Source organism: Triturus cristatus, chromosome 9 (genome assembly GCF_964204655.1).
Source record: "Triturus cristatus chromosome 9, aTriCri1.1, whole genome shotgun sequence".
NCBI lineage: Eukaryota > Metazoa > Chordata > Amphibia > Caudata > Salamandridae > Triturus > Triturus cristatus.
In genome coordinates this window covers 1,265,792,756-1,265,864,844 of record NC_140592.1, presented here as the reverse complement: position 1 = coordinate 1,265,864,844, position 72,089 = coordinate 1,265,792,756, and positions in this window count along the sequence as shown.

Sequence of the window (72,089 nt, the reverse complement as noted above, 5' to 3'; positions counted from 1 at the left end):
GGTACCGGATCTTGGCGTTGAACCTCCCTGATAGGTGGTCTATGTGGGGCGGAATTTGCATACTCGGGAGCTGCGTCATCTAAATATGAGGAAAGAAAAACATCTTCTGCGGTTCTAGGATGTCCCTTAGGATGTACCTTTATTGGGAATAATGGGGGTGGCAAGTCTTTCGGTATTTCTGGAGTAGCCTTAGGTAATCCTTCGGCCAGAAGGGGATACATACCATTCATAAGGGCATTCCTTTGTCTATCTACTTGTTCTGATTTCACTCGGATACCTTCCTCAATTAATAGATTTTCTCGGACTTTATTAGAATTCTCTTTACTCTTCTCTTCCTGTCTACGTGCTTTTTCTGTTCGTCTATGTGATTCTTTACGCCACAATTCAATGGCATCTTTCTGTGACTGTCTGACTTTCTTTTTCCATAACTCTTCTTCTACTTTCATGATGCACTCTGCATCCCAGGTTCCCGCTGTGGGCCACCTCTGACTTTCTGGTAATTCCTTGGTGTAGTCTACCCATAAATCAAGAAATAATATAGCATCTAAGCCATGTTTATGATACATGAAGTACCCTGGAGTGTCCCTAGGAGGAATAGGGACGGCTTCTTCGAGTACACCTTTTCTTGTAGTGATCTGTCTTAGTTTCGAAAAGAGTGGCATATTGAGAACTGACCTTATACTTGATTTTGACCAACTGACCTGATACTTGATTTTGAACAGACTTAATACAATAACCACGATAATGAACAGTCATTCATACCACAATATACAGAACGTACTTAAAACATTTAACATTTAACATTAAACCTTTAACTGAAACAACAATGATGATCGTCTGCATAACTAATCACCAAGCATAATTCTTGACAATAACTAGATACTTCGGAATACTTGATATACCGCTAAACAGTACATATACACTGCTAAAACAGTGCAGACCGGATTTGTGTACCCAAACCCGTCTTGACCGGCACAACCTATGTGCACGTCAGAAATGCCTCCCCAGCAATGGTACTCACCGGGTAGCTTCGGAAACGGAAGGCCTCGGAAACTGGACTTGGACCGGACTGGACTCGACTCGACTCGTCGGAAACTGGACTCGACTTGGGACTTCGGAAACTGGTGGGCCTCTGTATACCTCGGATCTTGCTCTCTCAGCTAGGCTCTGGTCGGGATACTTCGCACTTCTCACCGCCTCGTCTGGGTGTTGATCGCAGCCTCAGTCGCCCCCGCTTGACCGGAGGGAGATACAGGAAATCCTGCTGGTACGCGTTATTGTCCGTCCAGCTGTGGCAGGAGACCGGGCCTGCAACTCACCGCCGGCGCGTGAGATGAGAAAGTGTCCCTGTTCGGGCGCCATTCATGTGGTAAATAATTTTCCTTTACCGGGACTTAATTTGATACGGAAACATAATAAAACAGCTCAGTAAAATGAGAGGCAGAATCCGTGGTATTTAGAGGTTCGGAATGGGCTTTATTCCAATGAACGATTATAATCGGTTGCTCCAAGTTCCGTCACCACGAAGGTTCAGGAAGTGAAGTACATACATTATTGACATGAAATGACTTTTATAGTACATACATTACAATGAAGCGAATACAGTAGGCGTAACAATTGATAAGGAAAATGACGATTTATCTGCGTAACCAAAAAATGGGTGTAATAAGGAGTAAAAAGGAACATAATTGGTTAGGATGTCATATATAGGTGGATCTATAAGATAATACTTGGCATAGATGCGCGCGCAGCAGTATGACGTGTGATTGACGTGCAACTAGGGGGTGAAGGGGACTTGACGTTTAGCTCTACAGGTGGAGACAAGAAGTCTGGGGGGTCAAGTCAACCTAATCCCAAATCATATCTAACATCCTATGTTTAAAGAACTATGTTATCCACAAAAGAAGGACTCTCGGACAGAATCTATTCTATACTGACTGTGCGTGCGTGTACAAGCGTCTAAGTGTCTACACTAAATGCGAGGGGGTAGGAATATTCCATGGTAACAAGGCTATGAATTACTTGTATAAAGACAGAGAAGCCGGGCCTTTTGCTCGGTAGCTGGAAGAATGTTTACTTAAACTACTAGACAGGAATGCATCGGCTGAGGGGGAAGCAGATAATTCGAAGGTGAAATACAGTTCTTGGCAGAGAATAGGCTGATGTCAGGCTTCGTGAGCCGCGCAGAGAATGAGACAAAGTTCATGGTCACAGATGCAGGCTCAGACTGGAGGTTTCAGAGGCAGAAGGCAAGAAAAGCTTGATGACAGAATCAGGGCCTACTTGCCTGGACTGTAAAATGGCATAAGTGAACCATATAAAGGCGGTGGCCTTTCGTACTTAGGAATGGAATATCCGGCCTATTCATGGCGGATCTGACAGAGGACATGTTAACGGTGGACGCACATGTATTTGCGTCTTCATAACTGGAACTGGAGGAAACATACATGTACTTGTGACATGCACATAGAACCGTTGGGGTCCAAGATAGGGGACATAACTGACCAGAAAAATCCATATTTCCATGGAACTGCTAATTTAAATAGACTGACGTCTTATAATGTGTTTAAAATGAGATATTTGATTAGAGAAGCAGCGAGGTGTGTGAATGGTGCACATGATAAACTTGAAGAATTAGCTGAAGAAAATGAGCAGGATATAAGGAGAAGGAGGACTGTAGAGAGAAATTATAAAAATGGATTTGACTAAAGAGGAAATAAAAGAATTGGGTCTGGTGACTTTGGGCCATATGTAGGAAGCCAAATACCGGTCGGTAACGGCAGATTTTCGGTAAATATCCCGTTACCGACCAGTATTTAGGCATTTGCTATGTAGGGGGCATATTTCAGGATTCGGTAATTTACCGAATCGGTAAAATTACCGACTCGGTAATTTTACCGATTCGGTAAATACCGAATCCTGAAATGATATGTAGGTAACACTCAAATGAGTGATGTCTAGGAAAAAGAATTCCACCTAAAGAGAGGGAGTTTAATATTGGACTTTTAAAAATTGCATTTGCAGACATTTTACATGGAACTGCTAATTTAAATAGACTGACGTCTTATAATGTGTTTAAAATGAGATATTTGATTAGAGAAGCAGCGAGGTGTGTGAATGGTGCACATGATAAACTTGAAGAATTAGCTGAAGAAAATGAGCAGGATATAAGGAGAAGGAGGACTGTAGAGAGAAATTATAAAAATGGATTTGACTAAAGAGGAAATAAAAGAATTGGGTCTGGTGACTTTGGGCCATATGTAGGAAGCCAAATACCGGTCGGTAACGGCAGATTTTCGGTAAATATCCCGTTACCGACCAGTATTTAGGCATTTGCTATGTAGGGGGCATATTTCAGGATTCGGTAATTTACCGAATCGGTAAAATTACCGACTCGGTAATTTTACCGATTCGGTAAATACCGAATCCTGAAATGATATGTAGGTAACACTCAAATGAGTGATGTCTAGGAAAAAGAATTCGGTATTTACCACCAAATATAGGTTGGTGATAAATACCGAATACCTAGCAAAACGTTATATTTTGCTGATGTCAATGTGCCATGTGGCAGACATACATGCCCTTAGGGCATGTATGTGCGCCACATGTGCACACATGGACGAATCAGGGGTGCAACAGGGTGTCAATGTGACACCCTGCCACCCATGATACTGCCTCCCCATTACCGATTCGGTATTTACCGATTCGGTAATGGTAACTGGCTTCCCATTGATTCCTATGGGCCTCCTGGCCCATAGGAATCAATGGGAAGTTATGCATCATTACCGAATCAGTAAATACCGATTCTAAATTACCGACCCTTTCCGAATCGGTAAATATTACCGATTGATTACCTACATCACATTTACCAATTCATAAATACCGAATCGGTAAAATTCGGTATTTATGAGTCGGTAAATGTGACCCTACCTACATATGGCCCTTTATGAGCTCACATTAAAGATCTAGTTGAGAAGACTAAAGACTGGAGAGATTTGAAGAGGTGCAGAGATAAGTGGAAGAAGAAAGGTAATATTACAAATAAAGATACAAGTGATGTCATCAGGTGAATTTGGCAACAGCTCCATCAAAGAAAACTCAGTGTCTTCCATCGCAACTCGGTGGCTGAATTCTGGTGAAGAAACATACCCACACAAGCTGCCGTGATGAACATTGGAAGGGTCTGTACCAGGTTTCGCTTGCGTCTAATCGACTGTGACGTGTGCCGGAGTCCATCAGTGGATCAGATGAGGAGAGTGAAGGTTGTAGATTCACAGAGTAAAGCTCAAGTTCACAGCATGGATCCAAAGGGGGTGTAGAGCTAGAGGCACTCCCATGTATTGAGACCACGTGATGACCTTTGACTACCATTATATCAATTGACTTTTGGTATTTTACTTTGTTCTAGCTTGAATGTGTGACATCATTTGTCCTGCATGTGCATGTTTCCTTGAAGATTTATTTCATGTAACCTTGTAGTTTTAGAGTGGGGGAGCTTTCACAGAGTACTACTTGCCAGGAACAGAATGTGTGGGATGTGCATTTGAAAGCATGAGAGAGAGAGGTGTGTGGAACGTACTTCTTGGTCTCGGAGTGCAGTGTTATATGCAGTGGTGCACAAATGTGCATTGTGTTGCACATGGGAAGTATTATGAAGTTCTTACTATTGGCTTTGACATGCCCTCATGCCATCTTGAATTCTGACTCTGTCTAGCGTGAGCTTTTGCACACACAGACAGGCTCCCAGATTACTCAAGTTGTTTAGGCTATTCACGTTCAAGATTGTTTTGTTTTTAGAGATTGTTTTCTGTACTTTTGGAGACGTTAGTAAGCTTCGTTAAGATAAGGGCTGAAACACGTGAGAGCGAAGAAGGAACGTGAGAACTCTTTTGCCTTTGGAATGCTTGCATGGAGAGTGACCAACTCCAGTAGGTTTCCTTGGCGCAGAGGAGGGCCTGTCAGAAACTTCTAGTATGCTTTGAGATTATAAAACTGGGGTTTATTGACTTAGAAACTGGGATTTTGTCCTGAATGACGGATGTGTCTACTTCAGTGTTGCAGAACCCGGTTTGCTGAGGCTATTAACCCTGGCTGTGAATCCCCCAGTCTGGAGTGGGCTAAGATGCAGTGTTTGCAGCTGGTGAGGTGTTTTATTTTTTATTATTAACATTGTGATGTGTGAGTGTGTCTGGGTGCATATTCAAGTCTCCAGTGGCTATAATCATCATTGTGATGTGTAAGTGTGTCTGGGTGCACATTCAAGTCTCCTGTGGTTATAATCATCAATGTGATGTGTGAGTGTGTCTGTGTGCACATTCAAGTCTCCAGTGGCTATAATCATCATTGTGATGTGTGAGTGTGTCTGTGCGCACATTCAAGTCTCCAGTGGCTATAATCATCATTGTGATGTGTGAGTGTGTCTGTGCGCACATTCAAGTCTCCAGTGGTTATAATCATCTGAGGTGTTTTCATTGTGATGTGTGAGTGTGTCTGTGTGCGCACTCAAGTCTTCAGTGGTTGTAATCATCTGATTTATTTAGTGTATATATTGTTCTGATTTCTTGCAGTGGACGTCCATCATATTATCTGCTTGTAATTCATTTAATGTATTTTATTCCATGCATTAAACAGTTCGATTTTCCTACTTATAAGTGTGTTATTATTGTTTGCACACACACACACATATATATATAGCTCCACATGACAATCATGAATGAGGATACAATTCAAATTGGCAAAAGAAATGAAAGGTAAACAAATTCCTTTACGCAAATGCAGTATAGGGCACTCGCCCAAAACTTTGTACTTTAGAAATTGATGGGACACTCAAAGGATGGAGGGACATAACTGATGCGTTACCATGAACTGTAATTATTTGAAAAATGCAACGGGCACTGCCCAATTAATACGATGGGAGGATACATCAGTCATAAGGTTGCACATTAGGATGGGGAAAAAGATGTTATTAAATATATTGCACTTTAAGCGTTAACAATAAGCTCAATGAATGCCTCTGCATCTGACAACAAAATAGGTGTAACTAATCTATAACATGTTTTTGACATGAGGTGATGTCGGTAACCAATGAATATTGTATTTAATTATGTTATGATTCACATTGCAAAAATTATGAACTTACTTTAGAATTTCGTCTTTTTAGGAGAGCTGTCAAGAGTCTTTCTTTGATGGTAGTTGGACTCCGGTGGGTAAAGGGCAGTCCTTAATTTGAAAATGTAACATGTGATCAAACGCGTCTTGCTGGTTGATGAAGGAATAAAACAACAAAACCACAAAAAAGAAAAAATTGCTGGTTGACGAAGGAATAAAACAACAAAACCACAAAAAAGAAAAACCAATAAAAAAATTGCTGGTTGACGAAGGAATAAAACAACAAAACCACAAAAAAGAAAAAACAATAAAAAACATTGCTGGTGGACGAAGGAATTAAACAACAAAACCACAAAAAAGAAAAAAAGAAAAACCAATAAAAAAATTGCTGGTTGATGAAGGAATAAAACAACAAAACCACAAAAAAGAAAAACCAATAAGAAAATTGCTGGTTGACGAAGGAATAAAACAACAAAACCGCAATTGAGTCAGCTCCGTTCTTGTCAAAAACAATTTGGATATATATATATATATTTGTGTGTGAATGTTGTTCATTTGACATCTGGGAAAGCCTTTCTCTTACAAAACTCCAAGCCTTATTCTGAGAACAGTCTTTTGATGTGTTTCATTTTAGGAGAGTGAAATCTCTTTCCTGGTGGTGTTTTTATTGCTTCGCCATGATTGTGCCTCTGTGTGGGAGGGCGGTATTTTCTATTATTTGGGAGGGCGAAGCAATACAAGGGGGTGAAGAAAATGTAGAAAATGTTGAAACTGGTCAAGTTTCTGATAAAATTGAAGGTGAAGGTCCTGGTGCAGGTACCAGTGGGCAGTTTCAAATCAAGGATCAGAGTAAAGAATAATAGCCTCTGATCCGTCTAGTGAAAGGCTCCGGTTGAAACTTCGAATCTCAAGAAACTCCAAAGGAAGACAGCGATACACAGTGAGCCGAGTTGCTGATGTTGATTCAAGCACAAGTTCATCAGTAAGTGTAGAAGACTTGCCAGTAGTAACACATGAAAATGTAAGTGTTTTAGCACCCGATGCCGTGTAATGAACTTGCAAAAGAAAGCATCGGCAGAATGAAAGGTTAGAATCAATCAAAGAGGAACCGGAAGGAGTTTAAATCGTTTCAGAGAACAGTGTGAACGATTCGCCTGCTGCTAAAAGATCAGCGAGAAAAGGAATTACAAACAGAAAGTACGCTTCACCTGAATGAGCATATCTTGCGTCTGTGACTGAAGAAGAAGGAGAAAAGTAGTTAGATGAAGAGATCTAAAGTCCAATCAACTATTGCCAATTCATTTTGGAAATGAGTTGGAAGAAGAGTCACCTTGAACTTCTAGGAATCAGGGAGGGGTGAAATAGGTTTTGAACTTTGCAAAGAAACCAGATAAAGATATAACACTTGAAATTGAGATTATTATCTGAGGAAAAAAAATATGACTTTGAAGTTGGATTTTAATTTTTGATTAATATTTCGAAAAAAGAATAAGATCTATTATTGTCGTGAAATTAAAAAAAAAAGTTTCTGAGAAATCTGGTTTCTAGAATTCAAAGTTTCCTGTTTTTCATCTCAGTAGATTGCATTCAGCAGATGCTGTAAAATTGTTAGCTTGATGTCATTGATAATGATACAAAGAGTCTCGGTGGGTCTACTGGTGTCCCTCACTTCTCAGATCGGATACATCTCCCCAGAGGTTGAACTAACTACAGCACATAACAAAGTTGAATCTAATACACTGATACATAGGGAGAATTTAGTTAGTGGATTTAATGATAACACTTACATACAAATCTTGGGTGAATATGAGCTCTTCATGGGGATTCAGAACTGCATGGTGTGTACTTTTTCTCCCCTTTTGTCGTTACTACAGCTGCCATTCTTGTATGGATTGTCTTGCAATGTGTTTTTTAGTATATTTAATTGTTTCTATTGCTGTACCTGTCAGATTTCAACTTTTCACTGGAGAATCTTCCTGTCTTTGAAGAAGATGCTGAGAATAAGGAAACTTATGGCAAATATTTGAAAACAGTTGCAAAACTAAACACAATCTTAAACAGACAAATGGGAATTAAATGCATAGTTTGAGTAATGAAGAGCGTACATTTGTTAAGGAATATAATGGGAGAAAGTGAGTTTTCAGTGATTGGAAAGACAATAAGAAAATAAGAGAGCAGATTATGGCTGAGGAAGAATTTAGGTTTTCAAATTTGCATCCAAGATTGAGAATTGAGCATGAGAGAAAGGGCGAATTGTATATGGTGCGTCTTGAACCTACTGGAGTTGGGTCAAAAGAATGTGTGGGTGAGAGTGAGTGTGAAAAGGTTAGGTGGTTAGTGGTGACTTTCTGGTTGGTGAAGAGCCAATGCTGAGAGGATTTTATGATGTGTAGGGTAAGACTGCTTAGTTGAACTTGCCTCGTCCTTGGGTGGGTTCTTGCTATTTGGCCTTAGTGTTTCCCAGAGTCCGTCATGTGGGAGGAATGATGCTGTTGGTTTGAAGAGAGTGAAGCGTGGCTTGGGGCAGTTAGTATTAGATGTATTAGGAGCTATGATTCCATCTATAGGTGTAACCGACTATGAGTTATGTGAAAATTACAAGAGTATCTATGCTTGTTGATAAGCTTTCTTCTAATACGGCCGGCCCTCTGAACTAGATTCATTCTGAGCTAATTGTTATGTGCAAAATGCTAAAATGAAAAAGTGCTTGGCCCTGGATATCTGTCTTGCGAAGGAAGGCTGAGTTTGCAGGGTTTTGAAGGTGAAAGAGGGCCCTACCTTCATTCGAAACAACAGTAGGGTTAATGCCCATGTCAGTAATACCACTAATATTTCTCATTAAATCAAAACTTTAGAAGAGCATGGCTTGCGGGACGCAATAGGGTACGGGGATCGTGAGATAGGAAAGGGTTTTAGGAAGGGTGGTGAATGGACAGATAGTTAGGGAGGCGGTATGTCTAGAACTCTATTAACCCCTGTAATTATTGTGATGATTTGTGTCATTGTCCTGTTCCTCTTGTTCAAATTCTTTGAACTAATGTTTCTTAATTTTGGGTGTAAAAAGAATCTTCAAAGAAGAAACGAGATAAAACTGAAATAGAAGGTGCAAGAGTCGGAGGGTATAATCAACTGAAGCTGTTGGAGGAATCGAATCCAAAGAAGCAAAAAGCAATACAGACCATCTCGTAATTGTTAGATTAACTGTGAGTTTTTAACGATTATAGAGGAATCAGAGGAGAGAGCAGGTTTTTGTGCATTTTATATTTTTGTGCATTATTAGCAACATGAAGAACTTGAATTTACTCTCAAATTTACATGTGCACACTGACATGGTGCAATTGCATTTGAAACAAATTTACTATAGAAGTGTGTTTTTACCAGGCCTCAGTTCAGCCCCTGTCGCCACCTTGCTCAAAACAGGTGTTTCCACCTGCATGCTACTGTTCATTATTTCTGGAGCACGCAGTCAAGCAGAGTCATGTTTGCTTATTTCCTTGGATGTTGTCCTTGCTGTTCCCGAAGAAAACTTTTCAACACAGACACAGTAATGTTACAGTTTCGGTCTCCGTCCATCATCTTGTTGTGTTTGCTATGCTCGCCCTAAGTGGCCATGGGTATGCCCGGACGTGTGGCCCGTGCTCTCCATGCAACTGGATTCAGGCTATCCTGGCTGATGAGGGGTGAAACCCCGAAACCGGTCCCAGGATGCTTGTTTCTGGTCCTGGGAGGACCTGGCTTGCCAGTTCAGGCTGGACTGTTCCCATGAGGCACAGGGTCAAGACTAATATGCATATGGATGGGTCCAAACTGGGGTGGCATGGTGAGCAAAAAACGATGGATTTAGGCTCAGATCTCTGTACTGGGGTGAATGTATGACATTGTTCTGCATTCTGTCCATCAACTGTTGTTTTTGCATTTGTCACCCTGAGTGGGACGGGTATGCCCTGACGTGAGTCCCGTGCTCTCCATGCCACTGGAATCAAGCCATCCTGGCTGAAGAGGGGTGAAACCCCGAAACTGGTCCTAGGATGCTTGTTTCCAGTCCAGGGAGGACCTGGCCTGGCAGTTCGGGCTGGACTGTTCCCATTGGGCACAAGGTCAGACTGATTTGCATATGGCTGGGTCCAAACTGGGGTGGCATAGTGAGCAAAAGAACAATGGATTAAATACCAGATCTCTTGACTGGAGGCGAGTGGTTGAAAAGTTTCAGCGCTCCGTCCATCATCTTGTTGTGTTTGCACCGTTTCTTAAGGCCGTTCCCCTGGCTCACTGTACTGCATTCATCCACAATAGTTTGCAGTTGTTCTTGTAACTAGTTTGTTCTGCCAACTCCGAATGACAGCATCGAGTGGACAGAATCAGTATTCATGTAGTGGGATAGTGGTTAGATGCTAAGACAATATGTTGTTTAATGAAACTGTGCTCTGATTTGCTGAGAGTAAAATTATTTTGTTCACTCCACGATGGTTTTGCAAAGTTGATGATTTTCTAAGCAAGAAAACTACATAAAAACCCCAGATTTTGGGGCTTAGCCAGAAACCTTTCTGATGCTATAAGAGATGCTGTCACTTGTTATTGAATTTGCTGCTCTCTTGGGACTTAGAATTGTTCTGATGTTTCACTTTGTTCTGTCTGTCTTGCCTTCATGGCAATGAATCTATGCATTTGCTTCTATTTACATTTATTTACTGTGAGAATTGTTATAAATAAATCATTTATGTTTGTATTCCTGCCATAGAGATCAGTTCCTGAGTCTGTTCTTACTGGAGTGCCTGTATTTGGGGTGTATAATTTCAGGGGTTCTCCACCCCCTATTCCCTGATTCTATAGCGTGGTTGGCATCCCACTGTAATACACATTTTCCAGGCAGGGGACGTTGATCCACTCTCTCAGGTTTCAGAATCAGTTTGAGTCGTCTCTCTTTCAAACGCCATCTTCAGGTTGCTCCTGAGACACAGCCTTTGTACAGTGTGATGGCTCTCACAGCAGGTCGGAATGATGTTGGCTCTAAGCAGAAGTGTGAAATCTCTGCCCCTATCTGTAACCAGCCTTTCTGAAATAGCACACAAAGACAAACAAGAGAGGTAGGGGCTTCCTAGACACCTCCTCCCAGTGAACAAGAGAGAGTTCAATACCAGCCTTCATCCCGACCAGACAGCAGTGCTGAGGTAGAACTAATCCGAAGCCCTTTGTTCACAGGGTCCTGATTGCATGCCTAATGTCCACCTTTCTCCTCCTTCCTCCCTCCAGCATCTGACCCTCCACCCTTCGGTCACAGGAACACAGGAGGGGCTCTTCCACTGTCATCCACCAGGAGGTGCGTGCCAAACCAGGGGCATCCAGACTAGCTCCCACTGGTCCTGGTATCCAGACTCATACCACACACAGAGTGCTAGTGCCATACATGTGGTGCACACGCACTGCACATACATGCACTCGACATGCACACAAAATGTCAGTGCAAGTTTTGAGTTCACATAACAGCAGGACTTCAAACGAGATGTGTCAGTAGGCTCCCCTCTCTCTGATGCAGCCTCACCAGTGATGAACAAAGATCCAGTGTCCATGCACCACCGAGTATGAAATGAGATGTGTCAGTAGGGTCCCCTCTCTCTGGTGCAGCCTCACCAGTGATGAACAAAGATCCAGTGTCCATGCACCACCGAGTATGAAATGAGATGTGTCAGTAGGCTCCCCTCTCTCTGGTGCAGCCTCACCAGTGATGAACAAAGATCCAGTGTCCATGCACCACCGAGTATGAAATGAGATGTGTCAGTAGGCTCCCCTCTCTCTGGTGCAGCCTCACCAGTGATGAACAAAGATCCAGTGTCCATGCACCACCGAGTATGAAATGAGATGTGTCAGTAGGCTCCCCTCTCTCTGGTGCAGCCTCACCAGTGATGAACAAAGATCCAGTGTCCATGCACCACCGAGTATGAAATGAGATGTGTCAGTAGGGTCCCCTCTCTCTGGTGCAGCCTCACCAGTGATGAACAAAGATCCAGTGTCCATGCACCACCGAGTATGAAATGAGATGTGTCAGTAGGCTCCCCTCTCTCTGGTGCAGCCTCACCAGTGATGAACAAAGATCCAGTGTCCATGCACCACTGAGTATGAAATGAGATGTGTCAGTAGGCTCCCCTCTCTCTGGTGCAGCCTCACCAGTGATGAACAAAGATCCAGTGTCCATGCACCACCGAGTATGAAACGAGATGTGTCAGTAGGGTCCCCTCTCTCTGATGCAGCCTCACCAGTGATGAACAAAGATCCAGTGTCCATGCACCACCGAGTATGAAATGAGATGTGTCAGTAGGGTCCCCTCTCTCTGATGCAGCCTCACCAGTGATGAACAAAGATCCAGTGTCCATGCACCACCGAGTATGAAATGAGATGTGTCAGTAGGCTCCCCTCTCTCTGGTGCAGCCTCACCAGTGATGAACAAAGATCCAGTGTCCATGCACCACCGAGTATGAAATGAGATGTGTCAGTAGGGTCCCCTCTCTCTGATGCAGCCTCACCAGTGATGAACAAAGATCCAGTGTCCATGCACCACCGAGTATGAAATGAGATGTGTCAGTAGGGTCCCCTCTCTCTGGTGCAGCCTCACCAGTGATGAACAAAGATCCAGTGTCCATGCACCACCGAGTATGAAATGAGATGTGTCAGTAGGCTCCCCTCTCTCTGGTGCAGCCTCACCAGTGATGAACAAAGATCCAGTGTCCATGCACCACCGAGTATGAAATGAGATGTGTCAGTAGGGTCCCCTCTCTCTGATGCAGCCTCACCAGTGATGAACAAAGATCCAGTGTCCATGCACCACTGAGTATGAAATGAGATGTGTCAGTAGGGTCCCCTCTCTCTGGTGCAGCCTCACCAGTGATGAACAAAGATCCAGTGTCCATGCACCACCGAGTATGAAATGAGATGTGTCAGTAGGCTCCCCTCTCTCTGGTGCAGCCTCACCAGTGATGAACAAAGATCCAGTGTCCATGCACCACCGAGTATGAAATGAGATGTGTCAGTAGGGTCCCCTCTCTCTGATGCAGCCTCACCAGTGATGAACAAAGATCCAGTGTCCATGCACCACCGAGTATGAAATGAGATGTGTCAGTAGGCTCCCCTCTCTCTGGTGCAGCCTCACCAGTGATGAACAAAGATCCAGTGTCCATGCACCACTGAGTATGAAATGAGATGTGTCAGTAGGCTCCCCTCTCTCTGGTGCAGCCTCACCAGTGATGAACAAAGATCCAGTGTCCATGCACCACCGAGTATGAAATGAGATGTGTCAGTAGGGTCCCCTCTCTCTGATGCAGCCTCACCAGTGATGAACAAAGATCCAGTGTCCATGCACCACGGAGTATGAAATGAGATGTGTCAGTAGGGTCCCCTCTCTCTGATGCAGCCTCACCAGTGATGAACAAAGATCTAGTGTCCATGCACCACCGAGTATGAAACGAGATGTGTCAGTAGGGTCCCCTCTCTCTGATGCAGCCTCACCAGTGATGAACAAAGATCCAGTGTCCATGCACCACCGAGTATGAAATGAGATGTGTCAGTAGGGTCCCCTCTCTCTGGTGCAGCCTCACCAGTGATGAACAAAGATCCAGTGTCCATGCACCACCGAGTATGAAATGAGATGTGTCAGTAGGCTCCCCTCTCTCTGGTGCAGCCTCACCAGTGATGAACAAAGATCCAGTGTCCATGCACCACCGAGTATGAAATGAGATGTGTCAGTAGGGTCCCCTCTCTCTGGTGCAGCCTCACCAGTGATGAACAAAGATCCAGTGTCCATGCACCACCGAGTATGAAATGAGATGTGTCAGTAGGCTCCCCTCTCTCTGGTGCAGCCTCACCAGTGATGAACAAAGATCCAGTGTCCATGCACCACCGAGTATGAAATGAGATGTGTCAGTAGGGTCCCCTCTCTCTGGTGCAGCCTCACCAGTGATGAACAAAGATCCAGTGTCCATGCACCACCGAGTATGAAATGAGATGTGTCAGTAGGCTCCCCTCTCTCTGGTGCAGCCTCACCAGTGATGAACAAAGATCCAGTGTCCATGCACCACTGAGTATGAAATGAGATGTGTCAGTAGGCTCCCCTCTCTCTGGTGCAGCCTCACCAGTGATGAACAAAGATCCAGTGTCCATGCACCACCGAGTATGAAACGAGATGTGTCAGTAGGGTCCCCTCTCTCTGATGCAGCCTCACCAGTGATGAACAAAGATCCAGTGTCCATGCACCACCGAGTATGAAATGAGATGTGTCAGTAGGCTCCCCTCTCTCTGGTGCAGCCTCACCAGTGATGAACAAAGATCCAGTGTCCATGCACCACCGAGTATGAAATGAGATGTGTCAGTAGGGTCCCCTCTCTCTGATGCAGCCTCACCAGTGATGAACAAAGATCCAGTGTCCATGCACCACCGAGTATGAAATGAGATGTGTCAGTAGGGTCCCCTCTCTCTGGTGCAGCCTCACCAGTGATGAACAAAGATCCAGTGTCCATGCACCACCGAGTATGAAATGAGATGTGTCAGTAGGGTCCCCTCTCTCTGGTGCAGCCTCACCAGTGATGAACAAAGATCCAGTGTCCATGCACCACCGAGTATGAAATGAGATGTGTCAGTAGGGTCCCCTCTCTCTGATGCAGCCTCACCAGTGATGAACAAAGATCCAGTGTCCATGCACCACTGAGTATGAAATGAGATGTGTCAGTAGGGTCCCCTCTCTCTGGTGCAGCCTCACCAGTGATGAACAAAGATCCAGTGTCCATGCACCACCGAGTATGAAATGAGATGTGTCAGTAGGCTCCCCTCTCTCTGGTGCAGCCTCACCAGTGATGAACAAAGATCCAGTGTCCATGCACCACCGAGTATGAAATGAGATGTGTCAGTAGGCTCCCCTCTCTCTGATGCAGCCTCACCAGTGATGAACAAAGATCCAGTGTCCATGCACCACCGAGTATGAAATGAGATGTGTCAGTAGGGTCCCCTCTCTCTGATGCAGCCTCACCAGTGATGAACAAAGATCCAGTGTCCATGCACCACCGAGTATGAAATGAGATGTGTCAGTAGGCTCCCCTCTCTCTGGTGCAGCCTCACCAGTGATGAACAAAGATCCAGTGTCCATGCACCACCGAGTATGAAATGAGATGTGTCAGTAGGGTCCCCTCTCTCTGATGCAGCCTCACCAGTGATGAACAAAGATCCAGTGTCCATGCACCACGGAGTATGAAATGAGATGTGTCAGTAGGGTCCCCTCTCTCTGATGCAGCCTCACCAGTGATGAACAAAGATCTAGTGTCCATGCACCACCGAGTATGAAACGAGATGTGTCAGTAGGGTCCCCTCTCTCTGATGCAGCCTCACCAGTGATGAACAAAGATCCAGTGTCCATGCACCACCGAGTATGAAATGAGATGTGTCAGTAGGGTCCCCTCTCTCTGGTGCAGCCTCACCAGTGATGAACAAAGATCCAGTGTCCATGCACCACCGAGTATGAAATGAGATGTGTCAGTAGGCTCCCCTCTCTCTGGTGCAGCCTCACCAGTGATGAACAAAGATCCAGTGTCCATGCACCACCGAGTATGAAATGAGATGTGTCAGTAGGGTCCCCTCTCTCTGGTGCAGCCTCACCAGTGATGAACAAAGATCCAGTGTCCATGCACCACCGAGTATGAAATGAGATGTGTCAGTAGGCTCCCCTCTCTCTGGTGCAGCCTCACCAGTGATGAACAAAGATCCAGTGTCCATGCACCACCGAGTATGAAATGAGATGTGTCAGTAGGGTCCCCTCTCTCTGATGCAGCCTCACCAGTGATGAACAAAGATCCAGTGTCCATGCACCACTGAGTATGAAATGAGATGTGTCAGTAGGCTCCCCTCTCTCTGGTGCAGCCTCACCAGTGATGAACGAAGATCCAGTGTCCATGCACCACCGAGTATGAAATGAGATGTGTCAGTAGGGTCCCCTCTCTCTGATGCAGCCTCACCAGTGATGAACAAAGATCCAGTGTCCATGCACCACCGAGTATGAAATGAGATGTGTCAGTAGGCTCCCCTCTCTCTGGTGCAGCCTCACCAGTGATGAACAAAGATCCAGTGTCCATGCACCACCGAGTATGAAATGAGATGTGTCAGTAGGCTCCCCTCTCTCTGATGCAGCCTCACCAGTGATGATCAAAGATCCAGTGTCCATGCACCACCGAGTATGAAATGAGATGTGTCAGTAGGCTCCCCTCTCTCTGATGCAGCCTCACCAGTGATGATCAAAGATCCAGTGTCCATGCACCACCGAGTATGAAATGAGATGTGTCAGTAGGCTCCCCTCTCTCTGGTGCAGCCTCACCAGTGATGAACAAAGATCCAGTGTCCATGCACCACCGAGTATGAAATGAGATGTGTCAGTAGGGTCCCCTCTCTCTGATGCAGCCTCACCAGTGATGAACAAAGATCCAGTGTCCATGCACCACTGAGTATGAAATGAGATGTGTCAGTAGGCTCCCCTCTCTCTGGTGCAGCCTCACCAGTGATGAACAAAGATCCAGTGTCCATGCACCACCGAGTATGAAATGAGATGTGTCAGTAGGGTCCCCTCTCTCTGATGCAGCCTCACCAGTGATGAACGAAGATCCAGTGTCCATGCACCACCGAGTATGAAATGAGATGTGTCAGTAGGGTCCCCTCTCTCTGATGCAGCCTCACCAGTGATGAACAAAGATCCAGTGTCCATGCACCACTGAGTATGAAATGAGATGTGTCAGTAGGCTCCCCTCTCTCTGGTGCAGCCTCACCAGTGATGAACAAAGATCCAGTGTCCATCCACCACTGAGTATGACATGAGCTGTGTCAGTAGGGTCCCCTCTCTCTGATGCAGCCTCACCAGTGATGAACAAAGATCCAGTGTCCATGCACCACCGAGTATGAAATGAGATGTGTCAGTAGGGTCCCCTCTCTCTGATGCAGCCTCACCAGTGATGAACAAAGATCCAGTGTCCATGCACCACTGAGTATGAAATGAGATGTGTCAGTAGGCTCCCCTCTCTCTGGTGCAGCCTCACCAGTGATGAACAAAGATCCAGTGTCCATGCACCACCGAGTATGAAATGAGATGTGTCAGTAGGCTCCCCTCTCTCTGATGCAGCCTCACCAGTGATGATCAAAGATCCAGTGTCCATGCACCACCGAGTATGAAATGAGATGTGTCAGTAGGCTCCCCTCTCTCTGGTGCAGCCTCACCAGTGATGAACAAAGATCCAGTGTCCATGCACCACCGAGTATGAAATGAGATGTGTCAGTAGGGTCCCCTCTCTCTGATGCAGCCTCACCAGTGATGAACAAAGATCCAGTGTCCATGCACCACGGAGTATGAAATGAGATGTGTCAGTAGGGTCCCCTCTCTCTGATGCAGCCTCACCAGTGATGAACAAAGATCTAGTGTCCATGCACCACCGAGTATGAAACGAGATGTGTCAGTAGGGTCCCCTCTCTCTGATGCAGCCTCACCAGTGATGAACAAAGATCCAGTGTCCATGCACGACCGAGTATGAAATGAGATGTGTCAGTAGGGTCCCCTCTCTCTGGTGCAGCCTCACCAGTGATGAACAAAGATCCAGTGTCCATGCACCACCGAGTATGAAATGAGATGTGTCAGTAGGCTCCCCTCTCTCTGGTGCAGCCTCACCAGTGATGAACAAAGATCCAGTGTCCATGCACCACCGAGTATGAAATGAGATGTGTCAGTAGGGTCCCCTCTCTCTGGTGCAGCCTCACCAGTGATGAACAAAGATCCAGTGTCCATGCACCACCGAGTATGAAATGAGATGTGTCAGTAGGCTCCCCTCTCTCTGGTGCAGCCTCACCAGTGATGAACAAAGATCCAGTGTCCATGCACCACCGAGTATGAAATGAGATGTGTCAGTAGGGTCCCCTCTCTCTGATGCAGCCTCACCAGTGATGAACAAAGATCCAGTGTCCATGCACCACTGAGTATGAAATGAGATGTGTCAGTAGGCTCCCCTCTCTCTGGTGCAGCCTCACCAGTGATGAACGAAGATCCAGTGTCCATGCACCACCGAGTATGAAATGAGATGTGTCAGTAGGGTCCCCTCTCTCTGATGCAGCCTCACCAGTGATGAACGAAGATCCAGTGTCCATGCACCACCGAGTATGAAATGAGATGTGTCAGTAGGGTCCCCTCTCTCTGATGCAGCCTCACCAGTGATGAACAAAGATCCAGTGTCCATGCACCACTGAGTATGAAATGAGATGTGTCAGTAGGCTCCCCTCTCTCTGGTGCAGCCTCACCAGTGATGAACAAAGATCCAGTGTCCATGCACCACCGAGTATGAAATGAGATGTGTCAGTAGGCTCCCCTCTCTCTGGTGCAGCCTCACCAGTGATGATCAAAGATCCAGTGTCCATGCACCACCGAGTATGAAATGAGATGTGTCAGTAGGCTCCCCTCTCTCTGGTGCAGCCTCACCAGTGATGAACAAAGATCCAGTGTCCATGCACCACCGAGTATGAAATGAGATGTGTCAGTAGGGTCCCCTCTCTCTGATGCAGCCTCACCAGTGATGAACAAAGATCTAGTGTCCATGCACCACCGAGTATGAAACGAGATGTGTCAGTAGGGTCCCCTCTCTCTGATGCAGCCTCACCAGTGATGAACAAAGATCCAGTGTCCATGCACCACCGAGTATGAAATGAGATGTGTCAGTAGGGTCCCCTCTCTCTGGTGCAGCCTCACCAGTGATGAACAAAGATCCAGTGTCCATGCACCACCGAGTATGAAATGAGATGTGTCAGTAGGCTCCCCTCTCTCTGGTGCAGCCTCACCAGTGATGAACAAAGATCCAGTGTCCATGCACCACCGAGTATGAAATGAGATGTGTCAGTAGGGTCCCCTCTCTCTGGTGCAGCCTCACCAGTGATGAACAAAGATCCAGTGTCCATGCACCACCGAGTATGAAACGAGATGTGTCAGTAGGGTCCCCTCTCTCTGATGCAGCCTCACCAGTGATGAACAAAGATCCAGTGTCCATGCACCACCGAGTATGAAATGAGATGTGTCAGTAGGGTCCCCTCTCTCTGATGCAGCCTCACCAGTGATGAACAAAGATCCAGTGTCCATGCACCACCGAGTATGAAATGAGATGTGTCAGTAGGCTCCCCTCTCTCTGGTGCAGCCTCACCAGTGATGAACAAAGATCCAGTGTCCATGCACCACCGAGTATGAAATGAGATGTGTCAGTAGGGTCCCCTCTCTCTGATGCAGCCTCACCAGTGATGAACAAAGATCCAGTGTCCATGCACCACCGAGTATGAAATGAGATGTGTCAGTAGGGTCCCCTCTCTCTGGTGCAGCCTCACCAGTGATGAACAAAGATCCAGTGTCCATGCACCACCGAGTATGAAATGAGATGTGTCAGTAGGCTCCCCTCTCTCTGGTGCAGCCTCACCAGTGATGAACAAAGATCCAGTGCCCATGCACCACCGAGTATGAAATGAGATGTGTCAGTAGGGTCCCCTCTCTCTGATGCAGCCTCACCAGTGATGAACAAAGATCCAGTGTCCATGCACCACTGAGTATGAAATGAGATGTGTCAGTAGGGTCCCCTCTCTCTGGTGCAGCCTCACCAGTGATGAACAAAGATCCAGTGTCCATGCACCACCGAGTATGAAATGAGATGTGTCAGTAGGCTCCCCTCTCTCTGGTGCAGCCTCACCAGTGATGAACAAAGATCCAGTGTCCATGCACCACCGAGTATGAAATGAGATGTGTCAGTAGGGTCCCCTCTCTCTGATGCAGCCTCACCAGTGATGAACAAAGATCCAGTGTCCATGCACCACCGAGTATGAAATGAGATGTGTCAGTAGGCTCCCCTCTCTCTGGTGCAGCCTCACCAGTGATGAACAAAGATCCAGTGTCCATGCACCACTGAGTATGAAATGAGATGTGTCAGTAGGCTCCCCTCTCTCTGGTGCAGCCTCACCAGTGATGAACAAAGATCCAGTGTCCATGCACCACCGAGTATGAAATGAGATGTGTCAGTAGGGTCCCCTCTCTCTGATGCAGCCTCACCAGTGATGAACAAAGATCCAGTGTCCATGCACCACGGAGTATGAAATGAGATGTGTCAGTAGGGTCCCCTCTCTCTGATGCAGCCTCACCAGTGATGAACAAAGATCTAGTGTCCATGCACCACCGAGTATGAAACGAGATGTGTCAGTAGGGTCCCCTCTCTCTGATGCAGCCTCACCAGTGATGAACAAAGATCCAGTGTCCATGCACCACCGAGTATGAAATGAGATGTGTCAGTAGGGTCCCCTCTCTCTGGTGCAGCCTCACCAGTGATGAACAAAGATCCAGTGTCCATGCACCACCGAGTATGAAATGAGATGTGTCAGTAGGGTCCCCTCTCTCTGGTGCAGCCTCACCAGTGATGAACAAAGATCCAGTGTCCATGCACCACCGAGTATGAAATGAGATGTGTCAGTAGGCTCCCCTCTCTCTGGTGCAGCCTCACCAGTGATGAACAAAGATCCAGTGTCCATGCACCACCGAGTATGAAATGAGATGTGTCAGTAGGGTCCCCTCTCTCTGATGCAGCCTCACCAGTGATGAACAAAGATCCAGTGTCCATGCACCACCGAGTATGAAATGAGATGTGTCAGTAGGCTCCCCTCTCTCTGGTGCAGCCTCACCAGTGATGAACGAAGATCCAGTGTCCATGCACCACCGAGTATGAAATGAGATGTGTCAGTAGGGTCCCCTCTCTCTGATGCAGCCTCACCAGTGATGAACGAAGATCCAGTGTCCATGCACCACCGAGTATGAAATGAGATGTGTCAGTAGGGTCCCCTCTCTCTGATGCAGCCTCACCAGTGATGAACAAAGATCCAGTGTCCATGCACCACCGAGTATGAAATGAGATGTGTCAGTAGGCTCCCCTCTCTCTGGTGCAGCCTCACCAGTGATGAACAAAGATCCAGTGTCCATGCACCACCGAGTATGAAATGAGATGTGTCAGTAGGCTCCCCTCTCTCTGATGCAGCCTCACCAGTGATGATCAAAGATCCAGTGTCCATGCACCACCGAGTATGAAATGAGATGTGTCAGTAGGCTCCCCTCTCTCTGGTGCAGCCTCACCAGTGATGAACAAAGATCCAGTGTCCATGCACCACCGAGTATGAAATGAGATGTGTCAGTAGGGTCCCCTCTCTCTGATGCAGCCTCACCAGTGATGAACAAAGATCTAGTGTCCATGCACCACCGAGTATGAAACGAGATGTGTCAGTAGGGTCCCCTCTCTCTGATGCAGCCTCACCAGTGATGAACAAAGATCCAGTGTCCATGCACCACCGAGTATGAAACGAGATGTGTCAGTAGGGTCCCCTCTCTCTGGTGCAGCCTCACCAGTGATGAACAAAGATCCAGTGTCCATGCACCACCGAGTATGAAATGAGATGTGTCAGTAGGCTCCCCTCTCTCTGGTGCAGCCTCACCAGTGATGAACAAAGATCCAGTGTCCATGCACCACCGAGTATGAAATGAGATGTGTCAGTAGGGTCCCCTCTCTCTGGTGCAGCCTCACCAGTGATGAACAAAGATCCAGTGTCCATGCACCACCGAGTATGAAATGAGATGTGTCAGTAGGCTCCCCTCTCTCTGGTGCAGCCTCACCAGTGATGAACAAAGATCCAGTGTCCATGCACCACCGAGTATGAAATGAGATGTGTCAGTAGGGTCCCCTCTCTCTGATGCAGCCTCACCAGTGATGAACAAAGATCCAGTGTCCATGCACCACTGAGTATGAAATGAGATGTGTCAGTAGGCTCCCCTCTCTCTGGTGCAGCCTCACCAGTGATGAACGAAGATCCAGTGTCCATGCACCACCGAGTATGAAATGAGATGTGTCAGTAGGGTCCCCTCTCTCTGATGCAGCCTCACCAGTGATGAACGAAGATCCAGTGTCCATGCACCACCGAGTATGAAATGAGATGTGTCAGTAGGGTCCCCTCTCTCTGATGCAGCCTCACCAGTGATGAACAAAGATCCAGTGTCCATGCACCACTGAGTATGAAATGAGATGTGTCAGTAGGCTCCCCTCTCTCTGGTGCAGCCTCACCAGTGATGAACAAAGATCCAGTGTCCATGCACCACTGAGTATGAAATGAGATGTGTCAGTAGGCTCCCCTCTCTCTGGTGCAGCCTCACCAGTGATGAACAAAGATCCAGTGTCCATGCACCACCGAGTATGAAATGAGATGTGTCAGTAGGCTCCCCTCTCTCTGGTGCAGCCTCACCAGTGATGATCAAAGATCCAGTGTCCATGCACCACCGAGTATGAAATGAGATGTGTCAGTAGGCTCCCCTCTCTCTGGTGCAGCCTCACCAGTGATGAACAAAGATCCAGTGTCCATGCACCACCGAGTATGAAATGAGATGTGTCAGTAGGGTCCCCTCTCTCTGATGCAGCCTCACCAGTGATGAACAAAGATCCAGTGTCCATGCACCACTGAGTATGAAATGAGATGTGTCAGTAGGCTCCCCTCTCTCTGGTGCAGCCTCACCAGTGATGAACGAAGATCCAGTGTCCATGCACCACCGAGTATGAAATGAGATGTGTCAGTAGGGTCCCCTCTCTCTGATGCAGCCTCACCAGTGATGAACGAAGATCCAGTGTCCATGCACCACCGAGTATGAAATGAGATGTGTCAGTAGGGTCCCCTCTCTCTGATGCAGCCTCACCAGTGATGAACAAAGATCCAGTGTCCATGCACCACTGAGTATGAAATGAGATGTGTCAGTAGGCTCCCCTCTCTCTGGTGCAGCCTCACCAGTGATGAACAAAGATCCAGTGTCCATCCACCACTGAGTATGAAATGAGATGTGTCAGTAGGGTCCCCTCTCTCTGATGCAGCCTCACCAGTGATGAACAAAGATCCAGTGTCCATGCACCACTGAGTATGAAATGAGATGTGTCAGTAGGCTCCCCTCTCTCTGGTGCAGCCTCACCAGTGATGAACAAAGATCCAGTGTCCATGCACCACTGAGTATGAAATGAGATGTGTCAGTAGGCTCCCCTCTCTCTGGTGCAGCCTCACCAGTGATGAACAAAGATCCAGTGTCCATGCACCACCGAGTATGAAATGAGATGTGTCAGTAGGCTCCCCTCTCTCTGATGCAGCCTCACCAGTGATGATCAAAGATCCAGTGTCCATGCACCACCGAGTATGAAATGAGATGTGTCAGTAGGCTCCCCTCTCTCTGGTGCAGCCTCACCAGTGATGAACAAAGATCCAGTGTCCATGCACCACCGAGTATGAAATGAGATGTGTCAGTAGGGTCCCCTCTCTCTGATGCAGCCTCACCAGTGATGAACAAAGATCCAGTGTCCATGCACCACGGAGTATGAAATGAGATGTGTCAGTAGGGTCCCCTCTCTCTGATGCAGCCTCACCAGTGATGAACAAAGATCTAGTGTCCATGCACCACCGAGTATGAAACGAGATGTGTCAGTAGGGTCCCCTCTCTCTGATGCAGCCTCACCAGTGATGAACAAAGATCCAGTGTCCATGCACCACCGAGTATGAAATGAGATGTGTCAGTAGGGTCCCCTCTCTCTGGTGCAGCCTCACCAGTGATGAACAAAGATCCAGTGTCCATGCACCACCGAGTATGAAATGAGATGTGTCAGTAGGCTCCCCTCTCTCTGGTGCAGCCTCACCAGTGATGAACAAAGATCCAGTGTCCATGCACCACCGAGTATGAAATGAGATGTGTCAGTAGGGTCCCCTCTCTCTGGTGCAGCCTCACCAGTGATGAACAAAGATCCAGTGTCCATGCACCACCGAGTATGAAATGAGATGTGTCAGTAGGCTCCCCTCTCTCTGGTGCAGCCTCACCAGTGATGAACAAAGATCCAGTGTCCATGCACCACCGAGTATGAAATGAGATGTGTCAGTAGGGTCCCCTCTCTCTGATGCAGCCTCACCAGTGATGAACAAAGATCCAGTGTCCATGCACCACTGAGTATGAAATGAGATGTGTCAGTAGGCTCCCCTCTCTCTGGTGCAGCCTCACCAGTGATGAACGAAGATCCAGTGTCCATGCACCACCGAGTATGAAATGAGATGTGTCAGTAGGGTCCCCTCTCTCTGATGCAGCCTCACCAGTGATGAACGAAGATCCAGTGTCCATGCACCACCGAGTATGAAATGAGATGTGTCAGTAGGGTCCCCTCTCTCTGATGCAGCCTCACCAGTGATGAACAAAGATCCAGTGTCCATGCACCACTGAGTATGAAATGAGATGTGTCAGTAGGCTCCCCTCTCTCTGGTGCAGCCTCACCAGTGATGAACAAAGATCCAGTGTCCATGCACCACCGAGTATGAAATGAGATGTGTCAGTAGGCTCCCCTCTCTCTGATGCAGCCTCACCAGTGATGATCAAAGATCCAGTGTCCATGCACCACCGAGTATGAAATGAGATGTGTCAGTAGGCTCCCCTCTCTCTGGTGCAGCCTCACCAGTGATGAACAAAGATCCAGTGTCCATGCACCACCGAGTATGAAATGAGATGTGTCAGTAGGGTCCCCTCTCTCTGATGCAGCCTCACCAGTGATGAACAAAGATCCAGTGTCCATGCACCACTGAGTATGAAATGAGATGTGTCAGTAGGCTCCCCTCTCTCTGGTGCAGCCTCACCAGTGATGAACAAAGATCCAGTGTCCATGCACCACCGAGTATGAAATGAGATGTGTCAGTAGGGTCCCCTCTCTCTGATGCAGCCTCACCAGTGATGAACGAAGATCCAGTGTCCATGCACCACCGAGTATGAAATGAGATGTGTCAGTAGGGTCCCCTCTCTCTGATGCAGCCTCACCAGTGATGAACAAAGATCCAGTGTCCATGCACCACTGAGTATGAAATGAGATGTGTCAGTAGGCTCCCCTCTCTCTGGTGCAGCCTCACCAGTGATGAACAAAGATCCAGTGTCCATCCACCACTGAGTATGACATGAGCTGTGTCAGTAGGGTCCCCTCTCTCTGATGCAGCCTCACCAGTGATGAACAAAGATCCAGTGTCCATGCACCACCGAGTATGAAATGAGATGTGTCAGTAGGCTCCCCTCTCTCTGGTGCAGCCTCACCAGTGATGAACAAAGATCCAGTGTCCATGCACCACCGAGTATGAAATGAGATGTGTCAGTAGGCTCCCCTCTCTCTGATGCAGCCTCACCAGTGATGATCAAAGATCCAGTGTCCATGCACCACCGAGTATGAAATGAGATGTGTCAGTAGGCTCCCCTCTCTCTGGTGCAGCCTCACCAGTGATGAACAAAGATCCAGTGTCCATGCACCACCGAGTATGAAATGAGATGTGTCAGTAGGGTCCCCTCTCTCTGATGCAGCCTCACCAGTGATGAACAAAGATCCAGTGTCCATGCACCACCGAGTATGAAATGAGATGTGTCAGTAGGCTCCCCTCTCTCTGATGCAGCCTCACCAGTGATGATCAAAGATCCAGTGTCCATGCACCACCGAGTATGAAATGAGATGTGTCAGTAGGCTCCCCTCTCTCTGGTGCAGCCTCACCAGTGATGAACAAAGATCCAGTGTCCATGCACCACCGAGTATGAAATGAGATGTGTCAGTAGGGTCCCCTCTCTCTGATGCAGCCTCACCAGTGATGAACAAAGATCCAGTGTCCATGCACCACCGAGTATGAAATGAGATGTGTCAGTAGGGTCCCCTCTCTCTGATGCAGCCTCACCAGTGATGAATAAAGATCCAGTGTCCATGCACCACTGAGTATGAAATGAGATGTGTCAGTAGGCTCCCCTCTCTCTGGTGCAGCCTCACCAGTGATGAACAAAGATCCAGTGTCCATGCACCACTGAGTATGAAATGAGATGTGTCAGTAGGCTCCCCTCTCTCTGGTGCAGCCTCACCAGTGATGAACAAAGATCCAGTGTCCATGCACCACCGAGTATGAAATGAGATGTGTCAGTAGGGTCCCCTCTCTCTGATGCAGCCTCACCAGTGATGAACAAAGATCCAGTGTCCATGCACCACGGAGTATGAAATGAGATGTGTCAGTAGGGTCCCCTCTCTCTGATGCAGCCTCACCAGTGATGAACAAAGATCTAGTGTCCATGCACCACTGAGTATGAAATGAGATGTGTCAGTAGGGTCCCCTCTCTCTGGTGCAGCCTCACCAGTGATGAACAAAGATCCAGTGTCCATGCACCACCGAGTATGAAATGAGATGTGTCAGTAGGGTCCCCTCTCTCTGGTGCAGCCTCACCAGTGATGAACAAAGATCCAGTGTCCATGCACCACCGAGTATGAAATGAGATGTGTCAGTAGGGTCCCCTCTCTCTGGTGCAGCCTCACCAGTGATGAACAAAGATCCAGTGTCCATCCACCACTGAGTATGACATGAGCTGTGTCAGTAGGGTCCCCTCTCTCTGGTGCAGCCTCACCAGTGATGAACAAAGATCCAGTGTCCATGCACCACCGAGTATGAAATGAGATGTGTCAGTAGGGTCCCCTCTCTCTGATGCAGCCTCACCAGTGATGAACAAAGATCCAGTGTCCATGCACCACCGAGTATGAAATGAGATGTGTCAGTAGGGTCCCCTCTCTCTGATGCAGCCTCACCAGTGATGAACAAAGATCCAGTGTCCATGCACCACCGAGTATGAAATGAGATGTGTCAGTAGGGTCCCCTCTCTCTGATGCAGCCTCACCAGTGATGAACAAAGATCCAGTGTCCATGCACCACGGAGTATGACATGAGCTGTGCGCCCCTTATGATGTCATGATTGTGAACCTTTCCAGCTCACAGGACAGGTTTGAGGCATCGCACTCCCAGGAACAGGCCTAGGTCTCTGCACACATGCCAGATTAGCTCGACAACAGGGCAGAAATCAACATTCGGGACAGCAGTTTCGCATAAAATTGTTCTGTCAGGTCAGGAGATCACACCTGTTTCCCAAAAGCATGGTCCATCCCTCTTCCATCACTGAGAGAGTCACCGATAGCTTCCACTCCAGCCATCTAGAGGATTCAAGTAAGAATTCTGCCGAGGAAAGTTACCAAACCAGCGCCAGTGGGCACAGGTCAAGTGCAATCGTTTTCTCACTGACTTGGCAATGAGGCTGCGGGCACGGGCTCCTTGGCGTGTCGCGGCTGGTCTACACTATCTCACGGTCAGTCATATCGGCCTAGAAATAGTTTGCATTCAGTGCATCACCTACCACTACATCATCATGGGAAGTATATTGTTTTTATGCGTATGTCTACACCTACGTACTTATATATACTTTGCAATGTACAGGTTAAGGCAGTAGAGTGGCTGCGATCTCGTTGTCATGCAGTATAATCCATGCAGTAGAGTGGGTGTACCGCAGCACTTCCCACGCTTCAGCTTCCATATGAATCTTTGCATGTGCACAGGCACATATGTACAAATGCATATGCAGTGGGTGTGCCATGGGACTTCCTGCGCTTTAGTTTCCATGTGAATCTTTGTATGTACACGGGCACATATGTGTACAAGTGCATTTACAGTAGGTGTGCCATAGCACTTCCTGCGCTTCAGTTTCCATATCAATCATTGTATGTGCACAGGCACATATATGTACAAATGCATATACAGTGGGTGTGCCATGGGACTTCCTACGCGACAGCGTCCATATGAATCTTTGTATGTGCACAGGCACATACGTGTACAAATGCATATAATGGGGGGGTGCCATGGGACTTCCTGCGCTTCAGTTTCCATAGGAATCTTTGTATGTGCACAGGCACATATGTGTACAAATGCATTTACAGTAGGTGTGCCATAGCACTTCCTGCGCTTCAGTTTCCATATCAATCATTGTATGTGCACAGGCACATACATGTACAAATGCATATACAGTGGGTGTGCCGCAGGACTTCCTACGCTACAGTTTCCATATGATTCTTTGTATGTGCATAGGCACATATATGTACAAATGCATATACAGTGGGTGTGCCATTGGACTTCCTGCGCTTCAGTTTTCATATGAATCTTTGTATGTACACAGGCACATATATGTACAAATGCATATACAGTGGGTGTGCCCTAGCACTTACTGCGTTTCACTTTCCATATGACTCTTTGTATGTGCATGGGCACATACATGTACAAATGCATATACAGTGGGTGTGCCATTGCACTTCCTGCGCTTCAGGCTCCATGTGAATCATTGTATGTACACAGGCACATACATGTACAAATGCATATAAAGTGGGTGTGCCATAGCACTTCTTGCTTGTCAGTTTTCGTATGAATCATTCTATGTGCACAGGCACCTATATGTGCAAACGGTTCCACATCAGCCCTTGAGTTTCCTATACCGGACTCCTAATGATTCCTGTTTTTACTTCTACTGGTTTTGGCTTAACTCCTCTCCACAGGCTGGGAGCAGAGCAAGGTGCACGTTGGAGGACATCTTTAAAGTCTTGTCGGGTCACTCTTCATAGGGTTCGCCCTCATCTTCCAGTCTGGTGCCTGGGGGCTCGTGGAGGGCATGTGCCCTAATCCCAGGACGTCACCTAAGACCTGTGGACAGGTGCAAGCCCCGTATACCCCTTCTTAAAAGGAGCAGTGAGCCTCTTTAAACACTACAGGCCAGAGTATTTGCTGAATCGGCTGCAAGTTGTACAGAACGCGGCGGCCAGAGCTATTCTTATGGCAAATTCCAGAACACGCATGTCTCCTCACCTGAAGGCGCTGCACTGGCTCCTGGTGAGAAAGAGGGTTCAGTTTAAGGCCCTTGTGCCTTTCATGATACGGGAGCAGTCTATCTGAGGAACAGGATCCAACGGTACCAACCTCAACGGGTCCTAAGATCCTCACATCAATCCCTCATGGTGATTCCCAAAATTACGAGAGCTCGGATAGGAGGGAGGTCTTTTCAGGTACTTGCTGCTCGTCTGTGGAATGAACTACCCCTACATCTTAGACTGGCTCAGGACCTGCTGTCTTTTAGGAAACAGCTTAAAACGTGGCTGTTCCAACAATAACTCCTGGTTGTGGGGAGGGACACTCGTTTACACTTCCGTTTTTTAGATTAGCGCCGGGACACTCCTTGTGAGTATCCGTGCGCTTTAAAAATACTTTATTTCATTTCATTTACAATGAATTTGCGTAGGGCAGCGCCTCAAGGCTTTTCAGTGCGCTGCTCTTCCTGCACAAAAACAATCCATGGAGGCATTTTCCTCTTTCTATGCGCATTGCAGAAGGCAGCACCCATTGAAAGAGGAATAAACAAGGAGAAATAAAGTTATCGCTCCTAATTGCGCCTGCCCTGGGGACACTTACAGTTTTGATTCACTCCAAAATTTACAGGTCCCTGTAATTCTGGGAATGTGTCAAAACCCATGGGTGTTGCATGAGAAAACCCACCGGGTATAAGGCGTCCCACTGCTCGTGGGACGCCTTATACCATATTTACGATGCCATGAAAACCCACGCGAAGTGCCTTTGCGTCACCTCATCTCCTCGACATCAAAGCATTCAGAGAGAGTAAAATAGGGTGCCATATGGCAGAGTTACAGTACAGGAGTAAAAAGTGCCCACGGACTGAAACATTTTTGAAAACATCTAGAAAGCTGCATTAAAAAACTGTCTGGCAGTTGATACAAACCAACACAGAAGAAAAATGGAAGCACATCTATGCTCTGCTAGTACCCAATAAGAACAGGGAGTTTTGGATCTATGTTAATGGTCTAAACGGTGGAAGCCACACAGATAATGCTGTCCATGCCAACAAATGGGCAGACCACCCAACAAGGTTATATGTCGACCAAGACAAACCCATGGCAAAAACCATGAAGGTAGAAGGCACTTACCCCGACGAGAAGGAGGCTGAGGACCTTGCCCCAACAGAAAAAGAAATTCTAACCACCCTCAAGGGAATCAGGAAGGATGGGGCTCTCGGGCCTAATGGGCTACCAGGCAGCATCTTCAACGAAGATCGAGATTTTTGGGGCCCTCACATGCATAGCCTATTTAACCACTGCTATAACACCTCAGCAGTACCGGACTCGTGGAAAGGTTCCATCTTGCAACCCATCTATAAAAAAGGGGATGCTTCACATCTGGAGAACTACAGACTGATTGCATTATTGGATGTCAATGGGAAGGCATTTGCAAAAGTGCTCTTGAAAGAGTTAGAGGTATGGATAACAAAAAATCAAATCGTACCGCAATCCCAGACAGGATTTCGGACGAACTCAAGACTGGACAATGCCTTTGCGCTATCATATCTGGCAACCAAGGCCACAGAGGTCACCACCCCTCCACTATATGCATGTTTTGTCAACTACAGTGCCGCCTTCGATGGCATCGACCGTAACATACTGTGGGCAAAACTCTGAAAGTGGGGTATTCCGAGGAAACTCCTGGCGGCCATTATTTCACTTCATACCGGCACTTGGGTTTGCACCAAGCTCACACCGACATGTGCAACAGTCAAGATCTCCACGAACAAACGGCTAAAACAGGGTTGTGTGATCGTACCCACACTGTGTAACTTATACACTGGGGATCTGGGAGAGGCACTTCTAAAAACCAACATCTTTCCACCCAAACTGAACCATCTCAGACTTCCGATCATGCAGTATGCAAATTACCTTGTTCTATTGGATCAAACTAGAATAGGCATGAAAAGGGCATTGGAGTCATTACATCTTTACAATATGGAAAACAAACTTCAAGCCAATGCAACAAAAACTAAGGTGCGGGTCTTTGGCCACAAACCCAAAAAATCAGTATTGGGTTGGCATCTCGGCCCGTTAAGAATTGCAACCGCTAACAAGTTTACTTATCTGGGAGTACAATTCTCAGACACTGGCAGAACAACACTGCGGGCCAAAGCCCTCGAGGCCAAAGCGGCCAAGGTTACACATGCCTCATGTAAATTAAATCATAAGCTTCTAAGCCACGCAACGGAGGGCATTCGACGAGTACTGCAAGGAAGCTAATTCCAACACTGAGCTATGGCCAGCTTGCTTTCCCTGGCCTGCTGACCGACAAATTGGAGCGCCTGCACACCATGGCTTTTAGAAAGGTTTTTCAGCTGCGATACTCAACAAAGCGCACACTGATTCGCCTAGAGTTCAATATTCTCGCAATGGACATAGAATGTAAAAATGTTATGGTTACATTTTATAATCACGTGATTGAGGCAGGTCCTGGTACAATCAAGAAAGCACTACAAATAGTCTTCACCAACAACACTAGACAATGGGCAAGGTATCTCTTGACGGCCATTGGGTCCGCCAGCTGATCTCCTAACGGACACACCACTAACAATGGCCGGCCTAAAAAGCCTGCTAAAAAAGCAGGGAGAGAACACCTCAAGGCAACAGGATCTCGAACGGATCAGATCTATTCGCGGCGCAGAGGGCCTTGTCCACTCACGCGAAGCTACCTCATGTCAACCATACCCGAAGGCAGGATTAGGAAGGCAAGCCCTACAGAATGTTCTGAGGACTAGGCTCCTAACATTATCAATACAGGATTATAGGGCTCAATGGAAAACACACCGTCAAGAAGCAGCGGATGTTGTTTGTGCCAATACCATATAGAATCTGCTGAGCACGTTATCTGCTGCTGTCCAGTTCTGTTGAGCTCGAGGAACCTATATTTAAGAACTATACCTCTCAGCCCTACTCGGTGACATCGCTCCGTCTTCTTTTTACGCTCTTTCACTGTTCTTTCACAGCTCACATATGTTCCATCCCATCCGTCTGCCTACGCACAAAATAGTTACACTTATGCCTGCATGGCATCTTATTGCATGTCCAGGCTCCCATGCCTTTTAGTCTCGCTCCTCTTCTCTGCTACATTTTTTTTTTTTTTATGTTATTAAAAAATGTTTTAGACCGTTTAATCAACCAAATGTATTTATCTACGGTGTAACATGTACTGTATTTGTAAATGATTTTGGGTAATCATACAATAAAGAATTACTTACTTACTACTTACGTCATAGATATGGGTCTGCGCTCTGCGCCCCCGGAGGTTCATGAAAAGTGATGCACCGGCAGCGCAAGGGGCTTGTAAATAAACCCCTACATACTGTAGTGCAGAGAGTGAGCCGTCTGGTGTCCGCAGCAACAGTGAGTCAATACCCAAGAGGTGACTCCGGAGTTCACCTCTCAAGGAAGAGAACACTCCGGTAATGGGCATTACGCAGGCCTGGCAGAGTGTCAATGCATTACAATGTCAACCAAAGGCACGCGGTGAGTCAGACCCTGACACGTGAGCAGATGAAGGCAAATGGGAACATTATCGAGTTAACAATACTGTAAACTGTAATGGGCGTGGCTTGTGGCTGGGCATGACATGCAGCTACTAGCTGGGTGTGACACTGTGGTTTCCGGCCAGGCGTGACACGGCTGCTTCCACCTGAGCGTGACACTGTAGCCTTTGGATGGGCATTACACTGTGGTTTTCGGCTGGGTGTGACACTATGGCTTCCAGCTGGGTATGACACTGCGCTTTAAGGCTGGATGTGACACTATGGCTTCCAGCTGGGTATGACACTGCGCTTTAAGGCTGGATGTGACACTATGGCTTCCAGCTGGGTATGACACTGCGCTTTAAGGCTGGATGTGACACTATGGCTTCCAGCTGGGTATGACACTGCACTTTTCGGCTGGATGTGACACTATGGCTTCCAGCTGGGTATGACACTGCACTTTTCGGCTGGATGTGACACTATGGCTTCCAGCTGGGTATGACACAGCGCTTTTCGGCTGGATGTGACACTATGGCTTCCAGCTGGGTATGACACTGTGCTTTTCGGCTGGATGTGACACTATGGCTTCCAGCTGGGTAAGACACTGCGCTTTTTGGCTAGATGTGACACTATGGCTTCCAGCTGGGTATGACACTGCGCTTTTCGGCTGGATGTGACACTATGGCTTCCAGCTGGGTATGACACTGCGCTTTTCGGCTGGATGTGACACTATGGCTTCCAGCTGGGTATGACACTGCGCTTTTTGGCTGGATGTGACACTATGGCTTCCAGCTGGGTATGACACTGCGCTTTTTGGCTAGATGTGACACTATGGCTTCCAGCTGGGTATGACACTGCGCTTTTTGGCTGGATGTGACACTATGGCTTCCAGCTGGGTATGACACTGCGCTTTTTGGCTGGATGTGACACTATGGCTTCCAGCCGTGCATGACACTGTGGCTTTCGGCGGAGCATGATACTGTGGATTCCAGCAGGGCATGATACTGTGGCTGTCGGCAGGTTGTGATACTGTGACTTCCAGCCATGCGTGACACTGCGGCTTTCAGGGAGGTATTATCAGTGGCTTCCAGCCGTGCGTGACACTGTGGCTTTTGGCTGAGCGTGATACTGTGATTTCCAGCAGGGCGTGATACTGTGGCTGCCGGCAGGTTGTGATACTGTGACTTCCAGCCATGCGTGACACTGCGGCTTTCAGGGAGGCATTATCAGTGGCTTCCAGCCGTGCGTGACACTGTGGCTTTTGGCTGAGCGTGATACTGTGGTTTCCAGCAGGGCGTGATACTGTGGCTTCCAGCTGGGCATGATACTGTGGCTTCCAGCCGTGCGTGACACTGTGGCTTTCGGCTGAGCGTGATACTGTGGTTTCCAGCAGGGCGTGATACTGTGGCTTCCAGCTGGGTGTGACACTGTAGTTTTTCGGCTGGGCGTGATACTGTGGCTTCCAGCCATACGTGACACTGAGGCTTTCAGCAAGACGTTATCTGTGGCTTCCAGCCATGCGTGACACTGTGGCTTTCGTCTGGGCGTGATACTGTGATTTCCAGCAGGGCGTGATACTGTGAGCATGACAATGTGGCTTTCAGCTGGGCGTGACACTGCAGCTTTTGGCTGGGCGTGACTGCTTCTTGTGGCTTGGTATAGCACAGTGGCTTCTGGCTGGGCGGGGCACTACAGTTTTTGGCTGCGTGTGACTGCTTCTTGTGGCTTGGACTAGCACAGTGGCTTCTGGCTGGGCGTGGCACTACGGCTTTTGGCTGCGCGTGACTGCTTCTTGTGGCTTGGTATAGCACAGTGGGTTCTGGCTGGGCGTGGCACTACGGCTTTTGGCTGGGCGTGACTGCTTCTTGTGGCTTGGTATAGCACAGTGGGTTCTGGCTGGGCGTGGCACTGTGGCTTCTGGATGATCATAACACTGCAGCTTTTAGTGGGGCATGGGGCCACAAGGGTCATTCACTGACAGAATGACTGAACATATGGACTTGCGCAAGGACCCAACCAGGGAATAGATCTTTGTTGAGACAGATTCTTAGGGAGCTTGGAAAGGTGTACCGCTCTTCATCCAGTAGGTCTCGGGAGCCTCCAGATGTGGGGTGGTCGGGGCAGCCCCCAGGATTCCTTTCCTCTCTTAATGTTTTACTAGGTACCACCCAGCAGCCAAGAGACAGTGGAAGAGAGAGTCTGGGTTCAGTCAAAGTGAATGCACATAAACTGTCCCGTTACCCGGAGCCCCCTCAACCTTTGCCTTCTGCACAGCTGGGGGAGTGGTAGAAAGCACTGTATCACCTGCTCTGTTCGAACAGGAGTGTGGTCGTGGGTTTAAAAGTAACATGCGCATTTCTTGGTACTGACTTCTCTAATGTCCCCCTACAGGGGAGTGACTATTGTCCCCATTGAGTGAATAACGTTTAACTTGTCTTGTCTCAAAAGTAGACTCTGCACCAATCCAAAGAGTCCTTTACCTGGGATGGGGCTCTGCTTGTTCCACTTAAGGGAGAACCACCAGACACAGAGTTGGAAGGAGAACCTGCGTTATGGCCTGGAAAGGGCAGGACACAGTTTTTAGCTGGTGTGGAGACAGAGGAGCAGACCCTGTCCCATGCAAGGTACTACAATCATGGTCATCCTTCCCTCCAATCTCCAAGCAAGACCTACAATGAACAATCTCCAAAGTAAAACCCTCAAACCATCATCAGGACGCCACTCCAGGCTCTGTCAGCAAATCTCTTACCACATACCAGCTCCCCATATGGACCGCCTGTTGGACCCGGCCTCGCAGAACGGCCCTCCGTGCACCCGCACCACCGAAACCTGGTACCTGCAGCCCCAACCACCCGGCCCAGCCGGCCCCTCCTACCAGAACACCCGCACCCGGCCCGGACATCCCCGTCCATGGCCTCCCTCCTTTCGGCCACCCCGGGCCCGCATGCCCACTTCATGCGTCAAGATGGCCGCCCGGCCCCAGCGCGACCCTGGCCTAGAGGCGCCACTCCGGCTGGAGGACATCACACTTCCCGGGGGATGAGAGAGGGAGGAGCAGTTTCTATCGCACCTCTGGACTCCCCTGGGACGATGGGTTTCGATCGGCCCTCCGGCCTCCCTGAGAGCTGGCTCCACGCCTGCTGGGTGTCTGGGACTCCTCCCGGCCCGGCCCTGAACGAGATCAAAAGACAATAGCAGGAAACCCCGACAAGCGACCCCCAGGTGACAAGACCCCTGCCTCCACCGACCCCGGACATCAAAGAGGGGTCGACCTATAACAAGGGGTGCTCCGGGCCGGTCCGGAGATTCGACGCTGGAACAACGTAAGCCTGCTGAGTGACTCGCGGCTCCTGAAAGATCGTAACATCTCTGAACTTGCGCCTAAGCCTGCTGAGTGACTCGCGGCTCCTGAAAGATCGTAACATCTCTGAACTGGCGCCTAAGCCTGCTGAGTGACTCGCGGCTCCTGAAAGATCGTAACATCTCTGAACTTGCGCCTAAGCCTGCTGAGTGACTCGCGGCTCCTGAAAGATCGTAACATCTCTGAACTTGCGCCTAAGCCTGCTGAGTGACTCGCGGCTCCCGAAAGATCGTAACATCTCTGAACTTACGCCTAAGCCTGCTGAGTGACTCGCGGCTCCTGAAAGATCGTAACATCTCTGAACTTGCGCCTAAGCCTGCTGAGAGACTCGCGGCTCCCCCAGATTCTCACGGCCCCGCCGGACCCCGACTACGACCCCGTATCCCCCGGCTCGAGGATTGTGAGCTGTGCGCCGGATACGTCCCTGCTTGAACTTTTGCCAAAGACTGTCCCGCTACCCCCCTACCTTTCCGAGACTCTTGCATCCGTGCACACCGTGTACATATTTGCCGTGATAGCCTACTTGATAAAGATTGTTTCTGAGAATAACCGGTGTGATTACTCTGTGTCGTGTGGCGCCAGAAGTACGATCCTAGCTGCGAGATTCCTCCCCCTGGGGAGTCTCCCGCCAGTACCCGGCTACGATACTTTGAGGGTGGGTCTCAGGGTAGTCAGGACCCCCTTTCCGGGCTCCTCTGAGGTCGCCGTCTAACATTGGTGGCAGCGGTGGGATTCGGGCCCATCACCTAGAGATCGTACCGTGAACAACGGACGCACCACCGACAAGGATGGCAGAAGGAAGCGCCATGAGCCCCGCAGAAACCAACGCCAACAGGGTGTTCCAGGTGGAGCATCTAGGAGAATATACACACAAGGAGCTGAAGCAGTTTTGCAAAGAACTTAAAATCGCTACCACTGGTCTCAACACGAAGGAAGATTTGCAGAAAGCACTGAAGACTTGGGTGGAGACCGGGGCCTCCCGCCCGGAAGGCACGGGGGAGCGCCCCGACGAAACCGAACCTCCCCAAAGTGAAAGCAGCAGCAATCAGGTGCGAGGAGGCGTACCAGACGGGGGCTTCTCCCCAGAAGAACTCGCGGACAGAGAGAGAAGCCGCAATCATGAACTAGAGCTAGCCAAACTCAAAATTGAGGGCGAGTTGAAGTTAGCGGAAAAAAAACTAGCGGTAGAACAAATGCGTGTACAAGGCGAACTGGAGGAGAAAAAGCTCCAACGGGAGCACGAAGGAAGGAAGCTCCAGCTGGAGCACGAACGCAGCTTAAAGGAACTCGAGCTCAAGGCCCGAAACGAGGAAGGGAGGCCCCCAAGTAACCGAGAGACGGTCTCCCCAGCGGAACAAAAGGTCCACATCCCGAAGGATGTGGTCAAGGAATATTATAAAAACGATGACATTCAGCAATGGTTTCGGGCCTATGAGGTCGCCATGACCTCCCATCGGATCCCGGAGAAGGACTGGGGGGCGGGGTTGTGGGGGCGGTTTCTGAGCGAAGGAAGGGACACCCTGCTCGACCTACCCCTCTCCCTGCAGACCTCCTACAGCCACATGAAAGAGGCTCTACTCACAAGATACGGCCTCACCCCAGAAATGTACCGTCAGCGGTTCCGGGACTGCAGGAAGATCCCGGGCACCACATGGGTGGAATATGTAAACTTTTTCAGTCGGGCCTTCGATGGGTGGACCAAGGGCAGCAAGGTCACCACCCTGGCCGAACTCACTGATCTCATGTTGTGGGAACATCTAGCTGCGAACTGCTTCGTAGAGCTACGTCAACATCTGCTGGACAGTAAGCTCACAGATCCCCGGAAGCTGGCTGTGGAGGCCGACCGCTGGACCAACACCCGGGTCTCCCGGGGCATGGTAGGAGAGTACCCCCGAACCAGTCAGGGACCACCCCGCCAGAGAGGAGGAGGGAACCAGGGAGGGCCGAGAGAGTCCCAGCCTAGCCCCCCGAAGACACCACCTCCACCTTTCCCGGCGCCCCCTCCACCAGTAACCGGGCCCCCTGGGAAACGGGGACACCGGGTGACCGTCACATGTTTTCGCTGCCAGAAACCCGGGCACTACGCCAATGACCCAGAGTGCCCCATGGCCCCCCAAGTCCCCCCGATGAGACAGATAGCCAGCGTAGCCCTGGGGGAGGGGGTAGAGGAATCCGAAGAGTGGGAACCCGCAGCAATGGCCCTAGTATCCCTGGGAGATAGGGAGATGGTCCCTGGTAGCCTCCTCCCCTCCAACACCCAGAAGTATGGGCAGCTTGTCAAAATCAATGGCCACCAAGTAGAGGCCCTGCGAGACACCGGGGCCAGTATCACCGGTGTCCTCAGGCACCTAGTCCCCGAAGAGCAGATCCTCCCCAACGTCTTTTGCCCTGTGATATCCGCAGACAATAGAGAGAGCATGTGCCAGGTAGCCCTGGTGCCATTTGAGTGGGGAGGGGTGATAGGCAAACTCAAGGTGGCCGTAAGAACCTCCCAGCCGGTCGACTGCCTCTTAGGGAACGACCTAGAGAGTTCCCCATGGAAGCACGTAGAGCGTAAGGCCCACCTGGGAATGATGGGACTCCCCGAGTGGGTGTGCGCCACCACCCGATCTATGTCCGCCCGACTCACTCCCCAGAGGGAGGTCGAGAGCATCCCGATCGAAGAGATCAGAACAGTCCCCGCCGAGGGTCCTTCCGTCCCCCCATCAGAAGGGTCCGTCGCTAGCGATGAACCCACACCATCCGACCCGGACCCAGTCCCTGAGTTAGGCGATCTACCCGAGTTGGCCCAATGGCGCCACGAGGGCGGACCCACTCGGGAGGAGTTTTGCAGGGAGCAAGCCACTTGTCCGTCCCTGGTCGGGCTGCGGCGCCTAGCCGAGGGCCAAGCCGCAGGTGACCAGACCGGGACGCACCAAATCTATTGGGAGAATAACATCCTGTACAGTGAGCAGAAGTCGGTGGAGCTGGGATCGGGACGGGTACTGGTGGTACCCCTCCGCTTCCGAGGTTTCCTCCTGGGTTTAGCCCACGACGTCCCCCTCGCCGGTCACCTGGGACAGGACAAGACGTACAACCGTCTTGTGACCCATTTTTACTGGCCTAAGATGAGAGCAGCGGTAGAGGCCCATTGCAAGTCCTGCCCCACGTGCCAGGCTAGTGGAAAGAGTGGAGGGAAACTCAAGGCTCCCCTCCAACCCTTCCCGGTCGTCAGTACCCCCTTCGAACGAGTCGGGATCGACATCGTGGGACCACTGGACCCCCCCACCTCCCAAGGCCACCGTTTTATCTTGGTCCTAGTGGACCACGCCACCCGCTACCCAGAGGCTATCCCCCTGCGCACCATTACGGCCCCTGTGGTGGGCCGAGCCCTGATGGGGATCTTTTCCAGGGTGGGGTTTCCCCGCGAGGTCGTGAGCGATCGCGGCACTAATTTTATCTCAAAGTATATGACGTCCCTGTGGCAACAATGTGGAGTGTCCTATAAGTTCACCACCCCGTACCATCCCCAAGGAAACGGCCTAGTAGAAAGATTTAATAGGACCTTGAAAGGGATGATCGCTGGCCTAGACGAACCCCTCCGGCGGAAGTGGGACGTCCTGCTCCCTTGCCTATTGTTCGCGTATAGAGAGGTCCCCCAGAAGTCCCTAGGATTCAGCCCGTTTGAGTTACTCTATGGGCACCCCGTCCGAGGTCCCCTCAGTTTGGTAAAGGAAGAGTGGGAGGCGGCACCCCAGACCACCCCCCGAGATGTGTTCCCATACGTCTTGGCCCTCCGGAACCAGACCAGGAAGTTCCGAGAACTGGCCGAGGCCAACCTGGAGGCGAGTCAAGAAGAGATGAAACGCTGGTACGACCAGAATGCCACTCTGGTTGAGTTCCAGCCGGGCCAGCCGGTGTGGGTCATGGCCCCCGTGAAGCCTGGCGCCCTCCAGGACCGATGGACTGGGCCGTACAAGGTGGTGGAGCGAAAGAGTCCAGTTACGTACTTGGTGGACGTCCAGTCGCCCCGGGACCCCCTCCGGGTCCTGCATGTGAACCGACTCAAGCCTCACTTCGTGCGGACAGAACTGAGCCTCCTGCTGGCCACCGATGACGGGGCCGAAGATGAGTCGGATCCCCTCCCGGACCTCCTGTGTGTCAAGGAGCAGGATGGCTCCGTGGAGGGAGTGAACCTTTCCCCAGCCCTCACGGCCCAACAACAAGCGGACTGCCGCCAGCTCCTAAGACAATTTGCCGATCTCTTCTCTCTGACCCCCCGGGTCACCAACTGGTGTGTTCATGACGTGGACACCGGGGACAGCCCGCCGGTGAGACACCGAGCCTACCGGGTTCCTGACCGGGTCCGGGCCTGCATTCAAGATGAGGTCTCGAAGATGCTGACCCTGGGGGTGATTGAGCCCTCTGACAGTCCCTGGGCCAGCCCCGTGGTCCTGGTCCCGAAGGCAGCGGCCCCCGGTGTCGCCCCCGAGCTCCGATTCTGCGTGGATTACCGGGGGCTCAATGACGTTACCCGAGCCGATGCCCACCCCATTCCACGAGCCGACGAACTCATTGACCGACTAGGGGCAGCTCGGTTCCTCAGCACATTCGACCTCACCTGCGGATACTGGCAGATTGCGCTCACCGAAGGACCCAAGGAGCGGTCCGCTTTCTCCACCCCCGACGGGCACTACCGCTTCCGCGTGATGCCCTTCGGGATGAAAAATGCCCCGGCAACTTTCCAGCGACTGGTGAATAGGGTCCTGGCCGGGTTGGAACAGTTCAGCGCGGCATATCTAGACGATATCGCCGTCTTCAGTTCGGAGTGGAGTGAGCATCTCCAGCACCTCCGGAGGGTGCTAACCGCCCTGCGCCAGGCAGGCCTCACAGTAAAAGCTAGCAAGTGCCAGATCGGGCAAGGCTCCGTAGTCTACCTGGGGCACCGGGTCGGGAGCGGCCAGGTAGCCCCTCTACAACCAAAGATCGACGCCATCCTGGCCTGGGAACCACCCATCACCCAGACGGAGGTCCGAGCCTTCCTGGGACTCACAGGATACTACCGACGCTTCATTCGGGGATATGGCAGCCTGGTCGGCCCTCTCACCGAACTCACATCTAAAAAACAGCCAAAGAAGGTGCAGTGGACGGCTGCCTGCCAAGAGGCTTTCGATGCTCTAAAAAAGGCCATGTGCACTGCTCCCGTCCTCCAGGCTCCCGACTATGCCAAGGAGTTCCTAGTCCAGACCGATGCCTCCGAACATGGCATTGGGGCCGTCCTGTCCCAAGTGAATGACCAAGGCCTAGACCAGCCCGTCGCCTTCCTCAGTCGGCGGCTGCTGCCCCGAGAGCAGAGGTGGAGCACCATAGAGCGCGAAGCCTTTGCCGTGGTCTGGGCACTCAAGAAGCTACGACCCTACCTGTTCGGCACGCATTTCAGAGTCCAAACTGACCATCGGCCCTTGCGGTGGCTCATGCAGATGCGAGGAGAAAACCCCAAGCTACTGCGGTGGTCAATCTCCCTCCAGGGGATGGATTTCACCGTAGAACACCGCCCTGGTACGGACCACGCCAACGCCGACGGCCTCTCCCGGTTCTTCCGCCTCAGCGAAGAGAACCCCCCAAGATGATGGGCAGTTCTCTCCGGCTTTCAGCTGGGGGGGACGCGTGTTGGACCCGGCCTCGCAGAACGGCCCTCCGTGCACCCGCACCACCGAAACCTGGTACCTGCAGCCCCAACCACCCGGCCCAGCCGGCCCCTCCTACCAGAACACCCGCACCCGGCCCGGACATCCCCGTCCATGGCCTCCCTCCTTTCGGCCACCCCGGGCCCGCATGCCCACTTCATGCGTCAAGATGGCCGCCCGGCCCCAGCGCGACCCTGGCCTAGAGGCGCCACTCCGGCTGGAGGACATCACACTTCCCGGGGGATGAGAGAGGGAGGAGCAGTTTCTATCGCACCTCTGGACTCCCCTGGGACGATGGGTTTCGATCGGCCCTCCGGCCTCCCTGAGAGCTGGCTCCACGCCTGCTGGGTGTCTGGGACTCCTCCCGGCCCGGCCCTGAACGAGATCAAAAGACAATAGCAGGAAACCCCGACAAGCGACCCCCAGGTGACAAGACCCCTGCCTCCACCGACCCCGGACATCAAAGAGGGGTCGACCTATAACAAGGGGTGCTCCGGGCCGGTCCGGAGATTCGACGCTGGAACAACGTAAGCCTGCTGAGTGACTCGCGGCTCCTGAAAGATCGTAACATCTCTGAACTTGCGCCTAAGCCTGCTGAGTGACTCGCGGCTCCTGAAAGATCGTAACATCTCTGAACTGGCGCCTAAGCCTGCTGAGTGACTCGCGGCTCCTGAAAGATCGTAACATCTCTGAACTTGCGCCTAAGCCTGCTGAGTGACTCGCGGCTCCTGAAAGATCGTAACATCTCTGAACTTGCGCCTAAGCCTGCTGAGTGACTCGCGGCTCCCGAAAGATCGTAACATCTCTGAACTTACGCCTAAGCCTGCTGAGTGACTCGCGGCTCCTGAAAGATCGTAACATCTCTGAACTTGCGCCTAAGCCTGCTGAGAGACTCGCGGCTCCCCCAGATTCTCACGGCCCCGCCGGACCCCGACTACGACCCCGTATCCCCCGGCTCGAGGATTGTGAGCTGTGCGCCGGATACGTCCCTGCTTGAACTTTTGCCAAAGACTGTCCCGCTACCCCCCTACCTTTCCGAGACTCTTGCATCCGTGCACACCGTGTACATATTTGCCGTGATAGCCTACTTGATAAAGATTGTTTCTGAGAATAACCGGTGTGATTACTCTGTGTCGTGTGGCGCCAGAAGTACGATCCTAGCTGCGAGATTCCTCCCCCTGGGGAGTCTCCCGCCAGTACCCGGCTACGATACTTTGAGGGTGGGTCTCAGGGTAGTCAGGACCCCCTTTCCGGGCTCCTCTGAGGTCGCCGTCTAACACCGCCTTGGTCAATTCCTCTCTCAAACAGAGCCTTTTCCCAGAACACCTAAAAATGGGTCAAATCACTCCACTCCTGAAAAACAACCTTTTGATCCAGACAACCTGAACAAGCACCACCCAGTCTTCACACTCCTATTTTTAGACACAGTCATAGAACGTTGCATAGCGTCCCAACTAGCCTCACACATTCGAACAAACAACCTCCCAGACACCCAGTCAGGTTTCTACAAGGGTCACAGTACGGAAACTGCAATCCCCAAAATAGTCGATGATTCCCTTAGAATCCTCCAGCTATTCCTGCCTCCTGGTCCTCCTGGATTTATCTGCCGCATTCAACACTGTCAACCATCTCAACCTCCTTCGCATTCTTAAGCTACGCGTGGGATGTGGAGGCACGGTCATCAACTGGTTCTCCTCTTACCTATCCAACCGCTCCCAAATTGTGAAAATGGGCACCTCGTTCTCAAGACCAGTCAGCATTCACCGAGGGGTCCCTCAAGGTTTAATCCTCTCCTCCTTCCTCTTCAACCTCTACCTAGAACCACTGTGTGTTATTATCTGAAACTCTGGGCTTCTCTTTCAGCTCTACAACGACGATAACCAAATACACTTGAAAAGCTCATCCCTGGAGGATGTTTCCCTGCTTTTAAATGCACTCTTAAAAATTCAAAACTAGATGTCCAACTACCATTTAAAACTCAACCCAACTAAAATAGAATTTCTTTTAATCTCACCCCGAAAGCAAAAACTTCTGTACAAGAATGTATACCCAACTTTCCCGCCTTTGATGGCTGACCCGCCATTATGACGAGTGCCAGATCACTCGGCATCACCCTTGATAATCGTCTCGATCTTCACAGCCACATCGCAGCCATGGCCAAATGTGCATGACACCAATTTAGGCAGCTTTGGGGCATCAGACAACTGATTCCGGATCAGAACTTTAAAACCGTGGTGCAGACTCTCGTCCTCTCCAGAATAGACTATGGAATTGCCCTTCTCTCGGGCATTCCCAAAGTTCACCAAGGTCCACTGAGAGCAACACTACATGCTACAGCATGCTTCATCTTAGGTATCAAGAAATTGGTCCATATTTCCCCTGCTATCCCTCCACTGGCTCCACGTTGAAGTGAGGGCCGAATTCAAAACCGCCTGCATTGCCCACAGAGCGCTGCACTCCTCTTCACTCTATCTAAACGAGAAACTGAAAATCTCCGGTGCAAATAGAGGTTCAAGAAATGCCCAATCTCTGCTCCTGGGAATCCATACCTTCAGTTGAGAACGGTACATGAATCAGTCTTTCTCTGGTAGTGCCACAAGAATCTGGAACTCTCTGCCTCCCTCACTCGTCTAACCACCTGCCTATTCACCTTCAAAAAGGACCTTAAGCTCCTCCAATTTAACAGACATTTTTGTTAATTCACTCTCGACCAGACTTGAGTCCCCTCTCCACCGCGCTCTGATCTGCCTTCGAGACTTAAGTCCTCTCTCCCCTGCGCCCTGATCTACCTTCATGGCTTAAGTCCTCTCTCCACTGCGCCCTGATCTGCCTTCATGACTTAAGGCCTCTCTCCACTGCCCCCTGATCTGTCTTCGTGTGACTGTGTATGTCCTCTGACCAAGTGTTGTAACTGTCTCTTGTGGTAGCTTTTGTATGCATCCACTGATGTAAACGTTTGGGTTTAACTACTAATACTGTAACCCGCTGCAACCCTGTATCCTGTGTGTTGTAAAGCTCTCTGACTGAAGTCAGCACGTAGGTCACCTTGAGGTCGTCTATCACATCGGAGTGGCAACAACCCTGCAGCTGAGCTGAGAAGAGCCATTTTAAAAAAAACATCTGTGAAACCAGACGGTCGTGGACCTCCAGGCAGCAAGTGGGGTGATCCTGCATCAAGTCTGCTCATAAGTGTGTTTTAATAAAACCTAACTAAGAGTGTGCAAAATTATTAAAATGGAAAATTCCTTAAACTGCCACGTGAAACCATGCAAGAAAGACACAACACATTTAGCAAATAAAAAGCTACAATGATAAACATGCAGCAAGCATGAGAAACTGTGGTGGAGACGGAGTTCTATGTACACACATTGTTATGTTAGCATAAGCGCCTTAGATGTAAAACGCCATCTTGCCGCTTTGCTGCTTTTGCACACGACACTGCAGGTAGCTGTTATTATAAGAAAAACTGCTTGCTTGCTTTTTCTTCACATGAGAACGGTCTGTTGTTCACATCCCTAGACGTACACCGCAACCTTAGTCTGAACACTCTGTGCAGAAGCCGTCAAGGTCAAATAACAATGTATGCTTTTGAATTCAGGTTGATCGGACCACGCTCTAGCCATAACACGCACACAGCTGCAAATATCTGAAACTCGGGTGCCTTTAATATTGCATTTGTATGCATGATTCAGACACTTGGAGAAAACCTTTCCAGACACAAAGAGCAGAGCTGATCCTGTGATGTGATTCACCTAAGCTGATATTTACGGTATGGGGTTCCCCATTCAAGCCTACAGACCTTCTATTAGCTTCATAAAACTAGTTTACTAGCGAAGGGAGAGTGGTTGTTTCCACTATCATTTGTAATATGATTTCTCCCTTCATTTTCTATGGTATTGTAACAATGCTGATGGTTTTGTTTTTAATCATTTGTCTGCTTATGTTAGCCAAAGTACTGCACCTTAGAGCACGTAGTTAAAAATAAACATTTTAAACTTTACCGTGTCTCTGATTACTCTAGTTGTGGATTGATATGAGAATAATAACGAAAAGGTATTTCTGATTCCCACCATTCCTGAGAGTACTCTAAGTCGCTTGTTCTGGGTTGTCTAATCATTGGTAGCTTCGAGATGATACGGAGAACGAATGAGACACTGATGCTAGTCGGATAGGGATTCTGGGTACTGAGGTGAGTTTTTTGGTACACCGCAATTCACTGAGGTCCTGGTTTCCTGCGCATAGTTCTGTGCATGAGCAGAATCCCTGCAACATGGCGCACCTAATGTTTGGTCTTATGATTGAGACGCCTTAGTAGTGCTTATATTAGTTCACAATACCCTCACTCTTGTTTCCGGTTGACGGGAGTGACGGTTTAAACCTACCTAACTAGTTAGGGGCTGATTCCGATCCTGGAAAAACCGGGTACGAATCGTTGGACGGAGCGTTTTCTCCGTCCGACTCGTACCCGGGAAAAATACCTTACAAACATGCAAGTACGATTCGTACGGAAACACCATTTCCATACGAATCGTAAAAAACACCGACCGGCTAAAATATACCCGCAATTCCGATCCGGGACACCGCGTACGCGACATTCGCACGGAGTCAGGCAGCGTTTTACGGACCAGCAAGTACGATTCGTACCCACAGCACTTCGCACGGCAATATTTTTACGGGACCCAAAAAGTGCCGGAAAAGCTAAGTACGCCACGATGCACGGCGAAAAGGGGGCCTGGTACGCACCGTACCCCCATCCCTACACGTCCGCACCGTGCCCCCAGCCCCCGTATGTACGGTGCGTACCCCCACCCCACCCCATAGTTACGGAGCGTACCCCCACCCCACCCCGTAGGTATGGAGCGTACCCCCACCCCCGTATGTACAGTGCGTACCCCTCGTATGTACGGTGCGTACCCCCACCCCCCGTATGTACGGTGTGTACCCCCAGCACGTAGTGCTGGGGGTACGCACCGTACATATAGGGGGTGGGGGTACGCACCGTACATACGAGGGGTACGCACCATACATAGGGGGGTGGGGGTACGCTCCGTACCTACGGGGTGGGGGCACGCTCCGTACCTACGGGGTGGGGGTACGCTCCGTACCTACGGGGTGGGGGTACGCTCCGTACCTACATGGGGTGGGGGTACGCTCCGTACCTACGGGGTGGGGGTACGCTCCGTACCTACACGGGGTGGGGGTACACTCCGTACCTATGGGGTGGGGTGGGGGTATGGCTCATACATGGGGGGCTGGGGGTACGGCGCATACATGGGAGGGCTGGGGTACAGCGCGTACTTGGGGGGGGTGGGCTGGGGGGGTGTTCGGCGCATATGCGGGCACATGTTTGGACGTCTCCATGGTTGCTATGGGAGTTCGCTCCGTACGGTGTTTTTTCCATACGGTTGTGCATTCGGACGGACGGGACGGATCGTACTTGCGCGCTCGGACTTCATTTTCCCGTTTCGTACGTAAAAATGTCCGGGGACGTGTCGGACACTTTTTCTGACCCGAGGACGTGTCGGGGAGTTTTCCCAATGCGATTCATATGGATTTTTTAACATACGAATCGTACTTGCCAGTTTGTACGGGACTTGTACGATGCGTACGTAAAAAAATCCGGATACGATTCGTACGGGGAATATTTTTAACGGATCGGAATCGGCACCTTAATGTTTAGGTTCTCTCAAGCTTGACAATTAAAAAGGTTTCATTTTCTCTTATACCCTTTTTGTGCTACTGTTAATATAGATTGTTTTTCTTTTCTGTGTCCTTATGGCTGAAGTCGCTATTGCAGCGCATAGTCGCGCACCTCTCCGGCGTCATTTGATGCAGTTTGGTGTGCCTGAAAATGGGATGTCTATTATCATTGCGGTGAGTGCCGATGCATCGCATCCCTATGAGCTATTTTAGTATTGGGTTACTTTGCCAGAGGTGAATGCGGATGATAATACGTTTCACTCATACACTCCTATGGCAGTCCCGGCTAATTACACGCCATATAGGATGCAGAAAATTCCCATTTCTGATTGGCAGCATCGTATTTGGTTCAACAGCGCCCTCCCCCACATGGTTACACCGGTTTGTTTAGGTCCCTTTTCCATTCCAGGGGCCACTTGGCCAGTCTTGGCCGGGTTTACACCACATCCACGTTATTTGCAAGCCCCGGTGGATGACTTACGTCAACTCCATACGCCCTAATTACGGTACATAGGGCTTTAGTGCAATACGTCTCACGCAATGTCCAAGTGGGGGCACCTGGGGTTGCGGCGCAACCAGCTGGCCCAGCCGGGATTACTATTAGTCACATCATGGTTAATTCGGTAATGGGCAAGCACCCCCAGAATCAGGACGATATGCCTTATTGGCTTGCTAAGAAATTTGACCAGCTGGAAGCAGTTTTTCCGAATTCTACTCCTGTTAAAAAACACAGGATCCTCACCATTAGCCATAATCTGTCCTCTATTAGTAGTCAATGGACAACCTTTACTTCCGGCGGCAAAGAGAAACAGTTTAAAAGATTAGCTATGGGCTATAAAAACAGTCCAGGTGTCTTTGCCGTTCATGTAGTCTCTCTGTTAGAGAGCATTGACCCTGATGCGTACTCGTATGTTGATGATATCTAGCTCACAGATGACGAATTATGGCCGCATTTGTGTCACGTGGACCGCATCATTGTTATGTTTGCGGACTTCGGTTACAAATTCAACTTTGCAAAGTCACACATTGCAGAGTATACAGTGTTGTTTTTGGGCTATGAACTCAACAACAAAGGACGAGGTTTAGCACCTCACTTCCTGGAGAAGTGTGCATGTTTGCGCGCTCCGACAACACTGAAAAAACTACAATCTTTGCTGTTTTTTTTCAATTTCGGACATACTTACATTCCCGATTATGCCCAGCGTATCAAGCCGCTATATGCCTTGGTACAACCTACTTTTTCCAAATCGAGCTGGCTGCCAGAACATTCAGCTATCCTGCAAACTTTGCAGGCTCATCTTCTTGCTTCAAAATACTTACGGATGCGTGATAACCACACTAACCTGGTGATAAGAATTGTGCCTGGTGCAGTGGGTTTCACATACTTAACGTTGAATGAGGGCGACACAGTCCCCATTGCTTGCAAATCGCACTTGTACACTTCGGCTGAAATGCGCTTTTCCACTGTTGAAAAAGTTTTGACTGCAGTGCAGATGGCGATTCTGAAAGAGAGAGCGCTGTCGCAGGGGAAACGCATGTTGGTTGTCACACCGTATCCTGCCCTAGAGGCAGTAACGAAAGCCAGTGTACCGAATTCTAAAGCTTTGCATCCACGTTGGATACAATGGGCTACTTCTTTTACGTCTCCGGATGTCACTTACATCTTTGATGCCTCATTGCAGACTCAGGCGTACTTGCAGTATGAATTTGTTCATCCAGCTCCTCTGTCCTTGCGCCCGCTTGAGGATTACCATTGTGTCATTTACACTGACGGTTCGGCGCAACCGGCGACGAAATCTAAGCATGCTTATTCAGGGGCCTGCGCAATAGTGGCTGGTACTTTCGTGAATGGTGAATTCAAATCTGATGTTGTGCACATGCAGACATTGGGTGATTGTACTGCCCAGTTGGCAGAGCTACGTGCTCTGGTGCTTGCACTGGAGTTTGCTGACCCTCGAGTCACTACTCTTATAGTGAGTGACTCTTTTTACTATGTTCAGTCTTGCAACGACAATTTATTCTTTTGGTCCCAAAATGAGTATCGTGATTCCAAGGGTAGCACAATCAAGCATAAAATGCTTTGGGTTCAAGTAGCAGACATTAAACAGCGTCTGCCACTCGTGAATGTAATTCATACTCTAGGGCACCAGCGAGTAGGTCGCCGTCGGAAACAGCTTAGCTGACTAAGGCAGCAAAAACAGCAGTTGCAACATATCTAGTAGCAGCAGTTACAAGATCCAAAAGTAAGATTGATGATGACATCTTGGCAGCTATTTCTGCAACAGAGAAGGGTGATAATTACCCTCAGGGTTTCTCTTATAAATACTTTTATCATTTAAGTCCTGATAAAGTTCCCTATGTGAGAATTAACGACGTTGGTGACAGATTGATTCCCAACGCGGACTTCAGGCTTTCCTTGAAAACAGCAGCCCACGAAGGTATGGCTTCTGCCCATGCCGGTGTTTTGGCGACTGTTAATCTCTTACAACAACGTTACTGGTGGCACGGATTGTATAAACAGACTCGAGTTTATGTTCTTAATTGTGACATCTGCCAGCAGATTAAGCCATCGACTGCTGCGCACCCACCTCAAACACAGTTGTACGTATCTAATAAACCACTTGGGTGCATTTATTTAGATCACTGCGGTCCTTTCTCTTCTGATACCGCGTATAAGTACATCTTAGTTGCAGTGGATTCGTGCACACGTTTTCTTTGGGTCTGGCCACAACGGAGTGCTGATGCTCGAACTGTCATCAGGGTTTTGCGTGTCTTTGTGGGAATTTTTGCATGTGGTACCCTTCATTCTGACCAAGGTCCTGCATTCGTCTCTAAGGCGTACAAAGATGCCATGAGATCTTTGGGGGTCCAAGTCAAATTTTCATCTCCATACAGGCCTGAGGGCAATAGTGTTGTGGAGCGAATGAACCGTGTCTTAAAGCAATCCCTGACAGCTAGGGTTTTAGGTACAGGCAGGAACTGGTTGGCCCATCTGTATACCGTTCAACGTGCACTTAATAATCTCCCTAGAAGGTCTCTGGGTGGGCGGACCCAATACAAAATGCTCTTTGGCATAAAGATGTTTGTCCCGGACCTTGATGGTCTAGACATGGCGGCGTCAGCCGCACCCTTTGACGTAGATGATCACTGTGTTGTATTACAGAATCTACAAGAGACCAGAGACAGTCTTGCAAAGGAACACTTGCCCTCCACAACTGATGCTGCGCTTCAGATTACGGTAGTTGGCTGGCTACCTCGAGTTGGTGACCTGGTCCGTGAGAAGCTGGAGAACAAGAAGGAGTTCAGCCCCACTTATCGTGCTCCAGTAGCAGTGCTTGGCGTGCAGGGTACAAGAACAGTAATTTTACCTCCACTTCCTGGTCGCATGGATAACAGGTACATCTCCATTGACAATGTCAAACTACGAGTGGCCGATTCTTCTTAGTATGACTCCAGCGGTCTCTTGTCCAGGGTTCAGTGACTAAATATCGAGGGACATAATATAGAATGTCCAAAATATCGACGCCAAAATATAGAAGGACAGAATATCGACTCCCTATCTACAAACAGGTAAGTACTAAAATATTGATTCCAAAATATAGAATGTTAAAATATAGTTAGCTAAAATATCGCATTTTTAAAATGTATTAAAAATAATATAAAAGTAAATAAATATTAAAAACAATTAAATAAAACATACATAATATAATGTAAAAAAATGTAAACATAATAAAAGTAATGTAAAAAAAGTAGAGCTTTTGTTGGATAGTGAGAGCGTAAAAATTACTATTCCCACTCCAGTGAGTGCAACAGTAGGGAAAACGTTGGATAGCGTAGGGGTAAAAATTACTATTCCCACTCCAGAGAGTGCAACAGTAGGGAAAGCGTTGGATAGCGGGAGGGTAAAAATTACTATTCCCACTCCAGAGAGTGCAACAGTAGGGAAAGCGTTGGATAGTGTGAATGGAAAAATTACTACTCCCACTCCAGTGAGTGCAACAGTAAGGAAATCGTTGGATAGCGTAGGGGTAAAAATTCCTATTCCCACTCCAGTGAGTACAACAGTAGGGAAAACGTTGGATAGCGTAGGGGTAAAAATTGCTATTCCCACTCCAAAGAGTGCAACAGTAGGGAAAGCATTGGATAGCGGGAGAGTTAAAATTACTATTCCCACTCCAGAGAGTGCAACAGTAGGGAAATCGTTGGATAGCAGGAAGGGAAAAATTACTATTCCCACTCCAGTGACTCCAACAGTAGGGAAAGCATTGGATAGCGTAGGGGTAAAAATTACTATTCCCACTCCAGAGAGTGCAACAGTACAGAAAGCATTGGATAGCAGGAAGAGAAAAATTACTATTCCCACTCCAATGAGTGCAACAGTAGCGAAAGCGTTGGATAGCATAGGGGTAAAAATTACTATTCCCACTCCAGTGAGTGCAACAGTAGGGAAAGAGTTGGATAGCGGGAGGGTAAAAAATACTATTCCCACTCCTGAGAGTGCAAAAGTAGGGAAAGTAATGATTTAATTTTAAAATAAGATTACATTCATTATCAATACCAATAAAAAGTTAATTAAAAATAATTACCAATTAATAACAATTAATTACCATCGAAAAAAATTAATTAGCAATTAATACAAATTAATTACCAATTAATACAAATTAATTACCAATTAATAGTTATCAATTATCAATACACATAAATAAAAAAAAAATATTTACTTTATTAAAATTAATTTACTTCCCACCCAATTCCCCTATAAACCCACAACCCACTCCCAATAATAAAAAATACAATTAACATTATCAATTAATCAATTAATAAAAATAATTTTGCAATTATTAAAAATTAATTAGCAATTCATACAAATTATTTACCCATTAATACAAATTAATTACCAATTAATAATTAATTATCAATTAATTATCAATACACATAAATAAAAAAATAATTATTTACTTTATTACAATTAAATTACTTCCCACCCAATTCCCCTACAAACCCACAACCCGCTCATAATAATTATAAATACAATTAACATAATTATCAATTATTCAATTAATATAAATTAATTACCAATTAATAAAAATTCATGAACAATTAATAATTAATTATCAATCAATTAATTATCAAAACATATAAATATAATTAATATTTAATTAACCATAATTAAATTACTTCCCACCCTATTCCCCTATAAACCCACAACCCGCTACGGAATTAAATTACGCAAAAATGAAATTACATAACATTCATTAGTTGAAATAAATTAAACATACATTACAAAAATAATACATAATTTTAAAACATATACTACCATACATAACACTAAAAAAAATCGATATTATAGATATCTATAGTTTTTAAATTCGATATTATGGTAATCTATATTTTAAAATTCGATATTATGGTATTCTATATTTTTAAATTCTATATTATGGAAATCGATATTTCGTACCCCAATTTCGATATTCTGTCCACTCTATATTTTGAATTCGATATTCTGGGCCGTCGATATTTCTGAATCGATATTTAGGGTGTTCACCCTTGTCCAGCTATGCTGAGAAATTCTCTTTTGGCTCCGGCAACAATCAACAGGCCTGACATTGCCATCGAGACGCATACAGTTACTAATCCTTTATTGCCTCCACCGGCCGCTGGTCCAGTTGAAGATACTGAGTATACTTATCCCACAGATGTGTCGTTGCCTGGGTTACGATCAAGTGCAGTTGACCAGTCACGTTTTTCATTTGACACTAACTCTATGACTTCCAATACCCCATCGAAAATTTCTATTTTTGCTGCTTGGTTTAAAAGACATTTTTTAATTCCCCCTTGGACTCACATTTGGCTGGTGCTCATAAGTATTTTTCTGTTTATGTCAATTGGATTTGAGGTTGTATTTTTTCGTCTAGTAAATTGACACTATCTAAAAGAAAGATCTACAATTAGATTAATTGTTGAAACTTTGGCACCCCACTCCTCATCACACATCATGAAGTAAGACCAGACTTTTGTTAATATTACTGCCTGGCCTGTGTTAGATGAGATTGTATGGGATGCGGTTAAATTTCAAATTCATGGTCCCACAGAGGTGATTAATGTCCCTAATGTACTCCGTGTTTCTATGGGGGATGTTGTGAAACAAAATATACGCTCTGATGATTGGGATGTCAAAGCCGTAGAGTGTAGGAGAGTAGGATCTGCTTCACATGGGTACCCCCACTTTTTGCTGGTGTTTCACTGTTTTTCGACCTTAGTCTGGCTGTGGCCCTGCTAATCAGGACCACGGCCTAGCTGCTTCCTCTCTAAAATGGTTTCCATGTACATTAGGTACATATCTAATTGGATTCTGGAGTGCCTTATAAGCCCCTAGTATATGGTATACTATGTACCGAGGGCATAGGTACTTCACAGGCCTACCAGGGGCTGCAGCATGTATTATGCCACCCCTGGGAAGCACTCCAAAATGCCACCACAGGTCTGCTACTGCAGCCTGGGTAAGGGTGTGCTTGGACCCCTTACAGTGGTATAGGCTACCTATATCCACCTATATATACAGACACATATAAACCTACAAGTCACTCTTATGGCAGGCCTTGACAATCCTGAAGGCAGAGTGCTTGGTTTTGTGTGAGAGGGTGCCCAAGCATGAGCTGAGCCCCTCTACAGCTTTCGGAAATAGTTCGTTATGGCTGTTCTGTGATACATCATAATGTGCGGGTTGCACTCCATCTCTTATAATTGATTTGTTCATGTTTAAACATCCAAGTTCAACATTGCGTGCACACCGGGGACGTGCCTAGCCCAAACTGCACGTTTACAACTAACCAACATCTTTATGGGGCGACCTTTTCGCCCCAAACCCATGGCACAGCCAATACTGCCTCTGCTTGATTTCTTATTTCATTGATCTCCATTTAGCTACTTTTTCTCCATCGATCATCCAGTCATTCATTCATTTGAAATTAGTTAAAATCCGCATGCAAGGAAATGCATTTTCCAAGGTTTCTCATATTCGAGATGGGCCATCCGAACCTCTATTCAAGAATACGTACAAGTGCAAGTTCATCAAAGCAGTTTATTAGAACCCAATGCATTTCGGGCCACTGGGGGCCCTTCGTCAGGGGAAACTGCCAAAAAACAACCGTCTTCCTCAGCCTTGCACCAACAGAGTTGGTTGGTTGTAACCACCCCTCTTTCCAAACCCTCCCATAGGTATGTCCAATCCCCAAACTTGGTATAAGTATGGAAACCCAGTCCTTGCGACTTTAGATTACCCTGAATGAAACTCTGTATCATATATCCTGGACCTTCGCCTTTCTATTATGACTAGAAGATGGAAGAAATCTCCCTTGGGGTCAAGGAGTGACTCCCCTGCTTGGCAGGCACCAAAGAAGCAACTGACCGGTCTGCATTGCTGAAGCTCCCGCCGGACGCCGAAGTCTTTGCATCATCATAGGTAGATTTCCAGACTTCCCCAAGGCTACCCTGAGTACACAGCAAAGCTGAGGCCCATAGCTATCGTGGGTGACGTGGAACCATGACCCCTGGACACCGTGAACTTTTGCAGCAACACTATCTTCCTGGACCTCTTTGAAGTTGTGCTTTGGGCTCCGAGTAGCCCCAGCCTTGAGCACCTCCTGCACTGAAAATTGTTGGCCTCCACTTCACGAGTGACCCATGGGCCAGCTTCAGGTGCGACCGCTCGAGGCTCCTTTGTGATCACTAGCCTGTTGGCTAGCAGGTCCCCACAAAGGCAACTCCTTTTCTAATTGGGCTTTCCTGGTTGCTCCAGATGTGCCCTGACTTACCCTTGATGGGTGAGTCCCTCAGACCTTGCTGGTCTGCACCACAGTCCTTTCTCTGAATTCCTGTGACTTGCCGTTACCAAGGCTTGTTGGGTCCATTCTGGTCGCCAATACCGCAGCACTCGACAGACTTCGTGGGACAGCTCGAATCCGGCTCGTGGACTTTGTTGACGCCTCCTGGACCTCGTGGCTGAAGAGTCAAGACACCCATCCACTCACCTGAAGCACCCGACAGCTGTGGGCATTGGTCCATCCTGCCCTTGGTCACTGGCTAGTGACCCAGACTCTGTCCCCTCTGCTTTCAGGTTCCTTCCATCCTAGATCCAGGCTTGGATTTCTTTGGACACTTTTCCTCTTCACGGTAGCAGCAGTTCTTTGCAGGCTTCCATTGCAATCGACGACGCGACCCGACACCAAAAGACACCTATGCACCTGGCTTCCCTGGGTGAGGTAACTCGAGTACTCCGGTGCTCCCGTGGGTGCTAGCCTTAGAACTTCTTAAGTCCAAAAGGGTTTGGTCCTGACTCGATTCTAAGTGTCCCTAATCTTTAAAATTCCAACCGTGACATTGCCCATAGAAGCTAACGGGAACCCGCGGTTGTGTTCTCACACTGCATACAGTCCCCGTGGGTCCCCTGTGTCAATACCTTGGGTGGTTCCTTGGGGTCCCAGTGATTCTACAGGCTCTAGGCCTTGTGTCTATCCCAGTCGTGGTTCTTATACCACTTTTTTGGTATATGGTTTGGTACGCCCCTAGGGCCCAAACGTGTATTTGTGCTATTACTGATAATTGCTAACTTGTAAACAAAGTACTTTGAACTCCAGTCTCATAAAGAGACTAGAGGGGTGTGTTTTAACCTAAATACATATATATTTTGAATATATACCTGGTGCGGTTGTCCTTTCATTTGATCATTCAGGAGATTATAGACTGGTAAAACAAGCTGCTTTACATTCCTTCAAGACTTAGCCTGAAGGCTGCTCTCCATAGCTACCACTAGGATAGCTTTCAATAAAGGTTGTCTTTAACCTATCATCAATAAGGGGTTGTTTGGACTGATACAAGGTGCCAACTATAACTAGTGGACAGCATATACCAGGCCAACTTCTCACATAGAGGCACTTTTTTCAGATTTGAAATATTATGCTGCTTTTGATGCTGAAGATTTGTAATTAGACGCAGCAAACTACTGGGAGTTGTTTTGTTACCAACATTATGGCAATCATTTCCTGCATAAACCGAATACATTTAGAAATGTTGTCGATTATACACAATTGGAACATTGTCCAGCACCAGTTGAAGGCAGCTCCAAAACTCTAGTGAAACAATTTACTTATTTTACTGATTTCAGTGTATCTGAACCTGAAGCCTTTTATTTTAAAATGGCTGCTGAGTCAGCTTCCAAAGTTAGACTGACCCACACTAAATTATTGTATTCGAAATCCTTTATAGATACCTTGGCTATAGGGGGCTATGAGCTGTGGAAAGATACCATTGATCTTAAATCTGTTGGGGGTTCTAAAGCTTGGCAGGTACAAGGCAACGAGGCACTACATCGTGCATGCCTTATTCCGAACCACATGCTGTTTTTTAATTCTACCATTTTTCAGACCACCTGCTTTGGATTGGCTACTTCTAAAACAATGAATTACCCTACTATTCCTGATCTGGGCGCTTATTCAAAATGGGATAATCACACAGACATGTCCCTTGATGCTTTGCAGTCATTTATTACTAATACATCCTTCAACATTTCCAACTTAGATCCTGAGGGATGGTTAATGTGGCAGAAAAGTTCGAATTCCTGTCAACATCATTTTCTGGGTTTGTACCCCGGCTATACACAGGTTAGGGTGGACCCCTGATTTGAATCTTCCCATTCCGTTACTACCTATTCTGCAGGGAAGCTATGTCAGACCTGGCTGTAACATTCCACCTTGGCATCTGTTAAACTTCATTTATCCAAATTAAATGACAAAGTAGATTTGAATGATTTTGTTAAGGGCCCTGTGGGTGGCAGGTCCAAAAGATGGGCGTATGCTGTTTACAACGAAGTTTGAAAATTATCACAAGTTGAAGCTGCTTCTAGATTAAGGGCTATTGATCAAGCAAATTTAGAAAAAGTGCTGGCTGTCATCGATAATAGCATTAACACCCTTTCTTCCAGAATTTATACATTAGATAATATTGTTTCATCGGTTGTGAATATTGTACAGGATGACATGTCTGTTTTATACCATGGTCAAAATTGATTGCGTTCTATAATGCAGTTTGCATGGACTTTACAAACATTGAAGGCTGGGAAAGTTCCCTGGGACTACATGAACACATCATCTTTATTCCTACCATTTAATCTGACTGATAAACAACAGCTCATGTCCATGAAGGATGCGGCATACTCATTACTGCATATTGGAAAGTTGGAACCTTTACCCTTCTCTGTGGCCATATCAAACTCAGCTGTGTGGCTTATCCACGGTTTAATCACCTTACACTTTCCATTGTTTGAGTTCAGTTCATGTATGAAACATTATGCCCTAGTTAGATATTAACCATTGGGTACTGTTTTCCTGCATGAAGTTTGGTCCCTCCCATTTACATACAGGTGCCTGAGAGAGGGTAAAGAAGATTATTTGAAAGGAGAGGAATGCACTTCCACACCTGATTACTCAGTAGTCTGTAGGAACATCCAATTACTTGGCGCATGCAACGTTTAAGCACCGAATTTAGCCTGCATTCTGAAGGGAAATCCTGTACCAGCAATTACACCTACATTTACATTATTGGCTAACGGTAGTTATTTGCTTTTAAATAATGAGGCATGCTGCGGCATGCTAGTGGGGATTCCGTACATTGTAACTGTCTCACAACGAGTAGTCTGTTGTAAGAATGTCCTTTTCCCACCCCGCATGGGAGACTGGGTATATCCATCTGGCCTTTCATACCAATCTTGAAAGCAGAGTTCAACAAGATGAGCAGAATAAGGGCTCTATTGTCTCAAAAAGAAGTCGCTCTGACTTCCTCCCGTGAAACATTCGTCCTTTACGTGGCAAAAACCTGCACTGAGGTGCATGCGCTGTTAAATACTGATCTCCCCCTTCATTTTGGTGCTCTGATTCATACTATATTCAATGCCTCGTCAACAACGGGCTTGGTGCATTTTTTCAAAGTTGTGGGCTCCGGCCTCGTGACCTCCTTCCAAACAATATTTGGTGAGATACCAGCATTTTTTCATTCTATTTTTTCCAGCGTCTTCGGCGGGCTACCGTTGATCCTCACACCCTGACTGCTGGTGTGCTCCTGTTGGTTTGTTTGCTCCGCAATGGCTGCACGATCTGTATCACGCGCCAACCCGCCCCGGCTGCTTCACATGCACAACCGGAGGCTTGAATACTATGGAACATTACCACTGGCCACTTTAAGCGTAGCCTATGGATTATCCTTCCGGTTCTCTTACTTTACTTGTGTGCAACCTGTTTTCCATTGTCTCGATTGTCCATTCGAATGGGCTCTGGATTTGGGCCTCTCGAACACGGTGTCTCCTGCCCCGGATTATGATCGACTAATGAGTCCCTTGGTGGCTCATGAATTGAACTGTTCTGGCATCGGGATTATGGCCTGTGGAGTGGCACATGGAGTCCTAGGGAATTGGGATATATATGCGGCAGCATATGACTTCTTGGCGAGGAGTTATCTTGAAGAACACGCAAGTTGTCCTCTGATTGTGCTAGAGGCTCCAGTAATTGAAGAACATGTCTGCTCATTTACTTTACGTGACTGGATGGTGGACTCTTTTACTGAACATTATAATGACTTCCTCTTGGAGGCAGTTGCTACTTATTGTGCCTACACGTTGATGGATTAACTTGGGAGTTGTCCATCTTCCGTGCGTCCAAACCCAGATTTTTAAATATTTTCTTTTTTACTCCACACTAGGCTCTGTCACACCTTTACGGAACGTTTTTTTTTTTTACTTTTTCCAACAAGTTTTTTTGAACTGTCACTACCAATTATATGGATTGGCAATACATGAACTTGGTTCTGTCTCAATCGAACTTGAACTCTGCGTTCCTACAGTGCTTCCCTATTTTGTTTGTGGTCCAATCAAGGGAGGGTGTGGTGGAGACGGAGTTCTATGTACAAACATTGCTATGTTAGCATAAGCACTTTAGATGTAAAACACCATCTTGCCGCATTGCTGCTTTTGCACACGACACTGCAGGTAGCTGTTATTATAAGGAAAACTGCTTGCTTGCTTTTTCTTCACATGAGAACGGTCTGTTGTTCACATCCCTAGACATGCACCGCGACCTTAGTCTGAACACTGTGTGCAGAAGCCGTCAAGGTCAAATAACAATGTATGCTTTTGAATCCAGGTTGATCTGCCCACGCTCTAGCCATAACACGCACACAGCTACAAATATCTGAAACTTGGGTGCCTTTAATATTGCATTTGCATGCATGATTCAGACACTTGGAGAAAACCTTTCCAGACACAAAGAGCAGAGCTGATCCTGTGATGTGATTCACCTAAGCTGATATTTACGGTATGGGGTTCCCCATTCAAGCCTAGAGACCTTCTATTAGTTTCATAAAACTAGTTTACTAGCGAAGGGAGGGTGGTTGTTTTCCACTATCATTTGTAATATGATTTCTCCCTTCATTTTCTATGGTATTGTAACAATGCTGATGGTTTTGTTTTTAATCATTTGTCTGCTTATGTTAGCCAAAGTACTGCACCTTAAGAGCACGTAGTTAAAAATAAACATTTTAAACTTTACTGTGTCTCTGATTACTCTTGTTGTGGACTGATATGAGAATAATAACGAAAAGGTATTTCTGATTCCCACCATTCCTGAGAGTACTCTAAGTCGCTTGTTCTGGGTTGTCTAAGCATTGGTAGCTTCGAGATGATACGGAGAACGAATGAGACACTGATGCTAGTCGGATAGGGGTTCTGGGTACTGAGGTGAGTTTTTTGGTTCACCACAATTCACTGAGGTCCTGGTTTCCTGCGCATAGTTCTGTGCATGAGCAGAATCCCTACAACAAAACATGTTTATTAAACTTATATGACACAAGAGAGAAACTTAATGTAATGTACTAAGTAATTTACAAGTAGAATTATAAAGTATGATAATGAGAATGCTTAAAGTAGAATGTTTCTTGATTATGTTTTCTTTTTTATAACAAGAAAGTGATTGATTATTAATAGCTTACATTTTGGAGTAGATTATGCTTATGAGTTTAATTAGAATAATGAATTCTTGAATATCATTTCTTTATGTATTTTCTCTATTTTCTTAACAGCAGTGTGTTTTTATTCTTCTGAAAAACAACGATTTATGATTTTTCTATGAAGGCCTTAAAACCTGCTAGAGTTATTTCCTTTTTCTAATGTAGGTCTCAGAAGAATTTATTTTGCCGTCCATTATTTCTAAAATGCTGATTTACTTGTTTCGCTGTAAACAGAATATCACTGGAGATTCCTTCCTACGGTTGGAGTATTTAATTCTATGAATATTTGTGTCGACTATGTTGCAAGCTGATGTGGAAGTGAGTGTCCGGATATGGAGAAGTCTCAATTCCTTTTCCTGCTTCCGAGGTTTAATGACGACATCGAGATCAGCAAGAGACTGATTTATTTAAGCTCTGGAAGAACTAACTTGGAGAATGATCACCTCATGAACTTAACCAATAGAATTGTGTGAAACTGTGAGAATGAAACATTTGGGGGTTGGAATTGTGAACATCTTGGGGTATAATTGCTTCCGTGGGGAAAGAATGGAGCAGTAGCTTTTCTTCTATGAGAAGAGAGCCTTTTGCCGCTGCACTCTCTATATACTACTTTTTTGTTTGTTGTTGTTGCATATTTATATAGCGTGAACTCGACCCGAAGGTATTGGAGCGCTTTACATGAGCACCATATTTACATTACACATTCAGGCACGGTGAGATTAAGAGATTTGCCCAGAATCACAGGATGTGGACGCAACCCCGAGGCTCGAACCCTGGTTTCCAGCACCATAGTCGGCATTCTAGCCGGCGGACCACATCCTCTCCCCACTTTGGCTGGCTATTATCCATGCAATCCTGGGCGTGACAAGCTGTCGGTCCAAACTTTGAATTTCCCTTGAACTGAACGGTCTTGATTGCCTTGCACTTCATCGGCTGGCGATGTTGCATGAGCTATACCTTTTTGGCCAAAGGTTTAGCTATTTCTGACTATTGCACGCTGTGCAGTAGTTCAATGAGCTGAGGTTTGTATGCATACTGGTATTGCAATGTATTCTTTCTTTTTGTCTGTCTCTCTCCTCTCACACGTGTTACTGATTTTATGATGTATTTTTTAATGAACTGTATTTTTTTCTTATTGTGATTTTATGTGTAACATTGAAATAATACTGAAGGGATATTTTAATGTACTTGTGTATTGACCATTCATATTTGATGATTTAGATCAAAGTAACGTGAAAAGTATACAGATTTTGTATTTATTGATGAGGTATCTGACATGATTTGTATTATGACTAGTGTTGTTGGCTAGGATTGTCTTCATTGTAGGTCCGCATGAAGAAAATCGCATGAGTCTCTTATTACCAGAGTCCCTCTTCACTCTATCGGAGGACCTGATGCTTGTGGGTGGTGACTGAGTTTCTAAACTCTTGGATATAACAAAGTGTCTATTCATGATATACTGGAGATATTGTGAATGATTATAAAATTACACCGTTTCCGATGGATTATCCCCATCCCACCCAGATCCACTCACCAATCCGCAGGTGTCTATGTCCGCCTATGACTAGCCCCAGAGGGAATCCGGGGTCTTAGGGCGGTGTCCTGTCAGCTGACGTCAGTCGACGCCCTTCCGGAGTCGTAATCACTACGGTTCAAGCGATAGAGCAGTTTAAAGTGATCCTGGCACCTGCCCCTGACCCTACACTACAGCTCCCGTTCATACAGATTGTTTATTGAAAGCAAAGCTCGACGTGTCAACGGAGGGCGTCGTACTGCACATTTCCAGCAGAGGGGGCGCGCACATCACAAACTGTCCCCATCCTTCCCCGAGTGAGTGAATGGTTCACATTGCTGCCGCATCTTCTCCACTTGGCGGGACCCCACATGCACCGCCTCTCTTCTCCGACTGCGAGACCCCCCTACTCCCCCTCCCTCCTCCACCTGCGGGGCCCCGCATGCCCCCCAACCCCCTCCCGCCTCTTGTTCACCTGCGGGACCTCACCTCCCGCCAACCTCACCCCCTCTTCTCCACTAGCGGGATCCCACCTACCCCCTCAACCCCACCCCCTCTTCTCCACCAGCGAGACCCCACCTACCCCCAAACCCCACCCCCTCTTCTCCACCAGCGGGACCCCACCTCCCACCTCCCCCCAAACCCCACCCCCTCTTCTCCACCAGCGGGACTCCACCTCCCCGCTCAACCCCACCCCCTCTTCTCCACCAGCGGGACCCCACCTCCCCGCTCAACCCCACCCCCTCTTCTCCTCCTGCGGGACCCCACCTCCCCGCTCAACCCCACCCCCTCTTCTCCACCTGCGGGATCCCACTCCCCCCTCAACCCCACCCCTACTTCTCCACCAGCGGGACCCCACCTCCCCCGTCAACCACTTCCCCCCTCAACCCCACCCCCTCTTCTCCACCAGCGGGACCCCACCTCCCCCCTCAACCCCGCCCCCTCTTCTCCACCTGCGGGGCCCCACCTCCCCCGTCAACCACTTCCCCCCTCAACCCCACCCCCTCTTCTCCACCAGCGGGACCCCACCTCCCCCCTCAACACCACCCCCTCTTCTCCACCTGCGGGGCCCCACCTGCTCCCCTCCGGCTATAAAGGTTGCTACCTTGCACCTGATCACCCTGGCGTAAAACACCCCTGGGTAACACCCGCTGACCCCTTAAACGGGTTTCTGAAAGAACAGTGAGCTTTATTTGGCTTTTGTTGGGGGCATTTTCACTGCACGAGCCCCCCCACCCGCCCGAAGGGCAGCGGAGCAGAGCAGCTTACAAGGGGCACAGAGGCCCGGGACCTTTACAAAAGGGTGTGGGGTGTACTGACAGTGCGGGTGGAACAGGGAGGGGTCAAAGGCAGGTGTGGACACGGGCAAGAAGGGGCGAGGGGGCAGAGAGGCAGCTCTCTGGGGTAAGACCGCCAGGGCTGGGGCTGCCAGGCTCCGGCCAACCGAGAAACATTCCAGCTCATGTCCACTCACACCCAGCACGATGCCTCTCCCCGAAGCACCTCAGAGAACAAGATGGCACGGTGAGTGTGCGGTGCAGCCGGGCAGGACTCCAGCTCTGGCCCTGGGGCCCTTGGACAGACGCACGGATGTCAATCTTTGGGACTGGCGGGGCCCAATGGGCGAGTCTGCCGAGAGCAGCGTGTGGGCTGGGTTTAGCTCTTTGTTGTTTTCTGGTCTAGATTTTAATTTCCTTGATATTGAAACAAACATTGCCTGGAGCAAGCCCCAATCCATGCCGTCTCCATCCCTTTCAAAATAATGCAGCGCATCTTTCTTGACCAGTTAATAACGGGCGCCAATGGCAAACACGGTCCCGTTTCTTAGCTACCCAAGTCACCAATGGAGGGCCCTTTTATATTGCCCCCTTGGCCTACTTCCTGCCCCGCCCCAGTCCGACCCTGCCTCTGCACTCCCTTCAGGTCCATGCAATGGGGCCAAAAGTAACTCTTGGCCACTTCTGACACATGCCAACACAGCCGACACTTCAGTCACGCATGCCAACACTTCAGTCACGCATGCCAACACAGCCGACACTTCAGTCACGCATGCCATCAAAGCCGACACTTCAGTCACGCGTGCCATCACAGCCGACAATTCAGTCACGCATGCCAACATAGCCGACACTTCAGTCACGCATGCCATCACAGCCGACACTTTAGTCACACATGCCACCACAGCCGACAATTCAGTCACGCATGCCAACACAGCCGACAATTCAGTCACAGCCGACAATTCAGTCACGCATGCCAACACAGCCGACAATTCAGTCACAGCCGACAATTCAGTCACGCATGCCAACACAGCCGACACTTCAGTCACGCATGCCAACACAGCCGACACTTCAGTCACGCATGCCATCACAGCCGACACTTCAGTCACGCATGCCAACACAGCCGACACTTCAGTCACGCATGCCAACACAGCCGACAATTCAGTCACAGCCGACACTTCAGTCACACATGCCAAAAGACCAGATTCAGGCGGGAGACTTCCGAAGTTTGATGCCCAAAACGGCGTTATTTGAGCTTTTTCCCGCCTAACTCTGCTGCGCTTCCATGTGTCAAGGGGCAAATAAATTCCCCCGATTTCTTTCAAACTCCCCCTTTTTACAGCTTGAATATGTTGGCATGTATGATGCTGGCATGTATGATGTTGGCATGTATGATTGATGGTGGCATGTATGATGCTGGCATGTATGATGCTGACATGTATGACGTTGGTATGTATGATTGATTTTGGCATGTATGATGCTGCATGCATTATGTTAGCATGTCTGATTGATTACACGTATGATGTTGGCATGTATGATTGACGTAGGCACGTATGATGCTGGCGTCTACGCCGGCTGCATCTCTATCTTCAGCCAACCAGGAAGCAGATCCCGCTCTTTCGGGAGACCCACCCAGAGGCGCCGATTACAAACACGTGTGAATCGTTGTGGTGCATTTCAAGAGCAAGCCGCTAATTAAGTGTAGAGAAAAGTTGTTGCTCGCTGCCGTAATGAATGGCATGTTTGTAAACACCACATGGCGCAGAAGTGGAAATGATTCGCCACAGATGACGCAGGGGCCCTGCACAGTCTAAAGGGGCCAGCCACAGGCGGCGCAGGGGCCTTGCACAGTCTCTGGGGGCCAGCCACAAGCGGCGCAGGGGCCTTGCACAGTCTCCAGGGGCCAGCCACAGGGGGCGTAGGGGCCCTGCACAGTCTCCAGGGGCCAGCCACAGGCGGCGCAGGGGCCCTGCACAGTCTCCATGGGCCAGCCACAGGCGACTCAGGGGCCTTGCACGGTCTCCAGGGGCCAGCCACAAGCGGCGCAGGGGCCTTGCACAGTCTCTGGGGGCCAGCCACAAGCGGCGCAGGGGCCTTGCACAGTCTCCAGGGGCCAGCCACAGGCGGCGCAGGGGTAATGCACAGTCTCCAGGGGCCAGCCACAAGCGGCACAGGGGCCGTGTACAGTCTCCAGGGGCCAGCCACGAGCGGCGCAGGGGCCTTGCACAGTCTCCAGGGGCCAGCCACAAGCGGCGCAGGGGCCTACCACAGTCTCCAGGGGCCAGCCACAGGCGGCGCAGGGGCCTTGCACGGTCTCCAGGAACCAGCCACAGGTGGCACAGGGGCCCTGCACAGTCAGTCTCCAGGGGTCAGCCACAGGCGGCGCAGGGGCCTTGCACAGTCTCTGGGGGCCAGCCACAGGTGGCACAGAGGCCTTGTACAGTCTCCAGGGCCCAGCCACAGGTGGCGCAGGGACCTCGCACAGTCTCCAGGGGCCAGCCACAGGAGGTGCAGGGGCCTTGCACAGTCTCCAGGGGCCAGCCACAGGCGGCGCAGGGGCCCTGCACAGTCTCCAGGGGCCAGCCACAGGCGGCGCAGGGGCCCTGCACAGTCTCCATGGGCCAGCCACAGGCGACGCAGGGGCCTTGCACGGTCTCCAGGGGCCAGCCACAAGCGGCGCAGGGGCCTTGCACAGTCTCTGGGGGCCAGCCACAAGCGGCGCAGGGGCCTTGCACAGTCTCCAGGGGCCAGCCACAGGCGGCGCAGGGGCTTTGCACAGTCTCCAGGGGCCAGCCACAAGCGGCACAGGGGCCTTGCACAGTCTCCAGGGGCCAGCCACGAGCGGCGCAGGGGCCTTGCACAGTCTCCAGGGGCCAGCCACAAGCGGCGCAGGGGCCTACCACAGTCTCCAGGGGCCAGCCACAGGCGGCGCAGGGGCCTTGCACGGCCTCCAGGAACCAGCCACAGGTGGCACAGGGGCCCTGCACAGTCAGTCTCCAGGGGTCAGCCACAGGCGGCGCAGGGGCCTTGCACAGTCTCTGGGGGCCAGCCACAGGTGGCGCAGAGGCCTTGTACAGTCTCCAGGGCCCAGCCACAGGTGGCGCAGGGACCTCGCACAGTCTCCAGGGGCCAGCCACAGGCGGTGCAGGGGCCTTGCACAGTCTAAAGGGGCCAGCCACAGGTGGCGCAGGAGCCTTGCACAGTCTCCAGGGGCCAGCCACAGGCGGCGCAGGGGCCCTGCACAGTCTCCAGGTGCCAGCCACAGGTGGCGCAGGGACCTCGCACAGTCTCCAGGGGCCAGCCACAAGTTGCGCAGGGGCCTACCACAGTCTCCAGGGGCCAGCCACAGGCGGCGCAGGGGCCTTGCACGGTCTCCAGGAACCAGCCACAGGTGGCACAGGGGCCCTGCACAGTCAGTCTCCAGGGGTCAGCCACAGGCGGCGCAGGGGCCTTGCACAGTCTCTGGGGGCCAGCCACAGGTGGCACAGAGGCCTTGTACAGTCTCCAGGGCCCAGCCACAGGTGGCGCAGGGACCTCGCACAGTCTCCAGGGGCCAGCCACAGGCGGTGCAGGGGCCTTGCACAGTCTCCAGGGGCCAGCCACAGGCGGCGCAGGGGCCCTGCACAGTCTCCAGGGGCCAGCCACAAGCGGCACAGGGGCCTTGCACAGTCTCCAGGGGCCAGCCACAGGCGACGCAGGGGCCTTGCACGGTCTCCAGGGGCCAGCCACAAGCGGCGCAGGGGCCTTGCACAGTCTCTGGGGGCCAGCCACAAGCGGCGCAGGGGCCTTGCACAGTCTCCAGGGGCCAGCCACAGGCGGCGCAGGGGCTTTGCACAGTCTCCAGGGGCCAGCCACAAGCGGCACAGGGGCCTTGCACAGTCTCCAGGGGCCAGCCACGAGCGGCGCAGGGGCCTTGCACAGTCTCCAGGGGCCAGCCACAAGCGGCGCAGGGGCCTTGCACAGTCTCTGGGGGCCAGCCACAAGCGGCGAAGGGGCCTTGCACAGTCTCCAGGGGCCAGCCACAGGCGGCGCAGGGGCTTTGCACAGTCTCCAGGGGCCAGCCACAAGCGGCACAGGGGCCTTGCACAGTCTCCAGGGGCCAGCCACGAGCGGCGCAGGGGCCTTGCACAGTCTCCAGGGGCCAGCCACAAGTGGCGCAGGGGCCTACCACAGTCTCCAGGGGCCAGCCACAGGCGGTGCAGGGGCCTTGCACGGCCTCCAGGAACCAGCCACAGGTGGCACAGGGGCCCTGCACAGTCAGTCTCCAGGGGTCAGCCACAGGCGGCGCAGGGGCCTTGCACAGTCTCTGGAGGCCAGCCACAGGTGGCGCAGAGGCCTTGTACAGTCTCCAGGGCCCAGCCACAGGTGGTGCAGGGACCTCGCACAGTCTCCAGGGGCCAGCCACAGGCGGTGCAGGGGCCTTGCACAGTCTAAAGGGGCCAGCCACAGGCGGCGCAGGAGCCTTGCACAGTCTCCAGGGGCCAGCCACAGGCGGCGCAGGGGCCCTGCACAGTCTCCAGGTGCCAGCCACAGGTGGCGCAGGGACCTCGCACAGTCTCCAGGGGCCAGCCACAGGCGGTGCAGGGGCCTTGCACAGTCTAAAGGGGCCAGCCACGAGCAGCGCAGGGGCCTTGTACAGTCTACAGGGGCCAGCCAGAGGCGGCGCAGAAGCCTTGTACAGTCTACAGGGGCCAATCACAGGCGGCGCAGGGGCCGTGCACAGTCAGTCTCCAGGGGCCAGCCACAGGCGGCGCTGGGGCCTTGCACAGTCTCCAGGAGCCAGCCACAGGCGGCGCAGGGGCCTTGCACAGTCTAAAGGGGCCAGCCACAGGCGGCGCTGGGGCCTTGCACAGTCTCCGGGAGCCAGCCACAGGCGGCGCAGGGGCCTTGCACAGTCTAAAGGTGCCAGCCACAAGCGGCGCAGGGGCCTTGTACAGTCTACAGGGACCAGCCACAGGCGGCGCAGAGGCCTTGTACAGTCTACAGGGGCCAATCACAGGCGGCGCAGGGCCCGTGCACAATCAGTCTCCAGGGGCCAGCCCCAGGCGGCGCTGGGGCCTTGCACAGTCTCCAGGAGCCAGCCACAGGCGGCGCAGGGGCCTTGCACAGTCTCCGGGGGCCATCCACAGGCGGCGCAGGGGCCTTGCACAGTCTAAAGGGGTACCAGCCACAGGCGGCACACGGGGCCTTGCACAGTCTAAAGGGGCCAGCCACAGGTGGCGCTGGGGCCTTGCACAGTCTCCGGGAGCCAGCCACAGGCGGTGCAGGGACCTTGCAAAGTCTAAAGGGGTACCAGCCACAGGCGGCACAGGGGCCTTGCACAGTCTAAAGGGGCCAGCCACAGGCGGCGCAGGGGCCTTGCACAGTCTAAAGGGGCCAGCCACAGGCGGCGCAGGGACCTTGTACAGTCTTCAGGGGCCAGCCACAGGCGGCACAGAGGCCTTGCACAGTCTCCGGGAGCCAGCCACAGGCGGCGCAGGGGCATTACACAGTCTCCAGGGGCCAGCCACAGGTGGCGCTGGGGCCTTGCACAGTCTCCGGGAGCCAGCCACAGGCGGCGCAGGGGCCTTGCACAGTCTCCAGGGGTCAGCCACAGGCGGTGTAGGGGCATTGCACAGTCTAAAGTGGCCAGCCACAGGTGGCGCAGGGGCCTCACACAGTAAGTCTCCAGGGGCCAGCCACAGGTGGCACAGGGGCCTACCACAGTCTCCAGGGGCCAGCCACAGGTGGCGCAGGGGCCTCGCACAGTCTCCAGGGGCCAGCCACAGGCGGGTTAGGGGCCTTGTACAGTCTACAGGGACCAGCCACAGGCGGCGCAGGGGTCTTGCACGGTCTCCAGGGGCCAGCCACAGGCGGCGCAGGGGCCTCACACAGTCAGTCTCCAGGGGCCTGCCACAGGCGGCGCAGGGGCCTTGCGCAGTCTCCATGGGCCAGCCACAGGCGGCACAGGGGCCTTGCACAGTCTCCGGGAACCAGACACAGGTGGCACAGGCGCCCTGCACAGTCAGTCTCCAGCGATCAGCCAGGGGCGGTGCAGGGGCCTTGCACAGTCTCCAGGGGCCAGCCACAGGTGGCGCAGGGGCCTTGCACAGTCTCTGGGGGCCAGACACAGGCAGGTCAGAGGCCTTGTACAGTCTACAGGGGACAGCCACAGGCGGCGCAGGGGTCTTGCGCAGTCAGTCTCCAGGGCTCAGCCATAGGCGGCGCAGGGGCTTTGCACAGTCTCCAGGGGCCAAACACAGGCAGCGCAGGGGCCTTGCACAGTTTCCAGATGCCAGCCACAGGCGGCGCAGGGGCCTCGCACAGTCTCCAGGGGCCAGCCACAGGCGGCGCAGGTGCTTTGCACAGTTTCCAGAGGTCAACCACAGGCTGCGCAGGGGTCTCGCACAGTCTCCAGGTGCCAGCCACAGGCGGCGCAGGGGCTTTGCACAGTCTCCAGGGGTCAACCACAGGGGGCGCAGGGGCCTTGGACAGTCAGTCTCCAGGGGGCAGCCACAGGCGGTGCAGGGGCCTTGCACAGTCTTCAGGGGCCCGCCACAGGCAGCACAGGGCCCTGCCCAGTCTCCAGGGTCAGCCTCAAGGGGCAGGGGCCTCGAACAGTCTGCAGGGACCAGCCAGAGGTGGCACAGGGGCCTTGCACAGTTTCCAGGGGCCGGCCACAGGCAGCGCAGGGGCCTCACACAGTCAGTCTCAAGGGGCCTTGCACAGGTGGCGCCGGGGCCTTGCACAGTCTCCAGGGGCCAGCCGCAGGGAGCGCAGGGGCCTTGCACAGTCTCCAGGAACCAGCCACAGGTGGCACAGGGGCCCTGCACAGTCAGTCTCCAGGGGCCAGCCACAGATGGAGCAGGGGCCTTGCACAGTCTCCAGGGGCCAGCCACAGGCAGCGCAGGGGCCTTGTACAGTCTACAGGGACCAGCCACAGGCGGCGCAGGGGCCTTGCACGGTCTCCAGGGGCCAGCCACAGGCAGAGCAGGGGCCTCTCACAGTCAGTCTCCAGGGGCCAGCCACAGGTAGCACAGGGGCCTCGTACAGTCTCCAGGGGCCAGCTAAAGGCGGCACAGGGGCCTTGCACAGTCTCCAGGAACCAGCCACAGGTGGCACAGGGGCCCTGCACAGTCAGTCTCCAGGGGTCAGCCACAGGCGGCGCGGGGGCCTTGCACAGTCTCCGGGGGCCAGCCACAGGCGGTGCAGAGGCCTTGTACAGTCTACAGGGGTCAACCACAGGTAGCGCAGGGGCCTTGCACAGTCAGTCTCCAGGGGCCAGCCAAAGGCGGTGCAGGGGCTTTGCACAGTCTCCAGGGGCCAACCACAGGCAGCTCAGGGGCCTCGCACAGTCTCCAGGGGCCAGCCACAGGCTGCGCAGGGGCTTTGCACAGTCTCCAGGGGCCAACCACAGGCGGCGCAGGGGCCTTGGACAGTCATTCTCTGGGAGCCAGCCACAGGCAGTGCAGGGGCCTTGCCCAGTCTCCAGGGGCCAGCCACAGGCGGTGCAGGGGCCTTGCACAGTCTCCAGGGGCCCGCCACAGGCGGCGCAGGGCCCTGCCCAGTCTCCAGGGCCAGCCACAGGCGGGGCAGGGGCCTCGCACAGTCTCCAGGGGCCAGCCACAGGCAGCGCTGGGGCCTCGCACAGTCCAAAGGTGCCAGCCACAGGCACGCAGGGGCCTTGTATATTCTACAGGGGCCAGCCACAGGCGGCGCAGGACTCTGCCAAGTCTCCAGGGGCTAGCCATAGGCGGTGCAGGGGCCTCGCACAGTCTCCAGGGTCCAGCCACAGGCAGCGCTGGGGCCTCGCACTGTCTAAAGAGGCCAGCCACAGGCACGCAGTGGCCTTGTACAGTCTACAGGGGCCAGCCACAGGTGGCGCAGGGGCCTTTCACAGTCAGTCTCCAGGGGCCAGCCACAGGCGGGGTAGGGGCCTCACAATGTTTCCAGCGGCCAGCCACAGCTGCCTTTCGAAAGAATTCCTTCCTGTTTATTTGTTTTTCTTGATGGACTCTGAGGAAACAGCCTTTGTTTTCTTGATGTTTACTCCCTTTGTTTTTGTGTTTACTATTGTGTTGATGTACTTGTTTGTCTTTTTTTTTGTTTTCTCAGTTACGTGTATATATTTGCTTAGAACTTTGGCACCATGTGATGAATTTGCACCACACTTACCCTGAGCTTTGCCTGTCAGACTAAACATGTTTCATACAGATGTGCGCTGGGGAGAAGGGGGGCGGGGGTCAATACCAGCCCCCCTAAGAATGTTCACTCACAGCTGCAGTACAAACTGCTGACCATAATGACACCAATGGGAGCAGGAAAGTAGGCAGGGAGTCCCTATGGTGTGTAGTGGCTAAGGCCGTGCACAACCGAGTTCTGGTGCAAGGTGGGCTGGGGCAGGGCCTGGCTAGCAGCTAGGACCTGTAACTGACCGCTGCTTCGCACAGCTTCAGATGTTGTAGAAGCCAATAATATGACAACAGGATTAATTCCTTAATTCTCTTTAGAAAGAGATCTTTTGTAAGTTCATTGAACGCTGGGGAAAATAATAGAAAAAATTGAAAAATGCGTAAGCCCACACACCACAGAAAGGGGTTCTTACAAATAGCAAATATTTTGGTAAAAAAATTAGAACTTTTTCACCCTCTCATTTCCACACTTGGTGTAAACGTATTACCTCTTGTCCGACACCGTTTACATTTTGGAACTGGGCTTCTTTTTTTTTTTATTTTTTTATTTTTTTAATATATTTTTTATTATACTTTCCATAACGCACATTTCATAAAGTCAGTTAGTTGTTGATTCCACAATACTTTTTAAACAAAATGTCATACACATAGTTAAAACATATTCAACAAGTCATATCATAATCAGCAATCCATAATCCCATCTCCAAACACAAAGTCCCTTTACCCTATCCCGTCCCTCCACCGTGCTAGTGGCTCCCAAAATTCTTAGACCTCGAGCTCTCCCTGCTCTTCTCTTTCTAGCGTATATGGGTTTCTCCAGATTAAATGTAGCAATTAGATTCGCCAACCATGTTTGCATGAGCGGGGGGGCCTTGTCGAGCCATGCCCTGGCTAAGGTTAGTCTATACACCGCCATAGTCATGAACAGAAACTCCTTGCCTGAATTACTATTATTTCCA